The sequence below is a fragment of the Carassius gibelio genome, chromosome B4 (assembly GCF_023724105.1).
Source record: "Carassius gibelio isolate Cgi1373 ecotype wild population from Czech Republic chromosome B4, carGib1.2-hapl.c, whole genome shotgun sequence".
Taxonomy (NCBI): Eukaryota; Metazoa; Chordata; class Actinopteri; order Cypriniformes; family Cyprinidae; genus Carassius; species Carassius gibelio.
In genome coordinates, this window is record NC_068399.1 from 2,853,333 (window position 1) to 2,925,421 (window position 72,089).

General features: G+C 36.9%; 3 protein-coding genes across 6 annotated transcripts; 1 reads left to right on the forward strand and 2 right to left on the reverse strand.

Annotated features, from left to right (window-relative positions):
- Positions 1-7,158: 7,158 nt before the first annotated feature.
- LOC127956014 (gastrula zinc finger protein XlCGF8.2DB) lies at positions 7,159-15,502 on the reverse strand. 2 transcript variants are annotated; one of them, XM_052553763.1, is made up of 3 exons: positions 15,364-15,502; positions 14,619-14,887; positions 7,159-8,632 (listed from the first exon to the last, which is right to left on the reverse strand). In XM_052553763.1, exons 2-3 carry the CDS (start codon positions 14,773-14,775, stop codon positions 7,710-7,712), a joined length of 1,080 nt encoding a protein of 359 aa, XP_052409723.1. In that variant the 5' UTR covers positions 14,776-14,887; positions 15,364-15,502; the 3' UTR covers positions 7,159-7,709. The 2 variants fall into 2 exon arrangements, with proteins under 2 accessions (XP_052409723.1, XP_052409724.1); XM_052553764.1 differs by lacking the exon at positions 15,364-15,502 and adding an exon at positions 14,979-15,119.
- Positions 15,503-25,040: 9,538 nt separating this feature from the next.
- On the reverse strand, positions 25,041-30,279 carry LOC127955946 (interaptin-like). Of its 2 annotated transcripts, XM_052553628.1 has the most exons (6): positions 29,970-30,279; positions 29,001-29,723; positions 28,431-28,916; positions 28,180-28,295; positions 27,937-28,040; positions 25,041-27,404 (listed from the first exon to the last, which is right to left on the reverse strand). In XM_052553628.1, exons 1-6 carry the CDS (start codon positions 30,091-30,093, stop codon positions 27,269-27,271), a joined length of 1,689 nt encoding a protein of 562 aa, XP_052409588.1. In that variant the 5' UTR covers positions 30,094-30,279; the 3' UTR covers positions 25,041-27,268. The 2 variants fall into 2 exon arrangements, with proteins under 2 accessions (XP_052409588.1, XP_052409587.1); XM_052553627.1 differs by having other exon boundaries at positions 25,042-27,404; positions 28,431-29,723.
- An 8,683-nt stretch (positions 30,280-38,962) lies between these two features.
- On the forward strand, positions 38,963-46,710 carry LOC127956005 (gastrula zinc finger protein XlCGF8.2DB). Of its 2 annotated transcripts, XM_052553750.1 has the most exons (3): positions 38,963-39,037; positions 39,325-39,645; positions 45,399-46,710. In XM_052553750.1, the coding sequence occupies exons 2-3, from the start codon at positions 39,402-39,404 to the stop codon at positions 46,298-46,300; spliced, it is 1,146 nt and encodes a 381-aa protein (XP_052409710.1). In that variant the 5' UTR covers positions 38,963-39,037; positions 39,325-39,401; the 3' UTR covers positions 46,301-46,710. The 2 variants fall into 2 exon arrangements, with proteins under 2 accessions (XP_052409710.1, XP_052409709.1); XM_052553749.1 differs by lacking the exon at positions 38,963-39,037 and having other exon boundaries at positions 39,044-39,645.
- The last annotated feature ends 25,379 nt before the right edge of the window (positions 46,711-72,089 follow it).

The window sequence follows — 72,089 nt, forward strand, 5'->3', positions numbered from 1 at the left end:
GGTTTCTTTTGAACACTGCAACCTACCTTGATCCATGATTTAAGAACAGCTTTGTCTCTCCAAAGGATGATGTGAAGCAAAGTCTCCTGAATGAGGTGAGGAAAATGGGCAATGAAAAAGAAGGAATTGCATCTCGGGTGTCTGGAGGAGAGTCAAGTCAAGAAGTCAGGCCATGTTTCATACTCTGTGCCATTAAACCAGGATTAACTAAAAACTCTTTTTAGGTTTTGAAAGCCTAGTTCAAGCGCTTTCCAAAACTGTAGAATAAATAGTCCATTATAACGTCATTTAAGGCACTGATATCACCACGACTGAGCAGACGGCGGAAAATATGCATTTATTAAATATGTTACGTCATTTATTTTGATAGGTTAACTGTTTTTGTGGTGTTAAGAGAAAGCACCTCTGCAGCGTGTTCTTAAAATTAAAGACATTCTGCTTGCTGCAATAAATAGTATTTTTCTGCACTCAACAAGTGAATTTTGCAAAAATATTTTCAGAGATGATAGACACGATGTTACAGAGTAATAATTGATTGAAACCCTTATTTTAACCTATTTTTTTAATTTGCTGAAAACGTCCCAGCATTGCATCTGACTGGTTGTCCCTGATTGCATCACATTTAGTCAAAAGGGGTTGCTACAGAGCCCTCTGTTCAACATCCATGCCTTATCTTAGGCCCAATTTATACTTCTGCGTTGAACCTATACCATAGGAGTGCAAGCACTGTGATTGGTCAGCTAGAAACCATCCCTCTGTATGTACTTGAGTTTTGTGTGTACATGTGCACTTTAATATATTTACATTTTTGAAGGACTTCCACATTTAGGCACTGTTTCAAAACAGGTAAACGGACAAATAAATTTATACTCCGAGAGGTCCACAAGACATGTGTGATTATATTACTAGATGCTAGAAATTGAACGGGAGAATCCACATTCTAAAAAGCTTATTAAACAGCTTATTATACAGGTAAATTAATCGCTGCTCTAATCTAATGCACTGCTGCACTGTAACACACACACATATAGACAGCAGCTCATGTGTCACACGCAGATTGCTTGTGCACAGAATCATTCAGCGTGGAGATGTACTGTCAACGCTGTTCTGTGATTTCTCAACAAAATAGCTTAGAAACTGTAAAGTTCAAGCATACATTTGTTGATAACTAAATCCCACAGCATCACTACTACTAGAGAGACGCTGTCATGTAGAAATAATTCACACGCAATCGCTCTCACTAATGCATTCATATAAATGTAATCTTTTCTGTGCTTCTTTATCTGTACCTGATTTAGAACGAACAAAAATATGTGAGAAATAAAATGACCAAAAGGCAAAAGAATGATAAAAATGAGCTGTTATAGGAGCAATAGCCATGTGGGCAGCGCTGTGTCATATGCCATAGCTGTGCACAAGCAGTTTGTCACAGCTCTAGACTTATTTATTCATTAATGACATCATCAGCGACTAGTTGACTTCAACCCGACTTTCATCCCATAAAAGTCAACTTTGAAAAATCAGTATTCGTTTACCCTTAACAAAGAGCAAGTGTCTTATATATTATACTACACAGCTTTATACATCACTAGTTGTCCGTGACCAACCATGTTGATTTGCCGTGGTACAAGTTCTTTGTGGAGATGGAAAGAATGCCATCTTCTCTTGTTCCATTGTTGTCTCCTTTTGTAGTTTTATATAATGATTTGATATTTATTTGCAGCCGTCGCGGCTATAATGCTTCTCTGACAAGCCGGTTTTTCTCCGGCTTTTGTTGTGGTACTTTGAGTTACACCAGCAACATGCCCCAGGACACTGCAGACTAACGGTTTGGATGTGTACTGCACGTCGATGCAGAAGTATAAATGAAAACTGACCCATAGCCTACAGTGTAAGTCCGACGCAGAAGTATAAATCAGCCTTTATTCCTACACCTAACAACTGACAACTCTGATGTGCTTGCAGAATTTAAATGTAACTTTAATAATGTTAAAAAGCATCAAAATAATCATTATCCCTTTCAGCCTCATCATAGCATATAAACCATGGTTTTGGCATCTCATCACAACTATGTCAATTGCTAGTGCAAAATAGATCAAGACAGACCATGACATCATCTTGTATAGTTTGATTATTATGTTGGGATCTGTGCACAAGCAATCTTCATTTATACAAAGTATGGAGTGCCACAGGGCTCAGTATTCAGTCCTCTGCTTTTCTCTTAGTAAATTTCCCTCTAAGGGACATTATTATTGATTTTCACTGCTATGCTAATGATACTTAGGTTTAGATTTCCTCACAACCTGAAAACACTGCTCAACCTAACTAGACAGTGGAGCAGACTTGGCTCCAGATTTTCATAATTTGGGGGAACCATTAGACCTGGTGACTGATTTGGCCCCTCTTGCTCCTTTTCTTTTCTTTATTCAATTAATTATTATTATTCTATATTATTGCAGAGACCTGCATTGGTATTTTAGTTTTTCAGTAATTTCACTTTTATTACCCTTACGAAAATTAACCATGGTTTTACTACAAATAAAACCAAAAAACCATGGTTACTGTAGTTAAACCATGGTAACCACAAATTAACCATGGTTTTGCTATATTAACCATAGTTTTACCATGGTGTTTGTAGTAAATGTGTGGTTTTACAAATGGCAGTCAGTACGCCAAAAAACCATGGGTTACTACAGTTTTACTATAATAAAACCATGGTTATTTTTCGTAAGGGTAATATAAAAGAATTTCAACTAAAGAAAGTTGCATTTACCATCAAGGAAACAGCACATCGCTGCATTCATGTAGTTTTTAATTTGTAAAGACATCCATCTGAGATTAGGTACCGTATTTTTCGGACTATAAGTCGCACCTAAGTTTAAGTCGCATCAGTCCAAAAATATGTCATGACGATGAAAAAAAACATATATAAGTCACACTGGACTATAAGTCGCATTTATTTAGAACCAAGAGAAAACATTACCGTCTACGGCCGTAAGAGGGCGCTCTATGTTTTCAGGGAGAGGCTACCAAGTAGGGCTCACTACAGCCTTTGGTGGACATCCAACCCCGCCCACATCCAAGTGTGATGTCAGAAAACCACACCCACATCCAAAGCCATCACACATCCACCCTGCCCACCCGAATATGCCATCATAAACCACACCTATATCCATCTACGTCACGTTCTCATTACATTTCAAACAGGAAGAAGCATTGAGAAGACAAGAAGATACATTAAAGAAGTTTGTGTTGTTTTTCATCAGTAAAAGAAGGAAATATTGTTTTGCCATCTGCCATCGCCAGAAAGAAGAAGTTGTGTTCCATGTTTCCAGTCACCCAGAAGAGTAAGAAGTTATTTGCCATGGCTGTAAGTAATGAAAAATTTGGTTCTTAGCCCAGTGTAATTCCAAAAGTGTTAGTCACACTTTATGTCTCTGCTTAACGTCAATAGTTAAAATGTATACATTACATTATCAAGGATTGTAATGTAGCACACGTAATATTTTGTTAGACATGAAGTGAAACTAACAGCACAATGATAACTGTTACTACGGTTTGATATGAGCCTTAGTAAAGTTACAAAGACAAGAGGCTGACTTCACACAGGCAACGTTCTACCAACACTGCTGTGTTTACTTTCATAATGTCTATAATGTTCCTAACTGTATCCTGATAAAATGTAGGTGCATTGATTCATCCTTCTTGTTTTTTTTTAATATCCCAGACACATAATACTGATCTCTCTCACACACACATACACACTTCACCTCGCTCACATACATGTACTCCACTGGCCCCACTCAAAACACATAGAGTATATTTAATGATATACACTGACAACTCTTGCTCAATAACTTGTTTGAGCAACCACACAATTTCACTATGTCTTACCTGATAACTCTCTGTTCGTGGCAAATGTTTGTATCCTTCTATATTAATACACATAATATTTATCATGTTTTACAGTATCCTACACATCTGCAGTCCAAAGCTGATCCAGAACAGTTCTGCTGTGATTTGCTGCAGTTTCACCACTGAAGAGAAGTTCTCTTTTACACTTCACCTAGAGAACCACATAAGTCATGCAGTGGAGCATTGAGGTATAGTGAGAGCATGTCTTTAGATATTGATTGGTTTTTGTGTTTTTAAATCATATATACATGTGTATGTATGTTGTATAATCTAAATATGTATGTGAATCTCAAAGAACAACAAGATGAGCTGTAGTTTCTTGGGAACCACTAAAGTGATGAGAATATTGTTGTTATTTATATGTGTGTTTTGTAACTTGCTGTGTACACTCTACACTTTTGTTAAATTTTTTTCTACAATTCTGTAGGTTACTTCATCTTCAAATGAATCATTTTTTTTCCAATACTTGTTCTGAAGTTGTATGTTAAAAATTCATTATATATTTAAATATTTGATAGAATATTCCAACCCAGAGAGAGGGACTGGATTGTGGTCTGTTCATGCTGATGGTAAGCTTTGAACTACAGATTCTGAGCAGTTATGGTGATGGCAAAAGTTTCGTTTACATGCAGTATTTAGATGAATACGGTCGTGTTATCTGTACGGTACAGTAAATTGGTGTCAGTTAATTTTCTCAATGGTATTTGTTGTCTGTTTCAGTATGAACTCTATATGGCCCTGGACTGGAAATTTGACTTTAGCCAGGTGATTACCTCAAATTTTCTTTTGGAAGGTTTTGCTTTTTTATTTATTTGTTTTTTTCTAGAAGGTTTTTCGAACGCATTCTCAGTTTTTGTGTTTTATCTGTTAGGATGACATCCCTCAGCTCCAAAGGTGGTGGTGTCGTTTGCTCTTGCAAAACATGTCACATGCAAGGTATACACAACTGGTTAATGAAATGAATTCTTCTGCATTCAAACTACCCAGACACAGTAAATGTTTCCTCCTAGAATGTTAAGCAGTAACAAAACTTTGGAGAGGCCACAATGTTGAATGCTTTGAGTGGTTGGAAATACTAAAGATGCTCTACAAATGGTCCATTTACCTAACCTTTGAGTCTGTCTTTAGGTTGTCAGAGTCCACCATCACCAAACAGCCAGCTAGTACGGAAACTGTGATGGGTTAAGATGACAGTGATGAGGTAAAAACTTTTTTTTGTGAAAATAATGATAGTAATTTTAGATTTACCCCACAAACTCAGTTTATTTTGTACTTTCAACAGAAGATCGAAGTGGAACTGAAGAGGAAGTTCATAAGGGACATTGGTGTATCATGGTGCTGGGTTCAGAGTCACCGTGAGTTGTTCCATGGAGAGGTGACAGAGCCTCTCGAAGAAAAACAGTCTAATATAATCAAAGACTACCTGAAAGGAGAGACTGAGAAAGCAAGGGATGCCTGTGTGTTTGTCTTTGACAATCGTGACAATATGGAAAATTTCTTATTAAAATGTGTCTATGAACAGGGGCTGGAAGTCAATGCCATGTTTCTGGGAGTAATTTAATTTATAATAATTTATTTACTCTACATTGTTGAATATTATCGTTTTGTGAAATAAATAATAACAATACCCAGTGAAACAAGGGATTTATTTTTATTGATCTTTATGCATCCTTAGGACTTGGACACATTTTTATATATATTTATGTTGATGGAAAAAGGCCTGAAAGTCAATGACATGTTACGTGTATAATCTATCAAAGCAAGCAATGACTTCAGCATATGTATGTGTAGCCTAGTCTATATAGAGAACCGTCAATCCTATCAGTTTTAGCAATGTGGTCTGAGAAAGTCAGCTGATCATCAATCATAACTCCAATGCTTCTAGCTGTTTTTGAAGGAGTTATGGTTGAAGTGCCTAACTTGATGGTGAAATTGTGATGGAACGATGGGTTTGCTGGAATCACAAGCAGTTCTGTCTTGGCAAGGTCGAGTTGAAGGTGATGGTCCATCATCCAGGAAGAAATGTCTGTTAATCAAGCTGAGATGCTAATAGCTACCGTCGGATCATCAGGATGGAATGAGAAGTAGAGTTGAGTGTCATCAGCATAGCAGTGGTATGAAAAGCCATGTTTCTGAATGACAGAACCTAATGATGCCATGTAGACAGAGAAGAGAAGAGGTCCAAGAACTGAGCCCTGAGGCACCCCAAATAGTTAGATGTTGAGACTTGGACACCTCATATGTATATGGAGTTATATGGAGTATAACAGCAAATTATAGTGTTTGTGTGTGTGAGAGATTCTTGATTGTTGGTGGTTTTCCCTGTTGGGAAGAGGTAACATTTGTTATTTTTTACAGTTGATCACTAGGTGAGATCATTAACCTTTAGATAGGCCTGTGCAAAAAAAGGCTTAGTTTCTGGCTTACCAGTTACCGATCAAATGAAAACGGTGTGCACAAAAAACTGCCCCTGAAGAGACATTTACACTGTAATTACAATTGCACAAATATTTTGACATTAATTTTTTTAATATACAAATCTGAATATGACAGGTTTTTTAAAAAAATTAATTGAAATGATGTGCCTGCTTTTAAAGCACTAAGCCTGTCATGTATTTCATTCATACTCAAAGCCGGAGGGGCGCTCTCAAACCGAGAGTCTAAACTGCATTCATAGAAGCTGAATAAAAAGCTGATACTCAATAAACACATGATTTCAACAATATATGGTTTATGCGTGTATTCATCTCCATGTAATATGTAGGAAAATACAGGAATAAAATATTATAAATATATTCTTGAGTGTGACGCACTCACTTTTGAGGTAATTATGTGCTGTTTGTAATGTGACCAATGTTAATATGTGAATAAATGCATAATTAAATTCTGTTTAACATATATAACAGCCGATCATGTCTTGAAGAAGACTTTTGTGTAACACTGGAGGTGACATTTTACAACCCTTATGTTATCCTTCAGAAATGGACAGTTAAGGGGCTTTTTGCAACACTTAATGGATTTTAAAGGGATACTTAAGAGAAATTCTAAGGATTTATGACGTTTCACTTAAAGAAACCCTTAAATAAAACAATCGAAACCAAATATCATTTGTACTCATACCCCAGTGAAGCCTATTCCTATAAGTACAAAATCCTGGAATTTAACCCAGAAGAATGCGATGCGATATGATGATGTTAATTGTGAAGTTCATCAGTTATGAAACTCAATAATGAAATCAGAAAATAATGACAATCATAATTATTTTTAATTATGACGTGAATTTTCACAAAAGTGTGTCTTTTGACAAACCAAAAATTTGAGAACTGAACTATAACAAAGCAGATGGTCGCACAAACACACAGCAGTTCATATGTACAATACAAAAAAAAAAAAAAAGACAAGTTCATAAAAATTGGAGAATGCATTCGATCAAGCATGTGGACTATCAGATCTGGGCCTTATTGAACATAGCTTTAGTTTCACACAGATAACCTGTTTTAAACTGCTGGGCCATTTAAAAAGCTTTCCACACAGAACACAAATATGGTCTCACATCTGCATTACTTTTCTACTTTTCTCTCCAGTGTGAAGCCTCGTCAATCTAAAGGCTATTTTTATGACGAACTCTTTCCACAGTTGAGTGCAGGCGAAGGGTTTCTCTCCAGTGTGGATCCTCAAGCGGACCTTAAGGATTCCTTTAAATCTGAAACTCTTTCCACAGTGATGGCACGTGAAAGATGTATACAAGGGTTTAATCAAGGGTTGCTTTATGTCCTAAATTCTTTCCACACAGATTATATGCCAATGGCTTCTCTGGAGTGTGAAGTCTCATGAGTTTTAAGGCTTACTTTACAACTGAAACTCTCTCCACACCGATGACATATAAAACCGTTCTCTCCTGGGTGTTCGCTCTTTGTGTGGGAATTAAGGGACTCTTTCTTCCTAAAACTCTTTCCACACTGTTGGCAGGTGAAAGATTTCTCTCCAGTGTGAAGCTTCATATGGGAATCAAGGCCTTGTTTATGTCTAAAACTCTTTCCACACTGTTGGCAGGTGAAAGGTTTCTCTCCAGTATGATGTTTCATGTGGGTATCAAGACCTTGTTTATGTCTAAAACACTTTGCACATTGTTGGCATGTGAAAGGCTTCTCTCCAGTGTGTATTCTCATATGGCTTTTAAGGGTGTGTTTTCGATCAAAACTCTTTCCACACTGCTGGCAAATGAAAGGTTTCTCTCCAGTGTGTCTATTCATGTGGCATATAAGGTTCTGTTTACGTAAGAAACTCTTTCCACACTGTTGGCAGGTGAAAGGTTTCTCTCCAGTGTGAAGGTTCATGTGGTATTTAAGGTTTTCCTTACTTGATAATCTCTTTCCACACTCTTGGCAGGTGAAAGGTTTCTCTCCAGTATGATGCTTCATGTGGGAATCAAGGCCTTGTTTATGTCTAAAACTCTTTCCACACTGTTGACATGTGAAAGGCTTTTCTCCAGTATGAATTCTCATATGGCTTTTAAGGTTACATTTTTGACTGAACATCCTTCCACATTGAAGGCAAGTGAGGCAACTGTCAGATTCGGTCTGCTGAACTTTTTTTTGTGGTGGAGTTGTTTCAGTCTGTATGGAATTTTCAACAGTCATGAAGTCAATTCTATCATACTGATCTTTCTCTTCTATCTTTGTCAGTTCTTGACTTTCTTCTTTCAACGCCACCAGGTCTAAGGTAAAAAAGAACAAATATAGGTTAATGGCTTAAACCGACAAACATCAAAATCAAGATAAAAGTACTGAATCACCATAACCAACATTATAATCAAAACTGTTTTATTATAGACTAGTGGCTTTCGCTCCTGGTCCTAGAGACCCACTGCTCTTCTTATTTTGAATGTTTTCCTTATTTGACAGACCTGATTCAGTTCACTAGCTGATGAGTTGAGCGATCTGTGAACTCGGGTGAGATAGATAGGATTGGGATTCTTGAAACAAAGTTACTTGGTGGAACACTCAGCAGACCATCGTCATAGACCCTCTCAGCATTCAGCTGGTGACTCCCACGAATCTTCTGAATCTCAACAGTTTAAACCAAGTGTAGAGGAACAAGCTGAGACTGATCACCACACTAATCGATGGCGAGACCCAAAGGAACATGAGATATCAGATTGTCACGAGTTTCTCGTATTGCTGCCATAGTTCCTCTACCCTAGATTCGACTATGACAAGGCTTGTGAATACTGGAATTCAACCACCTCCTATACATCTTGAGAACAGATTTGAAGCATTAATAAATGCAGCTGAGGAATCCCCAAATGTGAATAAACATGGATCTGATCAGCCAGCAGCAAACTGCTACTAACAGGCGCTCAAGGACGAGCAGACCGCGACATTCAGCTCAGAGCGCAGCCGAGCCCAGGACTCTGATAGTGGGTGACTCTGTTATCAGAAACATGCGTAGCAGGACTACAACAACATGCTGCCTTCCTCAAGCAACGGTCTCTGATGTGAACAAGGAACTTCAGAACATTCTGATGAAGCACAAGACTGAAAATCGATTCATCATCCATGTGTGAAAGAATGATATTTGGAAAGAGCAGTCAGAATTCCTTAAGAAGAACTTCAGTGAACTCTTTGAAACTCTTCGAAGACTCAAAGTTCAATCATTCATCAGTGGACCTCTCCCAGCAAGGGGAACAAATATATTTTCACAGTTGCTTGGGCTGAACACATGGCTACAAAGATCGTGTCTTATAAAAGGAGTCAGTTTCATCAACAACTTCAATCTTTTCTGGGGCCATTGACTACTTTGACTACATTGACAACTGTTTAAACCGGATGGCCTCCAACCAAACAAACTTGGTGCTAGAGTGCTTAAGGACAAGATCTACTTCTCCCTCCGTCATCCTTCAGCAGAGTGTGTCAATCCATTCAGCACACACACACACACTGGGTCAGAGTCATCATGTGGTTGGCATATCCCACAAGGACACTGATAACACCATTCAGCCAAAACAAGCACTGATGAAAGACACTTTCCCGGCTGAGCCCTGCAAACAGAGCTCCTCACAGACAGACTGTGATGTATCAAAACAGCTACAAGATTCAGCACCCAAGGACAGCTTTCAGGAAAACAGCCAGGGAAGCCAGGACAACACATAACAGCCACCGGAAACACCAGACATATTATCCCTCTCTCCAGCATCTCTACTTCTGTGCTTTTCACAGAAAATGGAGGAATTGGTGTATGCTGGGACTAAACTCTCTCACTCATTTGCTGAGAGCACGCAGATATCAACAAAAAAACGGCGGGCACCCAACCATCAAAGCCTGTGGGAGCTCTCCGACCACTGCCACAACGCCAGGGCCCAAACCCTCTATCTGCTGAAGGTGAACCAAAAACAACTGATAGCAGCACTCAGTGATATGTGTCTGAACCCAGTGTGCCTGTGGCTTTCTCTATTTCAGTTTTATCACGTGATAGAAAGTGATATGTGTCTGAACCCAGTGTGCCTGTGGCTTTCTCTATTTCAGTTTTATCACGTGATAGAAAGTCTAAGGCCTTCTCAAGCCGAAGGGCAAACTCATCTAATCTGCGGCCAATTATGCATCAAACTAAGATTGATGTAAAGACACAAAGCACAGCCATCAAGTTAGCATCTTTAAAAATTTGCTCACTAAAAAATAAATAATTTCTAATCAATGACTTTATAACCACAAACAATCTGGATTTTATGTTTCTAAATGAAACATGGCTAGAAGACAGCTGAAGTGCAAGAGTCCTAAATGAAGCAGCCCCTCCTAACTTCACTTACATGAGTGTCAGCAGGACTGTTAGGAGAGGTGGAGGTGTAGCTGCTCTATTTAAAGATGTCTATCAATGCAAGCAAGTGTCATTTTGTCAGTATTTGTCTTTTGATTATCTAGGGATTGTGCTGAAAGGTGCTCCACACATTCTGTTTATTATTATTTACAGGCCTCCAAAATACTTTCCAGCCTTTGTTGAAGAGGTCACAGAAATGTTAATGTCAATGATTTTCTCAAGAGTTTGACTGTTATAGAGGCTTTATCACATTTGTCATCATGCTTACTTTTGATGACCCCCCCCCCCCAACTCTTTGTGTTATATTAACTATATCAAATAATATAAATATATACAATATCTGCTCCCTGCACTCTTAAATTATGTGATAATTTTAAATGCATTTAATAGACTGATTAATGCATGCAGTGAAAGAACAGTCTAAATGTGCACGCTCACTAGTGTCTAACCTACTAGAATTCATCACCTAATGTATGCGTGCAATCTGTAGGTGCATTTTGTGTTTGCTTTTCATGATATAATCATAATATCAAATCGCACATTGTTAATATTATCACGGACCATACATATCACACACCCCTATGTTTAGATATTTGTAATGCATTGTCTTATCGATCCACCAGTTCACATTTAAAGCTCTGCGTCTTTGCAGGGTAAAAACATGGGTTGATTTTCATACTGGTCTGAACTCTGAACAAAACAACTTGTATTAAAAATGCTCATTTACTCTGCCAGCAGGTGGAGCATTTGGTAGAAATATAATTTTCCCGGTAACAGCATAACATGCAGCACCGGACTTTGAATTTGCAGCACTCATGTTTATTCAATTAAATCATTGCCTTTTTATGTTTAATCATTACATTCAGCATATCACAATTCTGGTCTTTCAGTCACCAAATTAAAGACCTCTTGATATCATAATTAAGACTTTCTTGTACAATTTAACACTTTTAAGGCCTTAAATTTGATACAACTAAATGTGAGGCTTTTTAAGACCCCGCGGAAACCCTGCATACATTGAGTTATTCGTAATAAAGTAGTATTTGTGAGAGCAGCGCTTATTAGATTACAGCTGTCAACCAGGAACCACTTTATCTCTCACTCCAACAGCGAAGAATGAATTTTCAATTGCAAGTCTGGGAAACACTGGTGTCTGTCAACAAACAAAAAGGATGCTTCAGAACTATTTTGAGAAGGTGCTTTAGTTTTGAGCTATGTAGGCCTATTATTACTATAAATTAGGCTACTACTACTGTTATTATTACTATATTTTCCTCTGCAATAAACATTTACTTCTGCTTTTATATGATGGAGAAAAAAAGAAAATCGGCCAAACATATACACCAAAAATAAAAAATAATTGGTATTATAATTGGCCATTGGCTGCCCTGATTTCTACATATCAGCATCGGCCAGAGAAAATCACGTATCCGTAGACCTCTATAAATGACATGAAATTAGTTGTTTTGCCACTTTTGCACTTATAGTTTTTTGAATGCAAAAGGCATTTTATTATTATTCATTTTTATAAATTAGTGTTTATTTGTTATGCATTTTTACTGAGAAAAAAAGCTTTGTAATAATCAGTTTTTCCGGACCTTTGACATTGATGAAAATTCAGATTTAAACTTATGAAAATTTTAATTCAGCATTTGAGCACAATCATTTATTAAACTTATACATGAGCTGCTTTTGGCATCTTATCATGAGTATATCTTTTTCTAGTGCTATTCTTTAAACACACATAACAGCACTCTTTTGGAGGGCTTGAGAATTGTTTTAATTTGTCAGTAAGCATTAGTATGTTTTAGGTCTTAAATCTCTCTGACTGCGAATACTTTGTGCAAACACATAGACATTTCATCAAACACAAATAAGGAGTACATCAGGGGTCAGTATTAGGTCCTCTGCTTTTATCTTGTATATCCTGACCTTCAGGGACATTATCATTATAATTCACAATGTTATGCCATTGATACTCAGGTTAAAATTTTCTAGTATAGAATATATAGAGCTAATATAGAGCATTGCTGAATTTGTGTAATAATCAATAGTAAAAAATAATATGATAAATCATGTTGTGTACGTAATTCTTCTCTCTTTAGACCAAATCTATTAAGCTTATGAGAAATTCGAATCAAGGACTGAATTTGGAAAAATTTTGGGTGAACTATCCCTTTAACAGAAGTGAAAGAGGACCAAATTCTAAAACTATTATATATATATATATATATACACATTTATATAAAATGTCTGCTGCTTTTGACACTGTTAATCACCAGATTCTCCTGTCCACCCTCAGAAAGATGGGCATCTCTGGAACAGCAGTCCTGTGGGTTAAGTCCTACCTCTCTGACAGATCCTTCAGTGTGTCTTGGAGGGGTGATGTTTCTAAGTCACAACACCTTACTACTGGGGTTCCTCAAGGCTCAGTACTTGGACCACTTTTCTTCTCCATCTACATGACGTCATTAGGATCCGTCATTCAGAAGCATGGCTTTTCTTATCACTGCTACGCTGATGACACCCAACTCTACTTCTCATTCCAACCAGATGACCTGATGGTAGCTGCTCGCATTTCAGCCTGTCTGAGTGACATTTCCAGCTGGATGAATGACCCTCACCTTGAGCTTAACCTTACGAAGACAGAACTCCTGGTGATTCCAGCTAACCCATTGATTCATCACAACTCCTCTATACAGCTGGGTTCATCAACCATTACTCCTTCGAGGACAGCCAGGAACCTAGGAGTTGTGATGGATCATCAGTTAAGTTTCACAGACCACATTGCTACAACGACCCAGTCCTGCAGGTTTGCCTTATACAACATTAGGAAGATTAGACCATTCCTGTCAGAGTAAGCTACCCAACTTCTCGTCCAAGCTCTTGTTCTCTCCAGACTGGACTATTGTAATGCTCTCCTGGCAGGCCTTCCTGCATGTACTGTCAAGCCTCTGCAATTGATCCAGAATGCAGCAGCGAGGGTTGTCTTCAATGAGCCAAAAAAAAGCTCACGTTACTCCTCTCCTCATCAGGTTACACCGGTTACCAGTACCCGCTCGCATCAAATTCAAAGTACTGATGCTTGCCTACAAGACGACCACTGGCACGGCACCAACATACCTAACTGGGACATGTTTTGGGCAAATTCATCTGACGTCACTGAGTTCACGGATGTATGAATATACTTTGTAAACACGGTAGCTGAACAAGCAACTGAAACAATAACTATAAGGACCTTCTCTAATCAGAAATTGTGGGTGCACTGCTGCTTACATGAGCGAGTAAAAAGCATCGTGCTATGCTCTCCTACACGCAATAAGAGCCGCCAAACACCGATAAAGGGAACACATATGAGTCTCATTTCCAACTCAATGACTCCCGACACATTTGGCAAGGACTAAGGACCATCTGTGCCTTTAGAAATAGAATAGGTGAGAGCAGATCCTTCGTTGGATGACGAGCTAAACTATTTCTACGGCCGCATTGAAAACAATCTAAGCAGTGCGAGTCTGCCGATCAGGAAGCAGCAGTAAGAGCAGCGATGATCATGTGATCACAGTGTTGGAGGACGAGGTTCGGAGGGCACTGAAGCGAGTGAACGTCAGGAAAGCAGCCGGACCTGATGGGACTTCTATCTTATATATATATATATATATATATATATATATATATATATATATATATATATATATATATATATATCACACAAACACACGTTATTGTCTGGTCATGTGATCTCAACACGAGGACCTGTTCCAAGTCAAATAAAGCAGCTTAACTTAGGATGCTCATGTGGCATTATTCAATAATATTATTAATTTCTGTGAAGCTAGACATTTTAATAAGGATCAGGTTGAGTGAGTTCAGCTTTGTGAGTAAAAACCAACCTGTTTGTGTCTCAGTATCTTCATGTTTGACAAATGTTTCTTCGATCTTCATGTCTTCACTCTCCACTTTAATAAACTCAATATTCGTTTGTGTCTCAGTATCTTCATATTTGACTTTAATCTTCACATCTTCACTCTCTTCTTTTATGAACTCCATCTTAATTAGTGTGTCTCGTCAGTGAATCTCAGATGATTCAGGAGGAGTTTTCCTGTGTGTTTGGACACACCTTCCTTGCGTCTCAATCTGCTCCCTAGTTGAGTTCAGTGCACTGGGAAGAGTGTTAGTTAATAGTCAGTTAACACGAAAGAACACTCAAAACTAGCACTATAATTGGATTAAAGAAAACATATTATACGAACATTTCAGATTTAGCCATACATGTTTACATTATTATTACATGTCTCTTTAATATTTGTTGTATGAATACATTTCGTTTTTACGGAAAATGTTCTACTGGTTTGTAAAAGCTATCACTGCACGTTTGAGTTTGCGATTCGAATCACTGAATCGTTTTGCGAATCAATCGGTTCAATTGAGTCGGAGTTTCATAAAGGAGTGAACGAATCATTTGGCTTGTTCTACTTGCAAGTGAGTGAACTCATCTTGATGATAAACTGATTCGCTACATTTACAATTACAACTAACGTTACGAAAAAGTATCACAGTGTCTAATTTACCTCGCTTATAAAACGTATAAAATAGCCTGCACAGCATTGATTTAGAAGCTTTAATTTAAACACAAACCTTTCTTCAGCCGAATCACAGGAGATGCTGGAAAGCGGCGCAGTCTTATGACGTCACACCACTAAACCAAAATAAAAGTCCTGTCATTATCCAAACGTAAATGCCAGAGGAGTTCAGAGTTGGTTTCTTGGTGAAGTATATATTTAAATACATGTTGTCTAATAATGCGTTGGAAATATTAAGGGAACACAACATGATAGAGATTGTGTCTAAAAGGCAGAACTTTATATCTGGGTTTAGAAACAATTTATACCAGTATTAAAAACTAAACAGTGACAATTGTGATGTACAAGTCAAATATAAAATCTCAGTGTGATTTAAAGGTAGATGGTGATACAGCAGGATGATCGCTTTCTTCATACAAGTAATTCATAATCTTTCTCTTTACTTTAGTACAAATGGCACTGTTTTAACCTCAGCTCCTCTGTTACTTGTACCTGAGCTGCTGTCAGTAACTGGCCTGATTCTGTCTGTCTGAAAAACAGCAGCAATCTCCATCAAAACCTTTAATTTCTCCCATTCAGAGGAAGCAGCAGCAGATAGTTTTTTCCTCTTCATAGGTAGTCTGTAAAGTAGATGTTTGAGACACTTTGAATGGTGACTAGTGTAGCTCAAAGACATTTTTAAAAGATAAATATATAGTCAACCTTAATATAGCCAAGTTTCCTAAGGGCGCTATGTCCTTTTTTCTAATCCCCTCTCTCACACTTGGTAGTCATGCTCCAAAAGGCCCATCTTTAAGAAGGCACTGTGATTATCGAAAACACAATCTTCTTCTTGGTATGATCAGACACAGAAATGTCATGGCCCTTCTTGAAATGCTCTGTTAGATCGTGTTGACTTTTGAAAGGTGGATGGCTGTACCTCGGCATTTGACACTCAATTAGTTGAGGTACAACTGTACTCTCTGGAGATCGCCTTGCAACATGTTATGAAATTCTGAAAATTCATTGAGAATATACGTGTCAACAATGTTAAGGATTTTTCATCAAACCAATCTTGCTTCTTTTCATTTGACAGAAAAGAGGTTGGCATGAATATTGGCAGTGAAACGCTGAACTACTACACGACAAACCAATTCTTTAAATTCTGAGTGAAGTGTCTGTCTGTCCTCCAAGTTTGGTAAAATTTCCGCCAGTGGCACGTTCATTATAGACTCCAAGCTCTCTCTGAGTAAGACCTCAGCTGTCACTCGTTCATGGTTCCCCACCATCAGCAACCAATGGTAGTCCAGACATTGGTGGTATTTTAAAATAACATTTCATGGACTACTAAATAGCATTGAAATAATATCGAAACCTCTCCACTTTCACTGCAGTTGTCAATGAATACTTCTTTCACTTCATTCTCCTCACAGCAATATGTACGATCAGATGGGAATGAAGAGCTACAACCTGGTTCATCAGTCCATGACAAGTCTTCAAAGCTTGGGCTGTTTTTTTTTTTGTTTCATTCTAAAATTCTATTCTAAATTTTACATTTAAAATTCCTTCTTTAGAGTTGCTTAGTGATTCACACAAACTCCAGTCCTGTTTAATCTGTCGATTAATTACACCACTATGTTTCTGAATGAATTTCAGAACATAGGAAATGCCATAATTTTGACCTTGCTTTAAGAAGTCTCAGGCCAGCCATGGTCCCCTCTGGCTTCTTTCTTCTCCAGGATTTTATTTTATGAACCCTTGCACCTTTTGTGTTATGCTTGTCATGCTGTTTGCAGCACTTGCACATTTTAGGAACTGGAGAACTGTAGCTCATCCAATATTTCTCACACTTAAACTCAGCAAGGTGTGATGGTGTACTGTGTTGGACTACAAAAATGGAACTTGTTGCTTGTTAAATGTTGACTTTCCTTCTCTACTTGGACCACATTGATGACCAACTTGGACTGGCCAGGAATTGTTATTAAATTCTTGGCCGAAGCATTGTAGCATCCATGCCTCTTCTGCATTTTCTGCGATGTCTTCAGCATAAAATCAGTTTAACAATTCACATCTTGCAGGGCTGCATTCAGAAACAGCAGTTTCTTCTGCTCTTGAATTGGCATTGATGGTGTGCATCTTTATTGCCCGTTTTTTACTGCATGTCATTTACATGCAATTTCAGTTGTACAACATTTTTGGAAACGCTTATGTACTGTTAGTTTTAGATGCGTTGAGGGTCTCTAAACAAAGGCTGCAATTTACTCAGTGCTTTGTTAAGAGGTACTAATGGAGACTAATGCACCAGAATACAACATAGATGGCATATCAAATGTTTAAACTGAGAAAAATTATCTTTTTAAGGGAAAAATAAGTTGATTTTAAATTTCATGGCATCAACTCTGTTTACAACTGTGAGGCATCTCCTCTTCAATTTATTACAGTCTGCAAACGTCTGGGGACCGGGGAGACAAGTTGCTCAAGTTTAGGAATAGGAATGTTGTCCCATTCTTGTCTAATACAGGCTTCTAGTTGCTCAACTGTCTTTGGTCTTCTTTGTCACATCTTCATCTTCTTCATGATGCACCAAATGTTTTCTATGGGTGAAAGATCTGGACTGCAGGCTGGCCATTTCAGTCCCCGGATCCTTCTTCTACACAGCCAAAAAAAAGCTGGTCCGGATGACATTGTGTCCCAGTTTTCCAAAAAGAACTTCAAATTTTGATTCATTTGACCACAGAACAGTTTTCATCTTTGGCACAGTCCAATTTAAATGAGCCTTGGCCCAGATAAAACACCCGTGCTTCTGGATCATTTATAGATATGGCTTCTTTTTTGACCTCTGAGAAACTCCTTTCTGATATTGCTCCAGTATTTTTCACCACAGCATTGGGGGAATTGGTGATCCTCTGCCCATCTTGACTTCTGAGAGACACCGACACTCTGAGAGGCTCTTTTAATACCCAATCATGTTGAAAATTGACCTAATAAGTTGCAAAATGGTACTCCAGCTGTTCCTTATATGTACATTTAACTTTTCGGGCCTCTTATTGCTACCTGTCCCAACTTTTCTCCTCAACTCATTTCAAAATGTCTCACTTTCAACATTTGATATGTTATCTATATTCTGCTGTGAATAAAATATACATTTATGAGATTCGTAAATTTCTTTTTAAAATGTGTCCCAACTTTTTTGGAATTGTGTTTGTAACAAGCACAGCCTCTGCAAGCACAGGATGTCCAGTGCATAACTGGCGTGTTGTCTCAAGAGGAAAGAATTTCTTTGGGTATGCCATCTTCATTCTCGATGTTGTAGCTTTTGGCAGCGCTTCTGGAATTTTTTTCTCTTTGAAAATGTACTGCACACTTCTCTTCATACAAGTGATGTCGAGAAGACTACAAGCATCTGAGCTTGGTGTTATGGTCACCTCTGACTTGAAGAGGTCTCTTTGGGTTTGGAAAAGATGCCATATTGATATGTGTATGTGTGGACAAGATGTCCATGGCTTTGAGCAAGGTCAATACCAGGTGTTCCGTTGAGTGTCATAGGTGACGATTATCCTCCAAAATAGGCAAAAATGATGAATGTCAGGCTCCTGTTAGGTGAATCAACAACCATATATGTGATGGAGACCCACCAAAGTCCACAGGCCACAAAGAGGAACATGCACTGCACAAGCAGCCTTCTGCCTCTTCAAACAATTAGCTGCCTTTGCCTCTCCAAATATTTGAATGCCATCATATCCCACAGAGTATCTTCTCTGAGAAATGCCTCTGCAGCAGTCTCCTTACTTTAGCCTAAAGAGCGAATATGAGAGCACAAAAGCACCCAAAGCTTTTCCATGTCCACTCTCCTTATAACTGTTTGTGAACAATTGGGGCAGTGGTAATGTGGTGATGCCCTGCAGTATGGCATGGCAATCTGCACCTATGTAAAATCAGAATAACAAATGTCATATGTAAAATAAATGTTTTTAGTGTAGCAACATTCATTTAAAATGTATAGAGTGCTCCATCCTCCATGCAAATCCTATCCCTGGAAGTGAGTGAAAAATTTAATGTGAAAACAACCTGTGTTCATGCAACATCAGCTAACATTACTCGCTAGAAATGTAAGTTCCATTGTGTTTTTGAACCCTTTTGGGCGTAATTCCACGCAAGTCCTGTGCGTTCTGCTTGCACTGCATGTTACGACAGCATTAGTTCGCCATTGTTGCGATGATAAGATAAAATTAACTATGGAGGTAGTGTATTTCCTGTTAGAGAGTGGAGCTCCACTCACCAGGGCCGTCGCTAGTGGGGTGAAAGGTGGTGACGATTATAGGAGCCCACGGCAGAGGTGGACCCCCAGCGATCTCAAACGTTTGGTTGAGGTCAGTCTAAATAGACGCTCAGGACAGTTGACAGAACGCTGCTGCATGTCGACATGAAAGCGTATCATTTTCACATGTTATTAAGCCTTGCCACTTGCCATACTTGTCAAATGTCACAACATAAAGTGAACTGTGACATATTATACCCAAAAATGTTTCATAAAGTTTACTAATAGTGAAATTGATTAAGAAAACGGATATATTTGGGACCAAACTTTATTCAGACACTTTGACCTTACACACTTTTCACAGCATAGACTGAACAAAATTAATCATTGCTTGGTAATTGGTCAAAATATTGACAGTTTTATCTGAAGTTTTGTTTGATTGTAATCCATTACATCTTTATATCAAAGTTATGATATTATCAAGATTAATTTGTTCTGACAGTTTAGCATATAAACTTAAGATTTGAGAAATGTTGAAGGTGTCTGAATAAATTTTGGTTTGACTGTACATTTAATTTTTCAATTTCTGTACCTGGACACTTACAAGCTTGAAAAAACTTAAACACTGTGTAAAAAGCACAAACAAATAAACAGAACGAATATACAAAATAAACACTTTCAAACAGGGCCCATTGGTACAACCTGCACCGGGATCCCGCAAACCCGCAGGAATAACACTGTCCATTAGCGACACCCATAGGTAGGGAGGGACTACACAGACACACACACACACACACACACACCCCTACAAGCCCAAATAATCGTACATCATGTGCTATAATAAGTCGCAGTTAGCTAAATGCATCACACATAGCAAGGGCTTTTTAAATGAAATATTATAATAAAATAAAATAAAACTGAATAAAAAAAAGATAAAGCAAGCTAGTTTTAGACATTGTTGCTTTTGTTAATTGTTTAATAAATGAAAAGAAAACAGATATAATACAAAAAGATTAGAAAGATAGGTCGTTTTTTTTCATATCAGATAACTGCTTTTGAAATGACTGAGCTGTACCGGCTTCTCTTAAAAAAAAATTGGAAAATAACACCCACATCAGTTTCAGTTTAAAATTTAAGAAAGCCCTTTTATTTTTATATATATATATAAATGCAAGTTAAGAAAATAGCTGAAGTCACTTCTGCATCCTGTCTTAATTTTATCTGCACAAGCATCTGTTATTTCCACAAACGACAATGACATATCCAAATATAAAACCAGTGCCAATTGTTCATGGAACCCTAAATATGATTAATATGAATAAATATGACATTTCATTCCTAACTGTGATACTGGAGAAATTCTGACATTTTCACTGTGTTAATATAAGCAGCTTGAGTATAAATGAAAACAAATTAAAGGCATTTTCTTACAGTTTTTCTTTGATACATTTTACCAGTAAGTGCATTTTTCAAAACAGTTTGCACCTACAACCAGCACCACAAAATGGATTACTTTGCAGAAGCCTGTGTTGCATAAAATCCTTAGTTTATCTCTCAAAAATATGTAATAAAAAAGATATGTAGGCCTATTTATCATATATAAAAATGAAAAGTCCTTGTGTTCTTGATGTTGATTAACCAAGATGTCAAAATGTTTAGCCATGTTCAGATTTGGCTGCACTTTTCATGATAATTGAAAATGCACAGCATTCACTTTTTCTATTTTGTACACATAAATTTAAAATTTACATATTATGTATTTGGGATATGGATTGCAAGAGACTGGACAGGAGACTTTTTTTTCAGACGTTAAGGGATACTTCATCCCAAAATGAAAAATTGTGTCATTACTCACTAACCCCCATGTTGTTCCAAACCTGTTAAAGCTTGGTTTGTCTTCGGAACACAATTTAAGATATTCTGGGTGAAAACCTGGAGGCCTGTTATGGAATTACATTTGTTTCAATAACAATGAACGAAACTTTATAAAACTGAATGTAAATTTTTCAGAAACTATCAAAAATATGCCATTAAAAAAGAAGAAAAACACAATGAAAACTAAAAAAATTAACTCAGTCGCACAAATTTAACAGGCTCTTCAAATATGCTTCATTCTTTGTTGATGTTTTTCAAAGATTCGTTTTCGCTAATCGTGGATTCTGAATGCATTGCCACAGATTTCGCTTACGTTTCTCAGTTTATCGTTTGGTGTTTTGACACAAACCTCTCGTGGGGGCGGGGTTAACAGTGATCTACTCTGATTGGACAGTGAGCTTTTGATGGACAGGTGCTCTCTGACCGGGAAGTACAGACGTCACCCAGTGTTGGGTATATTGGAAAGCTCTCGTGATTGTGATTTGTATTACTAGATATGTAAATAATATTTGACCTTCGATGGTCTCAGTCTGTAAAGATGAGCTCTTGTCCTTCAAGGCAGCTTGAAGAAAAACTTGTATCAATGTTATTGGTTACTCCAGTAACACAAGCTTACTTCAAGCTGCCTTGAAGGACAAGCGGAGGAGGAAGATGATGCTGCTCCGTGTCTCTGTCTCCTGAAAGCTCATCTTTATTGAGACAAACAAAGGTCAAATATTATCAAATATTATATACCTTGAGAGCTTTTTTTTTTCTTTTTCTATTTTTATTAATGCAGAGAACAAAAACATACAAAAGGTATAAACATACATATGGAGGTAGAGCTTTTTCACATTTGGCTCCCAAACTCTGGAATAGCCTTCCTGACAATGTTCGGGGTTCAGACACACACTCTCTGTTTAAATCTAGATTAAAAATGCATCTCTTTCGCCAAGCAGTCGAATATCTCTTAAATTGTGAGTGTAGTTGCATCTGATCAAATGTGCATTCTTATTCTTTAGCTTCGGTTAAACTTATTAATTTTAGTTTGTTGGATCAGCAGCTATGCTAATGATGTCTCTATTTTGTTTCTATGTTTTGCCACGGGATTTACATCCAAAAAAAAAAATAATCACAAACCAACAGAATTATCATCAAACTTTTATTAACACTTACAGTTACATAACAAACCTCAAATATTTTTAACAATAAATAAATAATATTATTATTCTTCAAGTTTTCTTCCATTGAATAAAATATAACATTTGTGGGGGGAAAACAATCCACAATTATCTGAATAACTGCACACAAATATCACAAAATGGCAGTGGGCCTCTATTCTGTTGCTGCATGTAAACAATTATTTATTTGCATTTTAAATTTCTGTGCAAAATAACAGTGCAAAAACAGCAATAGAACTTAATCCAAACTCAAACTGTAAACCACATTTAAGCCTACGTAGCCTTAGGAAACACAGTTGTGCAGTGCTACGCAAATTTTAATGTAACTATATAAACAGAAAATTTGACTGCTGTTTATTTAAGTAAATGTGTCAGGTTTTTCTTTAAGAACAGAAGTTGCTCAGCTTTTTGACAAGAAAGACGGTTCATCTTCTCCTTAAGAACATGAGATGCTGCACTGAATAGTCTCTCACTGTCTGTGCTGGTGCTTGGGGCAGATAAATACCTGCGTGCAATCTGTGCGAGCAATGGAAAGCGGTCTTTGTTTGCGCGCCAGTAGTCCAGAGGATTGCCGCTTCTGGCAAATGGGTTGTTCAGCTAGATACATCTCTATTTGTTGTGCGGCTGCTCTTGTTTCAACACCGCTACGAATTGGGGTGCTTTCCTGTTAAATTTCGTCAAACATCTCAGAAAGTGAGGGAGTGTACGCCTCCCCACTTGTACGTGACCGTTTCTCGGGCACCGTTTGCGGTGCGCTCCCCATCGAGTCTCTTCCTTCACCAGATGTTTCAATCTCCGTCAGCTCTTTTTGTGTCATTTCACGCACTCGCTGCTTTTTCTCTTCGTCGAAATAATGTTTCTTTAAAGTGCGGGTCTAGTATAGTTACAATACAGTATAGAGGGTTGGACTCGGTGTCTCGAAAGCGCTTGTTAACAGCCTCCAAAAGAGTCTTTTTAGCTGTTTTTACACCGTGATCTGTTTCCACCTCTTTTCCCAGCAGAAGCTTCAGTGGTGCTATCAAAAGAATAACCTCTGCAGCCGAGGCTTTAGCCGAGCTTATTTCCTTGGTCATCTGTTCCAAGGGGGCAAGAAGAGACCCTATGTTTTCCATTAGCATCCACTGGTGTGCACTCAAAGACCTTCGACTGTCTATTATATTTTAATATGTGCGCCACTGAGTGGCGTCTGTACTTCCCGGTCAGAGAGCACCTGTCCATCAAAAGCTCACTATCCAATCAGAGTAGATCACTGTTAACCCCGCCCCCATGAGAGGTTCGTGTCAAAACACCAAACGAAAAACTGCGAAACGTAAGCAAAATCTGTGGCAATGCATTCAGAATCCACGATTAGCGAAAACGAATCTTTGAAAAACATTAACAAAGAATGAAACATATTTGAAGAGGTTGTTAAATTTGTGCGACTGACTGCATTTTTTCGTTTTCATTGTTTTTCTTCTTTTGTAATGGCATATTTTTGATAGTTTCTGAAAAAGTTACGTTCAGTTTTATAAAGTTTTGTTCATTATTATTGAAACAAATGTAATTCCATAGCCTGTGACTGTCCCATAGACATACACAAAGAAAACAAAAATAACGACTTTATTCAACAATTCCTTTGCTCTGAGTCTCTCCAAATCAGCATAGCGCCATTTTGCCAATTCTGAGCAGTACACAGATGGTGGCAGACCAATGATGGCAGATGGACTATTCTGAAGATGTCTTGCATATTTCCATGGACCTTGACACTATTATTTATTTGGCAGTCTATAGGACAGTTTTTCGAAGACAAACTAAGCTTTTACAAGTTTGTAACAACATGGGGGTAAGTGATTAATGACAAAAAAAAAAAACAATTATTTTGGGATGGAGTAACCCTTTAAAGGCACCCATAGATGTCACTATATGAACTTTCAAATGCTGGCCTTTTTTGTTACTTTTTGCAAAACAAATGCATCAAAGTGCAAAATGTGAAAGCCAAACATGGGCCAGAATTTCTTTTTAAAACAAAGTATAAAATTGTGAAATGCTGCAAACTTACATAGTTTTTCCCCTTTGCATCAATCTTCTAACAGATGAAGTAGTGAAACTGCAGAAAAACGGGTGTGCCTCACTCCCTTGCAAAATATTCCTTAACAGTTGATTAAAGTTGTGCAAAAAACATTGTGTGATTAGTTCGACAAAAGTTTATTGTCACTGGGTGGATAACTTCACCTAAAGAAAGTTATTTGTACCATTACGGTTTGGAAAGTTATTGTTTGAACCCTCTATCAGAGAAGTTAATGCAAGTTAAACAGAACAAATCCTCATCAGAAGCTTTTGGCAGCATGGAAATATTTGTTATATGCATATTTTATTTCATATTTGTTGTATGCATTTTCTTCTGTGTATCACACAGCATTTTAGATAGGTATTTCAACACTAGGTAAAAATGTGTAGTACACAAAAAGGAAATTAACATTTTTATTTATACAGTACATTTATTTTTGTAGTAATGTGTTACATGTAAACATTCTGTTGTTTTCATTCATTCATACATATCTTTCCAATGCTTATACAAAAACAACTGTGTGTCAGGTTTATATGTAATACAAATGTACTTTACAAATATAAATGTATTTATACAGCACTTCTGTAGCTGCTATGGATTAGGGTTGCAATCTCTCTCTCTCTCTCTCTCTCTCTCTATATATATATATACATAAAAACTCATTTGAGAACTAAGGCAAAGTGATTGAGAAAAACTGAAAAAAGATAATACGTAGATTTTTATACTTATATAGCCTAGGCCTGCACAAAAAATCTTTGTCTCTTTGTGCAGTTATTAGTGGGTTATTAGTGTTAATTCTAAATGTATAATTAAAGAAACATACATATATCTATAAACTGACATTTTTGTTGAATAAAAAAAAAATCCTGGTGGATTACTATGGTAATGGTAAATTATGTTTTATTTAAAAGAGAAAGCATTTCAGCTCAAAACCAGTTTTACAGACACTCAATATCAGAATAAAATAGGTGAATTAGTTAAATCTGGACACTTGGACACTGTGATTGTCACTTCAACACTTCAGATAAAGAAATTAGAAGCATGATAACAGCTAGAATAACATTGTGTTAAAGAACCAGTAAGATGAAAATTCAAAGCTTCCTATCACTGTTTATAAGTCCTGTACAATAGGTTTAAATCCATCCAAGGTTAAAAAACATTGTCAATTTGTCAAATTATCATTTTAAAATTACCTCAATTCTCAGAGATCCCCAAACGGTTCGCGCGAAGCTGTTCAAAAGATTCAGTTTCCTTAAACCCCACCTTTCGGTAGCATACTGTGTTCTGATTGGTCAACTAACATAGTCAGGTTTGATTGGTTGTTCCGCACACAACTTCATGGTAAACTATGCGTTAGCATCTGTTAGGGGTGAATTATGTCTTATTCCTCTCACCGCGAAGCAAACAGTAAAATAAAAAACTTGAACAGTCTCGCTGCTTTTTCTTCTGTGTGTGTGTATTCAAGCCGCGCGCTTCAGTTTGAATCTGAATAGCACATTCAGCGCGGGGGCGTGGTCACATTAGATATAATGAAGAGAGACGTGAAAAACAGACATCGCGTTGTTTTCATATGGATTACTTTACACAGAATATCTGTTAGCAGCACTTGTTTAGTTTTAAAGTAGACATGTCAAGCTTTCTATAGATATCTCTCTCATGTCTCTTCGTTGAGTATTCACTTGTTACACTTCATTTTAATGACGTGTTTGTAAATGAAGATCAGCACAGACAAAGGCTGCAGACAGCACACATACTGATAAGACGCTCGGGAGAAAACGGACACATAACTTCATAATCATACTTCGCGTTGTGATTCGGAGATGCTCGTTGGTCTAAATAAAGTTGGTAATGAACCCTCTTTTATGGCCAAACGCTTTGAAAATCCCGCCTTGTACTCACCGAGATTAGAAAAGCAGTCATCAGTGAAATGTTGTGAACACAACAAAAGGGATTTGTTGTACTGCTCTGGTATTGCGGTGAAAATGAATTTTAGCCATTGGTTCTTCTGATCTTCATTCTTTGGCAGTGAAAATAAAACAAACTTGCCTTTACAATTAAAAACACACTGTCTCCTCGACATGATCCAGAGCGTCTGTGTGTGTGTGTGTGTGTGTGGGGGGGGGGGGGGGGGGGGGGGCAGGTCAGAGTTTCGTTTCTCCCAAGACGGTAGGCGGAGATTATTATGCAAAGTGTTCCTAGTGACATACATAGAGATGGGCAAAAGATTTGAAATCTATAACGACTCGTTCCAGCGATTCAGAGTCGACTCCTTACTTTAGAAGCCAATAACTTTATAATTCGTGAACTTTTTGGTTTAATTACTTTGCACATTGTTTACACTGATGGATAGCTACATCATACACTGTAATACAGGTAATTTTTGATTTCCCATCTGTGTGGCTCTTTAACATACAGCTGCTTCTGATGAAGAACATAAGAAATGTTATTGTCTGAGATTACCCATAATGCAGTCCATGTGTAACAGAATGCTGTGAGATTTATAACTGCAGTAAGAAACCAACACAGCGAAACCATAAAAATTAATTACAATTGTATTATTAAAATAGCTTAAAAGATGATATAAAAACAACTAAAAATAGCTCAAGCATTATTAAACATCAGGAAGATGAAGGAAGCAATGCTACTTCTCACAAATCCCTCTTTTCTTATCTGAGCATGAGGCATCGTTCCAGTTTTTCAGGACATCAGAGGAAGGGATCAGTTCAACACAGTCCTCATTTCCACTAGCATTATTTGGCTCGCCCCCAGCCCAAAACCTGAATAACGTACAGATTCAGTTCCTGAAGAAGTATTTACTAAGTCATGCAATTATACATAGAAAGATCACACTTTATTTGAAGGATCAATTCTCGCTATTAACAAACCAATAACTACGACATTTGCCTCAAACTCCTAATTTGCTGCTAATTAATTGTTAGCAAGGTAGTTGTTTAGAAACTGGGTCACAGGGAGCACATGGGGAGAAAACACACAAAACAAGTTCATAAGCATGACAATGGTCACGAAGCCCTGTTGAGAACACCAGCATATGCTGGTCAAGAGTGTTTTGATGCTGGGATGCTGGTCCATTGCCAGCACATGACCAGCATAAACCAGCATCCCAGCTTCAAAACATACTTAACCAACACATGCTGTTTTTTAAACCGGGAGAATATGTGCTTTATTAGTACTAATAAGCAGCTGATAAGTTAAAAATAAGTATGCTAATAAGCAACTAGTTAACAAAGACAGGTTTAAAACAAATGCATACGCTGCACAGTGGTTTTCTGTGAGCGTTTTAAAACTTACCCTTGTTTCGGTGATGACTCATCCACCCATTTCATTTTCCCCTCGTTTTCTATGTCAGACAAACCGATCCACACAGCGTCCTTGACGAATGAAGAAATGAACTTCTGTGTATGAAACAAGACATGAGCGAGAATCTCAGTGTTTGTGATCTTCAATACATTTCTATAATTTCAATAACGTTCTTTATCTGGGATTGTTTAACTGATATATAACGAAGTTGCTAGTATTTGCTCCTAAACCCACCTGCTTGTCAATATTTTTGATAGTGACCAGATCAGCGCCACGATCCCTGCAGTACTTCCTGCTGTCAGACCAGCTCATTGCTTCACTGGACAAGAACAAACCTGAACCTGAAAAATCTGAAACACAGCAGTACACTTTTTAAAATGGATATGAAAAGAATACCAGCTGTTTCCGTACTAAATACAATACTATTGTATTTTATTTATACTGTATAGAAAACTGCAACTACATACTAATCCTGTGCTACAAACCTTTCTTAAAACACTTGCTTAGCTCAGTCTCTAACTCCAGATTCTTCTGACTCAAAGAGTCAAAACTTGTCTGTAACTGGCTTTTTTCAGAAGAGATATCATTGACTTTTTTCTCCAATTCCTGATTCTTCTGCTTGAAAGAGTCCAAATTTTTCTGCAACTGGCTTTTCTCAGAGGTAAGATTATTGACTCTTCTCTCCGACTCCTGATTCTTCTGACTCAAGGATTCAAAACTTCTTTGTAACTGGCTGTATTCAGACGTTAGATTGTTGACTTGCATTTCCAGCCCCAGTTTCGTCTGATTCAAAGAGTCAAAACTTCCCTTCAACTGGCTTTTTTCAGAAGAGAGCTGATCGACTCTTTTCTCCAACTCCTGATTCTTTTGCTTGAAAGAGTCCACATTTTTCTGTAACTGGCTTTTCTTAGAAGAGAGATCATTGACTCTTTTCTCCGACTCCTGATTCTTCTGACTCAATGATTCAAAACCTCTTTGTAACTGGCTGCATTCAGAAGTAAGATTATTGAATCTTTTTTCCGACTCCCGATTCTTCTGACTCAAAGATTCAAAACTTCTTTGTAACTGACTCTTTTCCGAAGTGAGATTTTTGACGGTTGTTTCAAGCTCCAGTTTTGTCTGATTCAAAGAGTCATATTTTCTCTGTAACTGACTTTTTTCAGAAGTGAGATTGTTGTCTCTTTTCTCCAACTCCTGATTCTTCTGATTCAAAGATTCAAAACTTCTTTGTAACTGATTGTTTTTTTCCTCCAATTCCTGATTCTTCTGATTGAAAGAGTCCATATTTTTTTGTAACTGGATTTTCTCAGAAGTAAGATTATTGAATCTTTTCTCCGACTCCTGATTCTTCTGACTCAAAGATTCAAGACTTCTTTGTAACTGGCTGTATTCAGAAGTGAGATTGTTGACTGTTTTTTCAAGCTCCAATTTCGTCTGATTCAAAGAATCATATTTTCTCTCTAACTGGCTTTTTTCAGAAAAGAGCTGATCGACTGTTTTCTCCAACTCCTGATTCTTCTGCTTGAAAGAGTCCAAATTCCTCAGTAACTGGCTTATTTCAAAAGTGGGATCATTGACTCTTTTCTTCTGGTTCTTCTCACTCAGAGAGCTGATGGTGTGCTGTAGCTGGTCTTTCTCAGTTTGACATCTTGCATTGGACTGTAACATCTGTGTAACTTCTATATCTTTATCTGCCATGAGTTTGATATGCAGTACTACAATGGCAGCTAAAAGAAATATACATATGAAACCCAAGCATGCTACAATCAAAACCACTCCTGCAAAACACAAAAGCAAAATCTTAAATAGGAAGGTTATTTTTTTAATTTAAACTATATGAACTTTTAAAGTGTGTCCATAAATGCAAAAATAAAAAAATATACACTAGTTGAAAACAAAAACTGAAAATGACTAAACTAAATATATCAGTAAAAACAGGCATTTTACCTGCCAAATCTCACCAATAAAATATTCATTGGTTAAAATATTTCACATCTTTTGATTAATAATAAAAGTTTGCTTACTGCGGTTTTGGGCTCCCTCTTTGGTGTTCTGGTCTTTATCACCTAAAATATCTTTATCTCTGTCCAGTTCCTTCTCAATACAGCTGCTATTGGTCTTTTGTTCACCATCTTGTTCTAGGTCCATGACTACTACTGTCTCTTCCTTTGAGATTTGTTTTTGTTCAAATGAACAGCGATTTGATGTGTTCAAATTCTAATTTCTCTCTCAAAAGACAGTTGCTATTCTAATGCTATTCTTTTATGCTTTTCCTTTTTCTTTTTTTTCAAACTGCCGAACTTGGAGGAAATTACATCACACAACATCAGGTTGCTCTGAATTATTATCAAGTGCATCTGAATTCAAAAGGAAATCTGCTGAAACATGTATGTCACAACACTGCCCTAAGGAAGGCTCAGCGTATGCTTGTAAAATAAGTAACAGGACAATTACTTTCAGAAACAGTGCACGATGTTATCATTTTTTACATAAAATAAAAGTTTTAACCACCACATTAGGCTATCATGTTTCTTCTGTATTGTGATACTTAACTGCACATTTCACAGCAGTAGATTAAGGCTGATTTTGGCTTATTTTATGTAGCCAAAGCGCAGATCCTGAGGTCAAAAGGATTTTCTCAGGTTGGCACCAATAGCCTTTTGGTTAGTCTGCCCACATACTGTATGTGATTGTGATTTCAGCAAGTGCAACATGTTCCTGGATCAACATCCTGGTTGATCCTGGAACAACATTCCAATCAACCAATCAGAATATGCCTCAATTCTGATTGGTTGATTGAAATGTTGTTCCAGGATCAACCAGGATATTGATCCAGGAACATGTTGCACTTGCGTTTACAGGAAATGTCAATTTTAGCTTTACAACCAGAGCTAGGTTCTTCAATGCCCTTGTTATTCAACTTATCAATTCCCCTCTGATTTTAGGGATAAATTAGGGGTAGGGTTAGGTTTACTGTCATGATTCTGCCTTCATGTCCTGACTTTTCTCTAGTCTTGAGGCAGGATCATGACAGACCCGTGTTTTGTGTACAAGCACATGACCTTGTCTTTGGGCCATGTGCTTGTGATGTCTCGTCCCCTTGCCCCGCCCCCCTTGTTATCCTAGTTTTGTGTGATTGCCTTATCTGTGCCACCTGTTGTGTCTTAATTAGTTCTCCTATTTATCCCCTAGTGTGCTCGGTCTTTTGTTGGTTCATTGTGATATGTGTCTCTACATGTTTCTGTGAAATATTGTTACTCGGTGTTGCTCTTGGAAGAAGATGTTGTGAGCCCTGTTATTGTTTATTTGTAGTTCGTGTTCTTGTGTTTCGAGTCTTTGTTTATCGTGTCTACCCAGTCTTGTTAAGTAATTTAGTATCTGCCCTAGTCATTGTTTTCCCCCTCGTGGGTTTTGTTTTCTCCTTTTGTGTAAATAAATCCTGTGTTCAGTACATCTTGTCTGCACTTGAGTTCCTCCTTACCCCTCCACATGACATTTACACGATGTCTACACAAGTAGACATCGAAAACGCCTCTTTTACCGCCGCCGCGCCGTTTATAAAGTGCATTTGCAGCCTTTAACCGCTGAGTGGCACTTTAACCACAAGTTATCAAACAAGCGCATCAAAGCACATTTTCGCAAATCGACGTCAGTTTTGCCTCACTGATGTGTTACATTTGACTGCTTCAGTCACGGAAAATGAAAGAAAAACACTATAGTTTAAATATTTAATATTCACAGATGAAAGTTTGGTATTTATGAAGTTATGTGCATTTCTTAGAACGAATTCAAGCAGGATAAATATCAAGTCTGTGCTTATATTTTCTAAGATACATGGTATTAAACCATATTTTAGATTTGACACATTTAAAAGGTGTGCAGTATTATATTAATTATGCGTTACATTATTTTAAAGAAATTGTGGTTTACTTTGCATCAGAGCATTAAAAGTGGTAGTCTATTTTAGGGGGGTAGGCTACATGGATTAATATGCAAAATGTCAATATTTTAAAATATTATGCCTATATTTTAATTTATATTTTAAATATAAATATATTTTTTCCTTTAATAAAACAACATGCATTTTTGTTATTTGTTACCTGTCCTTTATTTTGACATAACCTATTGGGAAAAAGACATTTATCCGTAAACTGATTAAGAAATTGTTGCATATTTAAATGTGAAGCACTGTATGATTTCGTTCCCCTTATTTAGGCCTAATTTGCCTAAAACAATAAATGAATAAAATTAAACCGGCATGATTAAATCTTTGAAACTTTAATGAATTAATAAAACGTCCTCACGATTAAACTCAAGTTCTCTCATTATAATCAACAACATTCACAAGATGTAAAAAAAAAACGCTCTAGTAATTGACAACTTAAGTGATTTTAAAGGCAACCTTCTTTACTTGCTTTTAAAGTAGGGTAATATCATATGGCCTAAAAAAAAAAATCCCAGTTTTTTTTTTTTTTTTTTAGAAAAAAAAAATCTGATTTATGATTTAAACCCATTTTTAAATCAATATTCAAATGACAAAGAAATTTTGCAAAACAAGTTTTAATATAGTTCTTTATCATTCATTTAGCAGTTAAATTTATAAATGCAACAAGATGATTTTTAAATCGAGTAAATAGAGCAGAAACTTTCTGTGTGTCTACACTGGACGCGAGAGTTGTCATCTATGTCCCACAGTGAAAAGTGTGTCTAAACTTGATGACATCACACTATAGTGTCAAATCATCTGAACGCAGTGTCAGAACATTTCATCATGAACAGAACGAGCATCAGTTCACTGATGGGGATCGTGACCAGTGTATCCATCACTGGGTTCTGTCTTCTTTTGTTGGATCATGCCACTTGTGTCCGGTGTAGACCTGGCATGTGTTTTTTATTGTTTTATTTTACAGCCTTGCTTGTTTTAATGTTTTTATTAAATATCTGTATTGACTGCATGGTCATATTATCTAATTATTTACTGCCATGCGACCTACAAAAGTAAAGCTTGGCGAGTCGATGAACGAGCATTGCTGCAGGTTGATTTTTGGCGGATGTGCTGTGCTTGTGTTCCCACGGTCGTCTACATTTCGTCAGGTTAAACATCTCTCTCACTCCGCAGCAGAGTCTGTGAGCAGCAACAACTTCCCCTCCGCGCGAACTGATACCAGAAACACGATCCGCCTTCACCCAGTGAATAAAGTATTTCAGTATGTTTGAAATGTTATGTTCATAACATAGCATATAAAATAATAATAATAATTAAAAAAATAACAGGAGAGTTTCAAAGTGGCTTAAGCTTTTCCCTATATCACATGCCAAACTAATAACATTGTAAGCATTACATCTTTAATTGCTGCTTTCTGCTGTGAAAATTTTGTATGTGATGAAAATAACATCTTTGTCAGTTATTTTATCTAAAAATATAGATTAACTTCAAGATTTCAAAATCAGATAGCATGCTGATAATGTAGCACTGTAAGATTACATTTTTTTAATGCATTATTGCAAAAGCGATTGAGTGTGAATCTGTTTAAATCATGCTTTAACCCGAAAATAATCAGTAAAAGAAACAGACTAACTCTTAACATCCCGCTCGACTCTTGCAGTCAACCTTCTGATCAAGCGAAATATGTTGGCTGTTGGCATGAATTTTACTCTTGATAAGAAGCTTATATTCAAGTGTTTGTGCAAAAATTATTAATGTGCATTAATGACAGGGAGGTGCCGTCTCATCACTTTAATGTTTACATGATAATGAATGTATAATTTTTAATTAACATAATATCGTGGTGTCTGACATACATTAAAAATATATCTACAGAAAGCTTGAAATGTTTTTAAGCGAAAAGGAATAGTGTAATGTGTGAATGTTGCATTTCTCTCGTCGGAGAGAGCCAGCACTGTGAATATAACCAAAACAACAGTCCTATATAAACCGGTTCAGCAAGTGAAAGCCTCACAAGACACTTGTCCATATGAAAGAGCAATTCACACCTTTATCTCGACCCCACAAGCCATGAATAACTATCCAAAACCCAACCCCCTCCAGCTGAACAGAATTCGGTCTGTGTTTTGGCTCTGAGGAACGGTGTGTTACTGGGCTGAAACATGCCTGCACTACACTTCATAATTTTCTCGCAGCCCAAATTATTTTTTCACAAGGCCATAATGATAATAACATATCACCAATTATTAATTAATCATTATTTTACGAAAATCATTGTTATTTGTGATGGTGGATGTTTGCGGGAGGCTTTAAGACCAAGCGGAGTCCTCTGTTCCTGCCTCACAGCGCGCGGGTCTCCGAGGCTTCACTGTCTGCGGTTTGACTTCACTGAATCAGATCGAGGCGAACTTGATCATGAGCCCAACATTTAGCAAGGCAGGAAAAGTCTAACGGAAGGAAGACGAATATCATTGAGCTAATGCTGTTAAAGAGAGAGAGAGAGAGAGAGAGAGAGAGAAAGAGAAAAACGAGTCTAGGGCTATTCTTAAACTTGGAGCTCATTATATTGAAGTACATATCCAAACACCAGAAACGTTATGCATTTTATTTATTCACATGCTGTGTGGTTGAAATAATATTTTAGTTCACAACTTTAAGTTCCGTTGCTTTATTGGCTAATGTTTCATAAACTTTCAGTTGTTATGCTCTAAAATCCATGCCATTATTAATTTCACAGTATTTTCACCTCCTAAATGACTAATCTTTAAAGTCACAATTTTATAATGGTCAAAATTACTCAGGCCAATGGTATTTTTTAATGACATTATTTTATTATTGTTTATTTTAATAATTGTAGCCTACATAAATAGGTAAAGCAAAACAAATATTCGGATTGTCCCTTATTTTTTCCCTTGTTTTCCTAAAGAATAAACACGTATTTTTTTACAAGAATAAACATGATAACATATTATTAATTAATAAAAATAATTTAAGCAATTAAAACCTTTTTTTTAAACTTGAATTTAAATAGGCTACTATTAAACTAACTTTAAATTTTCAAGGAGTTTATAAGTAAAAAAAAAAGCTCTAAATGAACTTGTGTTAACAATTTAATAAGAACTAACAATATAATTAGATTTTTTAAATGAACAATTCCTGTATAAAATGGGACCGCAACCTAGTGGTTCTCAACCTTTTTTTCCAGGGAGCCGCACTATGGTCTAAGTGCAAGTCTACGCATATAATTTACATATTACGTCAGCAATACAAACTAACCTGATTTATAACATTATAGCCTAACTATTATGATATATAATTTATTACATTCATTGAAATAAACAATTCTACTCCCCATAAATAAAACACCTGATGCTGTCGGGAGCTGACCAATTTTGTGAGATTCGGTTTGAAAGGAGTAACAGCACAAAGAAGTTGAGATTGTAACGCCTGTGTTATACCGTTCGCATGAGCAATCCGGATGCAGACACGGCCAGCGCAGACACAGACTTCTTCAATTTATACTTCTGAATGCGCAGGCTGATGGCCAGCTCTGCAATTGCCCAGAATTATTGCACATCGCTGTCTTTATATTCTTTTATATTCTTTTAAGTTTGACAGAGGCTTTAAGATCTAGGCTTGCATGACCTGACGCACAACATTTCAGAAAATATGCGTTCACAAATGTAAGCCTATTTTGATCCAAATATGGAAAGAACTTTTGAATTTAATAATATGAGGTTCTCTCCAGAGATGTTTTGCCACAATTAAGGATTGCTACGTAATGTATGGTGTTTTTATTTTCCTGAACTTCTTCAAGTGAGTTGCGCAACAAAAAAAACTAAAATCCAGAACTTCTCCTTCAATACTGATACTGCGACTATTCACAGTTTGTACATGTTCATTCGCTGGCATTTTTTTAATTACTTTTTTTTCTCCCTTAAAAAACAAATGAGTCTATTCTGATGCGCAATTTTACCTTACAGGCAATTTACCTAATGGCTGTTGATGCCTATTTGAATTGAATTCTGCCAAGTGCGCGCTTGTATGCGTTTGTTAAATGCTTATGCCAGTGCTCATGTCTGAAAATAATATATGAAGATTACATAAAAACATTAGGATATAACATATATTTCATTAGTAGCAAATTGTTTTTTTTTAATTGATGTAAAAAATACAATTGTACAAACTGATAAACGCTAAAAAATAAATCAGAGTTTGTGAGAGGAAAAAAATAGGCTATAAGAAAATATTTTACAACAAATCCTTTAAATTTTAACATATCAGAACAAAACAATAATTAAAAATATATGATTCTAATGAATAAATATAATTGCAGTATATAATAATATAGGCTTAGTAATTAAAAAAAATAATAATAATAATTTAAAGCTAAGCATAAGGTAAGCTTGGGCTTTCTCAATCGGGAGAAATCCAAACGTTTCCATATTTGTGATTTTGCCCATTTGAAGCTTAACTATTATTCATGAGGTAAAATAGGCTGTGTGTCTTTTAGTATCGATGGAAAAAAAATCATAATTAACAATATGTCAAAGTGCTCACGCCAAATGTCTGGTGAACGACTGCTGTTTCCAGTGAATATGTGCGCGAGGCACCAGCGATCAAACAGCTGAAACAAATTATACTTAATTTTTGGTCACACATAAGGCATAATTCAAAAATGCAAAGAATAATAACAGAGTTAATACGAATTATTGCTAAATGCTGGACCGTTCCCATTTCGCTCTGCATATGGAACCTGAAGATTTTTTTAAACCAAGAATGAACAGAAATGAAAATGAAATTAAAACATTTAAAACATTTTATCTCACTGTGATCTTGAAATTAATCTAGATTAATCTAGAAAAGCTATAAACTAATTCCACATTGCACAAGGTGCAAACAACCTTAGGCCTGTTTCACACCAATGTTTAAGTTTTTTTAAAGTTTGTAGGTGTCAAGGTACAGAAACCAAATAATTAAATGTAAAATAGCACTGGATAGTCTTCAATGTAAAAATGAAATATACAATCAAACCTTAATTTATTCAGACACCTTCAACATGTCTCACATTATTACAGTTTTGCTATATATATCAAAAAATATACCTGGTGTCTGAATAATTTTTGGTTTGACTTTTAAAACTACAAAGTAATTCATTCAAGAGCAGTGAGTGATTTTCATTTTGATTTTCTTGGATTAACATTACAGCAGCCAGTAGCTAAATTAGGCGCGGTCACTTTAAGAGACGATGAACGCATCCAATATAATACACATCCCATTTTTATTCCTCAACTGTTTACTTTCACGTAAGAAATAACTGACAGTTTTTTCGAGCATAATTTCCAAGGTGTATATTTTGACATATTTTATATGTATTTGTCGGCACAAGAGCAAAAATAAGCAAATTCGTGTTTTGAGACACCTTTCTCTGCGTGAGCCCTGAACAACAGAACACCGCGAGTACTGAATTGGGCTCTTTCACAGCTCATTTCAAACTCTACAGTCAATTCTTTATCAGTCTGTACGGATACTGAACAACCCTCTACATGCTCCCTTTAGGCTCAATATTCCGGAAATATAATATAAATTATCACTGTTACGCTGACGACCTTCAATTATATCTTCCAATCAAATATGCCAACGACCTTTCCTTAGACCGTCTGTTCTCTTGTCTAAAAGAAGTTAAATCCTGGATGTCAAATAACTCACTGCAACTAAATGAAAATAAAACCGAAGTGCTTCTACTGGGTCCTGCTGCTACCAACAACTCTGTCAAAACACAGTTAGGTTTTTTAAGTAATAATTTGCACAATCATGCCAAAAATCTTGGTGTCTACTTTGACCCTCTTTTTCAATTTGACAAGCACATAAATGCAGTTGTGAAGAGTAGCTTTTTGCAACTTAGATCTGTAGCAAAAGTAAAACACTTTCTTTCTAGAAAAGACCTTGAAGTAGTGATTCATGCACTAATTTCCTCTCGACTAGACTACTGCAATTCGCTCTATATTGGCCTACCTCAATCTACACTTTCCCGTTTACAGATGGTTCAAAACTCGGCAGCTAGATTGCTTTGGATTTTTTCAGATACATCAAGGTAAGTGCACAAAGGTCTCTCACACACTCTCTCTCTCTCTCTCTCTCTCTCTCTCTCACACACACACACACACACACACACACACACACACACACACACACACACTATAATTTGCTGTTATACTCCATATAACGCCATATACAAGCCAGGAACTAAGCCCTTTTTTTTTGCACAGGCCTATTTAAAGGGTTAATGGTCCCACCTAGAGATCAACTGTAAAAAAACAAAAACAAATGGTGAATAACACTAAATTTAGCATACTCTGGATTTATGTTAAAGAAAAGGATCATCCTTCTTGATAGCATCCCACAGTACACCCATTATGAAGTCCCAAATTAATCTTTTCAAATCAGTTAGATAACCTCTGGTGAACAGACTCAAAAACTTTCAAACAAATGTGTAATCAGACATGTATGACTTCATTGTTTCATTTGACACAGGATTTGTCCGTAACACAGCTGACAAAATAATGAATCAAATGTTAATATTCATTAACATATTTAAAAAGTAATTAATAGCTTGAGCTTGCCAAACGTTTGATTTAGCACATTATAAAATGTATATAAAAGTCTTGCCAACCTAAAACATTTGAACTGTAGTTTAGAACAGATATTTTGGAGTTTAAGGCAAGCAGTGTTTCATTTCAAACAAAATACAAAAACAGCAGTGCTCTGAAATATTACCAAGTTTAAAATGACTGTTTTCTACTTTAATGATGCTGAAAATGCAACTTTGACATTGCAGAAATAAACTGCAGTTTCAAATATATCACTCTTATCTTCAGTGTCATATGATCGTTCACAAATCATTCTAAAATACAAAACATTTTGCCAAAGTATTTTTCTGATTAATGTCAATATATTTTTTTTTTCACTGATAGGTATTTTCAGCACTTAAGTGGACAACATGCATATTTCATCACTCTTTTCCCCTGCGTGTACATTTAATGTACTTAAACCTTGCACTAGACAAGACTCTTATTTTGATAGGATAGCGTGACGTCATAAGGCTGCGCCGCGCTTCTGCGTTTGTTGTCATTCTGCTGAAGAAAGGTTTGTGTTTTCGCCATTAAAGTGTTTAAATTGATGCCAACCGTTTTGTGCGAGTAAAGCGCACCCTCACACGAGTAACAGAGAAGATATGTGTTTAATTTCGTTCCAAACATCGTGAATCAGTTTATGTTTAACACGAATTCAATCACTGGCAATCTGCTGTTTAAATTATTACTTGCTGCTAGGAAAGAACATTTAGTTTCAAGGAGCTGATTGAGACGCACCCAGAGATGAGATTAAATTTCGATTTACCTTCCTTTTTTGTTAATTATTCTCATCTTAAACAGGGCAGTGTATAACGTTAAAAACACAGAAAAACACCTGCTGAAGTGACTGAGATCCACGTGACTCACTTTTTATAAGGATGGAGTTTATTAAAGAAGAGAGTGAAGATATTAAGATTGAAGAAACATTCAGAGTCAAACATGAAGATACTGAGACACAAACAAAGATTGAGTTTATGAAAGAAGAGAGTGAAGAAACATCGAGAATCAAACATGAAGATACTGAGACACAAACAAAGATTGAGTTTATGAAAGAAGAGAGTGAAGACATGAAGACTGAAGAAACATTCAGAGTCAAACAAGAAGATACTGAGACACAAACAGGTTGGTTTTTATTCTCAAAACTGAAATCACTCATCTGACCCTTATTAAAATGTCCAGATGAGGGAAAAACATAATGGAATGTGGAAAAACGGTGGTGTTTCCATTTATATAGATATCGATGTTTAGCCTATTTAATTTTGGAGTAGGGGTTCAATCTTCAACTGGCTGACGAAAATTAACCATGGTTTTTTGGTTTTATTGTAGTAAAACCATGGTTAATTTTCGTCAGCCAGTTAAACTATGGTAACCACAAATTAACCATGGTTTTGCTATATTAACCATAGTTAAACCATTGTATTTGTAGTAAATCTGTGGTTATACAAATGGTAGTCAACACAGCAAAAAACCACTACAGTTTTACTATAATAAAACCATGGTTATTTTTCGTAAGGGCTAGGAGATCACTGACAGGTCACGTGATCTGGCAGCTGCCTGTGGTAGGTCATGTGACCTGTCAGTAGGGATGCAAAAAAAAAAATTCAGAATCAATGCCAACTCAGTTTTTTTTTTTATGTAGAATTTCTATACTATTGTGTGTTCACCTGATCATCCGTTTTGTGTTAAAAACAAATAAATATAGACAACTTAATTTTATTGAAAAATTACAAATGAAAAAATATATAATCCTAATCGGTGACAAAAAAAAAAAAAAAAATATATATATATATATATATATATATATATATATATATATATATATATATATATTATAAACTAGGTTAGTGGATAATTCAGCAGCAAAAGCTATTCTTGAAAAATTGTAAATGCACAATAATTATAAAAAAAAAAAATTAAACTAAACATTTGGTGAAACATGTTGTCGGAAACAAAAGTTAAGCGTAGAACAAAATCAGATTAAAGGTTACACATTGCTCTTTGTATTGTAAAACAAATTCATGTAAAACAAGGAGTCGTGTGTGTGTGTGTGTGTGTATATATATATATATATATATATATATATATATATATATATATATAATTAAAATATATATATATATATATATATATATAATTAAAATATATTTATTCTAAATGCATAGCGTAGTAATGAAGGCAGCAACATATAATAGAACAGAGCAAAAAAGATGGCTCCAATAAAGAATGGCGCAAAGCGCTTTATGTGCATCCCGTGTTTTTTGTTAAATCACATTTGTTTTGTCTAAAAGTGTGCTTTCACTTTAAATGAGCGTGAGCTGCACATCAAAAATAGACCGGATGCTGAAAATCACGCTGCACTGCTGTTCACGCGCTGCTCCTGGTGTGAATGCACTCATTGATTAACATGGACACCGAAAAAAATGCAGCTCACGCTTGCGGTGTGAAAGAGGGTTAACACTTGAAAAGAGACAAGAAATGTAGATGTTTTTGGAGGGATGCTCATTTTTAAATCAAACCCTATTTATTGCATTAAAGTTAGTTAATACTATATTTATGTGGTGGATAATTTGTTTATAATTCATGCAAACATGCATATTGCCCACCAAACGTGTTATTTTCGGACAGTAGAAATTATAAAAGACAGTACCTCACAGTCAGCTCCAGTGGCACAGAAGGTCAAATGTGTTTCACACATATTTTGACGTGATTGACCCGGGTTCGAAGACACCTTTTGGTGAATTTTTTTTTTCTCCCTTTTCAAATTTCAAATCTCATTAGAAAAGCATTTTTTTTTCAATGAAAATTAAGTAAATTAATTAAAAAGTTAAGGATAGGTGCAGGGAAGGCTTTTTTGTCCCAATAAGGTGGCATCCATTAAGTTAGACACAAGTTATTATTGCATACTGTTTTATAATGTACTACAATACTGAGGTGCAGATAATTGCCACTAATTGCAGATCATATAAATAGCAGAAATCCTGCTATTATAAATAGTGTAAATATAATCTATAGCTATTTGCACTAAGTGTAAATAGCCGCTGCTTTTTTGATAACTGCCAGACTAAGGCCGGCAATGCAACGTTGCCAGATATTGCTATTAAAATAAACAAAAACCTATAAATAAAATAAACAAATTATTTCAAATGTTTTGGTAATTAGATTAAAGTTATGGCTGACTCTAAACCGCAGCTTCCCACTTTATTAACTTTCTAAAGTGTTCAATTTAGTGGGAAAACGAAGTCAAAAAACGCTTGTAATAGCTGGATCTGGATCGAGGCTGCGTCTCGCGCTCTCGCTCACAACTCTCTGAAGACTCGTTCACTTCGGAAGCGTCTCACAGCGATCATTTTCATACCACGGACGCTAAACATTTTGAATTATACATGCAGACATTCATTTGAGGAGTTTAGCTGCAAATTAGTCAGTCAGAACAAATTTTATTTTTGGAACAAAAAAAATTTACCGAGGTCTGGACCTCATAGCTGGCCATGGTCATGCGTAGTGTATTACATCTGTGCGATACTTTATTGAGCCTTTTCTTTTAATCATTTTAAATCACTCTTGAAGAGAGTTTCATCGCTAACCAAACGTGACATGCAGCTTGAGTGCTGAATGTATGACCGCAGCGGAGAGAAGACTTTACGTGAACTTGGCCTAAATATTCTCCTCTACTTCACATTAAACTAGGGAATGGCTCACCCAAAGGGACAATTACCCAAAAATGATGTCATTAATAACTTACCCTCATGTCGTTCCAAACCCGTGAGATATTTGTTTATCTTCAGAACACAGTTTAAGATATTTTAGATTTAGTCGGAGAGCTCTCAGTCCCTCCATTGAAGATGTTTTTCTTACCTTTCTGGACATGGACCGTACACAGAGCTTCAAAGTTGTCCATGTGACATCAGAGGGTCAGTTAGAATATTTTGAAGGATAGAAAATACATTTTGGTCCAAAAATAGCAAAAACTATGACTTTATTCGGCATTGTCTTCTCTTCCGTGTCTGTTGTGAGAGAGTTCAAATCAAAGCAGTTTGTGATATCCGGTTCACATCGAATCACTCGATGTAACCAGATCTTTTTGAACCAGTTCACCAAATCGAACTGAATCGTTTGAAACTGTTCGCGTCTCCAAAACGCATTAATCCAGAAACAACTTCAGCTGTTAACTTTTAATACTAACTTTTAAGACTCTTATCGTGCGATTTAAAAAAAATATCGCCGTTAATCTATTCTCAAAGTTGGGTTGAGAGCTGGGTCTATTCTAAGCAGGCTATGATGACTTTCACCTTGATATTTTACATAACAGACTCGCTGAGGACAGCCTAAAAAGATGCTCAGGACAGTTGACGGGCCACTGCTGCACATAGTCATGAAAGCTTATCTTTTTCACATGTTTTACGCCTTACCGCTTGTCGATGTAAACATTAAAGCATCCAAACACAAGACGCGGAAAAGCTGAACAGAGTAGCTGGTTACTCGCGCTGTGTTCGGTGCGGAGAGAGAGAGAGAGCCGCGTATAACACAGACAGCGACACTGAACCGAGCTCTCTTTCTACCAAAAATTATTTAGACACCAGATATATATTTTTTATATATATAGCAAAACTGTAATAATGTGAGACATGTTGAAAGTGTCTGAATAAATGTAGGTTTGATTGTATATTTCATTTTTACATTGAAGACTATCCAGTGCTATTTTACATTTAATTATTTGTGTTGAGTTTGGCTAGATACCGGCTAAAGACAAACAGGCTTCACACAGGTTGCAGTGAGAACACAGTCATTTGTTTATTGGTACAGGTGCTGCTTAAATAGAAAATCACATGGCATGGACACATGACAAACACACCTGAGAGGAACCTACAATAATTGGGAGCATACTCATTTAACCAATCAATCAATTAACAATTTGGTTTCTGTACCTTGACACCTACAAACTTGAAAAAAACTTAAATAGCACAAATAAATAAAAATAAACTAACATACAAATTAAACAATTTCAAACAGGGCCCACTGGTACAACCTTCACCGGGTCCCCGCTGACCCCAGCTACAGCTTTGCTCACGCCTGCTTCACACATACTCCATCTGCAGTGCGTATGCAGTCCGTGTGCGTTACGTATGTGGTGCAGCACGGACTCAATGTGCTTTCACACAGGACATGTTTGCAGTTCGCTACTCGGTACGTAAACAATCGCTGCAATGCTGCAGACACAACGCTCCTGGAACGCAACTGGAATCCGTTAACATGGGTGTGTAAAAAAATACGCAACGCATACGCAATGTAGATGGGGTATGTGTGAAACAGTCGTAAGGTTGTTTGCACCTTGTGCCATGTGGAATTAGTTTACAGCTTTTTCAAACAGTTTGTGATGCATTTTGGAAACAGGAGATGAGCCCCTCTTCTAATGCACCACCTAGCTTGATAAACCCCTTCTCAAAGACTTACTGTTTGTCAATTTTATTTGGGTAACACATATTCTGAATGCCGTCGGCAGCATTCGAATGAGCCATTTTAATCTAGATTAATTTCAAGATCACAATGAGATTAATCTAGATTTAAAAAATTTAACCTATGCCCACCACTAATATATATATATATATATATATATATATATATATATATATATATATATATATATATATATATATATATATGAAGACTAAATGAAATATATTTTAACTTGGATAATAAATTAAGGAAAAACAATAAGTGGCATAGTGTAAAGAGTATATATTAATTTTCGTGCTGCACAAAAGGTTTCTATTGTGAATATATACAAATTAGGGCAAACCTTTTACAATAGATCATTTTTATGACTAAAAAGAGTAGTTTCTTCCACTGCATGCATGCAAGGATAAGCATTGCTACCTTGATAATGCAGCCTGTTCATTACCATAATAAAATACTGTCAGACATATGGGAAAAAAAACACACTGCTGTTTAAATGTACTATAAAGTATGTGCCATTAAGCGTTATCAATGTACCACCATGATGTTATGCAAAACATTTTGTTTTACGTGGATATTGGAAAGTGAGTGTAGTAGGCTACAAGATAAATATTTTGACATTCAGATACATCACGAATGCAGAAACATTTGATTTTATTTTGAATGGGAGTCTCAACGTTGCTTTTACGTTTGTTTTAACCTAAAGAAACTAGATTTAGCTTGTGGTTTATATTGCTATAGCTTCTTATTCTTAATTTATTTTCTAAATACTGTTAATTGAAATAATTTGTTGTGAAATGAGGGGAACTAAAATAGCCTAGCTATGTTAACAGTGTTTATTATAATGTTTGTAAACATTTTGTGTCTGCATTAGGTCTATTTCTGAATGAAATAATAAAATGCGATTTGTACATGACACTTTTTCTTCTACTAAATTTTTTATTTATTTAAATGTGTAGTGTATTTTAACCATGCAGAAAACCTTTTAAAATATTTTGATGAATTAAAAAAAAGTTCCTTTTATCCGCCATGTTCGTCAGTAACTTTACACAAGATAAAAACGTGCACTAAATTTGCTTGCAAAATACGGTAGTCATAAAAACGTACAGCAGCGCAGCCTAATAATAATTTGCTCTTAAGAGACCTGTGCTTTGTATCACTAGTGTAGTGTCAGTGCTCTGAGGATATAAGCCCTGCTCGCGTGAAGCATGCTTGCTTCCAGCTTGCGCTGTTCAGTTTATTAAAAGTTTATTAATGCACTCCCTTGGGTCTGCAGAAACACATTTTATTTAATAGGGTAGTAAGGGATCTGGATAATAGGTAAGGGGCGCTTGCCCCAAAAACTTTTAAAAATAACTAAATGTTTTCATGTGTGCCAATTAAACTGGGGTTAAATGTGTATTTGTTTGTTTTTACCTTAGACCTGACGCTGCTGAAAGAGGAGAGTCAAGAACTGCATGATGTAAAGGAAGACAAACATCTGTATGAGAAACATAATGATTTCATAATGGCAAACGATATTTTAGTTGCTCAAACTAAAAACGCTCCCTCACAAAAAAGTTATATCACCTGCGAACAGTGTGGAAAGAGTTTTGCCAGAAAGGTAGGACTTAAGGTCCACATGAGAATTCACACTGGAGAGAAACCTTTCACCTGCCAACAGTGTGGAAAGGGTTTTATTGAAAATGGAAACCTTACAAAACATATGAGAGTTCACACTGGAGAAAAGCCTTTCATGTGCCCTCAGTGTGGAAAGTGTTTTACACATCAAGCAACCCTTAATACCCACATGAAAATGCACACTGGAGAGAAGCCGTTCGCATGTGATCAGTGTGGAAGAAGGTTCAGGAGGAAACCAACCCTTAATGACCACATGAGAACTCACACCGGAGAGAAGCTGTTCCCATGTGATCAGTGTGGAAGAAGGTTCAGAAGTAAACAAAACCTTAATTGTCACATGTATATTCACTCAAGGGAAAACCATTTTAACTGTCATCAGTGCGAAAGGAGTTTCACAGACAAGGAACACCTTAAGAATCACATACTAACTCACATCGGAGAAAAGCCTTTCATGTGCCATATCTGTGGAAAGAGCAGCACAAACAAAGGAAACCTTAAGATTCACATGAGAACTCACACTGGAGAGAAACCTTTCACCTGCCCTCAGTGTGGAAAGAGCTTCACAGTTAAAGGAACCCTAAAGAATCACATGAGGATTCACACTGGAGAGAAACCGTACACATGTGATCAGTGTGATATCAGTTTCGCATATATCCCAGAGCTGAAACGTCATCAGCAATCTCATTCTGGACATAGTTCATAAGTGTGATGGGGTTAAAAAAAACTGAGCATCTGTGCATTAACTCCGGATAAAGAGAGAGTATTTTAACATGTCATGCAGATGTTTTTGTTCTTTGAAAAGAGTTTTAAAATTTAGCCATTTCTAATGGTACCAATTAATCAATCAATTGATTGAATCGAGGCATCACTATTTGATTCAGATTAATACTCATTATATTACATAATGTTCCATTCAGTGTTGCCAACTTAGCGGATTTGTCGCTAGATTTAGCGACTTTTCAAACCCCCATAGCGACTTTTTTCCAAAAAAGCGACTAGCGACAAATCTAGCGACTTTTTTTTGACAGACCTTATTTATTCTCTGAGACTCTCCAGTACTGCCGAACGAGCACAAGCGCTCGCGCTCTCACTCTCTCTCTCTCTCCCCCCCCCCCCCCCCCCCCCCACAGGCAGCGCGCGCACACGCATCTCTATCTGCCCTGTTCAGCGAGCAGAGAGGAGCAGCACTTTCAGTTAAAAAAAGATATTCTGTTGCTTCAAACTCTATTTTACATACAAGTACAGTCGAAATCACAGTTCAACCATTGTCTTAATCTTATGTGTATGTTATTTCATAGTCGTGAATAGGATTCTAGTGCACAGATTAACATCTTTGAGAGCTGGTATGTAGTCTTAATGGACCGCGTTTCAGTCATTATAATATTAATTCCGTTGTCTGACAACAGAAACATTAAAATATAATAATAAAAAACGTTTTATTGAGAATTTTTGCAGCATTAAAATGCAGTACATGAGCACAGAAAGGGCGAGATAATATGACGCACCTACGTCATGAATATGGTAATTACCATATGACGTCATCTAGCGACATTTAGCGACTTTTCAGGCAGGGTTTAGCTACTTTCCATTGAAAGAAGTTGGCAACACTGGTTCCATTTTGCTTTGAATGGCACAATGACAATAGAAACTGATAGATAAAAGGACAAACTGAATGAAACGATGAACATTGCACTGCGTATCGGATTCATCTTTAGAGAGTGAATGCACAGGTAAACATGTTTTCAATCACAAAGCGTGCTGGATTCCAGGACCTGGACATCAGAACTGCCTCTGTAAAAAATCAAACCCTGTTTTAACAAACAATTATTTTGTATTCACTGACATATTGTACTTACTTTTTTATGACTTTCATAAAGGCACGTTCATGCCAAGGATGATATTAGCGTCTACACCAGCAAACAATATTTGTTTATTCTATATGACGTCTGTTTTTTCTAAGTTATTCATTTTTATTTTCTGAATTGCTGTCAGTGTTTTCATTGTTCATCAGCTGGAAAAAAATCATTCTGAAAGTGATTCCAGCTATATTGTTTCTCTGTGCCTTCATTCTTATAGCTGTGGTGACATTCTTTTAAACTGAGAACAATTTTTAGAACTATATCTTTATAGTTATTTCTATAGATATCATCCTTGGTGTGAACGGGTCTTAAGAGTCTTGTTTTGGAGTGCTTTCTTTTTCCACTTTCCGAACACTGTAGGAGGCCACTGCCCACATCATCCGCCAGTTGTTCTTCTTAAGGTTTGGACCTCCAACGAGATTTTAATGGTGTTGTCTGCAAGATAGAAATATTATACACCATAATTTTTTTTTTGTTTGTTAAATAACATGGATTATCATGGACAGTTAATCATGGATGGTTCACTAGTAACACACCCAGGGCTGGCGTTGGCTATAAACAGAGCAAACAATTGCTTAGGTTCTCAGGCTTCGAGGCGGGGCCATTCATAATCGTAAGCTAATGCACACTAGTTCACCAATCAAGATGGGCAGCGTAAGACTAGGCTCTTTGTCCATTGGATATTCGCCTAAAAAGGAACCAGTTAATATCACCGTTTAAATGTGGTTCTCCACTCCCTGAATGCATGAAGAGACTGTGTACAGTTAAAGGGTTAGTTCACCCGATAATGAAAATTTGTCCATCTTCTACTCACCCTCGAATCAGCCTAGGTGTGTGTGACTTTTCCTCTTTCTGAATTATCCAAAGATATAAGAAAAATTGTTCTTACTCTTCAAAACCAGTCTCTTCTTGGCTTATTTAGAAATCCTCCATTTTCCTTTAAAAATCCTTGTTTTATGCTTCTAATTCATGACCAGTGTTTTATTTTGTTCCCTCTCCATGCTTGTCATTAAACACGCAGGGCTGACGAACTACAACATCCTCCTGAAAATTGTGGTTAAGATTACTTACAATACTCCGCTACTCAATGCTCAATACGGGTTATTATTTTCGTTTCCGATTCCATTTTCATTCAAATGAACTATTATGTTTTTTGCGATTTCACCTTCATTGAATGTAGTGTTGCTGGAAGGTAGTTAGTAATGTTGAGTGTCAATCATGTGTGTTTCAAAGTTGATGTTTTTTACACATCAGTAACATTTTGCCTTTCAAGCAGTAATAAGCTGGTTGGCCAAATAGTCCCTTGAGGGCTGAGGCATTTGTTCATTTCCTTCATTTCCCTAAATTAATGAACTATAAACTGTTATACTTATAACCATGTATGCACACTCTCCATAAAGCCCCTATTTTATAAATAATAATTCAGTCAGGATATGGTGTGATGCAATGAGTGGTTTCCACATTTTTAAACATTTAAAATACATGAAAATATTTTCTATCCCTTTGTTTATGACTCTTGAAATGACCTGTACACTAAATATTTATTTATTAGTATTCCTCAATAGCAGTCTATTTATTTATTGTTCCAAGTTGTTGTCAGTATGTATATTAATGACAATATGGGACAAATATAATGTAATTTAGTGGTGGGCTGTGTGCTGCTGGTTCATAAACAGTTATCAAAAGGCGCAAGTGCGAGTACAGTCGTGGGAAAGGTGTTCGGGAGTTAAAGACGCCATGCGGCGCATCGTGTCTTTTGTATGCGGGTCATTGCAATCAATGTGCTCAGTAATTAAAAAGGCAGGGCGGCGACTCCGTTATTTGGTTTTGGACATCCTTCAGGGGAAATGCCTAATCATCAGAACACTGGTACAAGGCTGCTCACAGGGCTTGGTCACGTGTAGCACCAGAACCGTTTTCGGAACCAAAACGTAAAAATTGCTAACAGTTCCAGGTCTTTTACACAGTTAAATGGTTCTCAACCCTAATTATGAAAGAGGTAGGTCACATACACCTAGGAAGCTTCTAGGGCAAGTAGAAGATGGACGAATATTCATTCACGTGTGAACTAACCCTGTGTTATACTTTTCACATGAGCAATCTTGACATGGACAGTGCAGACGTAGATTACTTTATTTATACTACTGAAAGCGTACACTGATGGTCTGCTCAGCAACAAACATGTGAACAAACAGTTGCCCAGAATTATTGGACATCTGGGTGTCTTCATATTGTTTTATTGAAGGATTGTAAAGGTTTAAGTAACAACAGGCTTCTTCACACAGCCTGCACATGTGCAATTGGTGATTTTGAAGCCTACTAACTGGGAGGCACGCAGTTGTCCGCTCAGACCCTCCGTGCACACCCTTTTTTATGTCATGCCTACCATAGTGGGCTCGGAAAGTATAACACAGGCTTTCCAACTTTCCTGCATATTGCCGAATGGCACAGAAATGAGTACATCCCCGGGGGCTAAGTGAAAAGCTAAACAGAGAGACAAAGAAAGCGCAGCTTGTGATGGAGATATGTTAGCTATTATGTATTTTGATTGTATATAATTAAAATAAATGGAGCCTCATTCTGCTGATTCACATCAGTAATTTTTGAAGATATTATTTACTGCCAAAACAGTTTAAAAAATGTTAATGCTTTGAATCTGAGCTGATCGACTGTACATTGACATTGCAATGTAGGGGCTGACTTTCAAAATTCTGAAGAACAAGTATTTTTTTTTTTTTTAATAAAAACAGCATTTTCAGCTAGGCTAGAGTATAATTTATTATTTTAAAAAAGTACTTAATCTATCTGTATAAATTACGGTGATGTCTACATTATCTAAATAACCTATCTAATATTAACATTTAGTATTCATTTTTTAGTTTTCAAATAAATTATTTGGATGTATTCACTGAACAAATACAATTTAAGCATTGAAATATATATATTTTTAGTAACTCTTTTTAGTAGTTTGTCTCTTTCACTTCCACTGTTTGTTATAGTGCTTATTAAAGGTTACTAAATGTAATAATAGATAAGATGACAATCTATAGTCTATATTGCTTCAGTAAGAGGGGGAAAGTGACACCTTGGGTGCCACACTATTAGGTATCCTCGGATACCTATCTAAAAAGTGTGTTGCTACCAGGGATCTGTTGAGAAAGCTCCTTCATCAAGCTTATGCAAGTGCAAGCAGTAGCCCTTGTGTGACAGGCAAGACCTTGTATAAATACTGGGTTCCTAGCCATATCCCTTTAAAGGAATCCTTCCTGATTCCAAGCGTTTAGCTCTTCCCCGGGCCGAGGTCCTAACAAATAAAAACTGTATGTAGCTTAGGGGTTTGGCCATAAGGGATAACGTCATGGACAGCCATCTAAATATCCCAGGGGCAACTCCCATGGAAATGGTAGAGTTGGTACTTAGTATTTGCCATGATTCTGGCCTGCACTCCTCCAGCGTGGCGGCGTGTGGGTATACTGTTCCCCATAGAGCCCCCTAGAGGATGCAGTTTGAAGTTCCCTTAAAAGGGAACGTCTCAGGTTACGAATGTAATCAAGGTTCCCTGAGTAGGGAACCAGACACTGCTCCTCTAGCTCCTTGCCATGCTTCGGATGAAGAAATGAGTGACGTTTTCTCCTGGCGCTTATTTATAGTTGCGTCGGTAGTGACGTCAGAGGCTGTTGCCGGCCAACTCTGTTTTTTTCAATCTATGCTTCCAACATGGGTCACGACGAGGTGTTCCCCATAGCGCCCCCTACTGGACGCAGTGTCTCGTTCCCTACTTAGGGAACCATGGTTACATTCGTAACTTGAGACGTTTTTAAAGGTGGGGTGCTTTACCCACACCCTAAACCTGGCTGCACATAAGGTTTACAGCATCATGGCCATTACAAAGTGGTGTGCCAGACTTCAATCTATTGGACTATGAGTGAGGACATCCTCCAAAGCTAAGATCGTGCTGCCGGAGAAGCGGCAACTTCTCAGTAAGTAGCGTAGTCGATATATATCTCAGAAAATTATGTTTGTTTCAAACTTCTTAAGTATATTGTAATACAAAATGTGCATTTGTGTTTCAGATCTGCCACAACATAACATGATCCTGGATGTTAGAACACAGTGGAACTCCCTTTTCTTGATGATGAAGAGATTTTTAGAGCAGTACCCAGCCATCTTGGCTACACCGCCGCCATCGAGAGTGTCAAAAATCGCTCTTGCCGCCCTGCTAACAATGCTGCACTGACGCAGATTGAATGCTTATCTTGTATTTAAAGTGTCCGCAAAGCAGACAAGCTTGTTGATCTTGTGCAGACTAACCACAATGAGGTTAAAGTTATAAGTTAAAGGTAAAATATTTAAGGTATTTGCAGTAAAATATCCAAAAACCACTAGGCTAGTGTTATACACACACCTAAAGGATTATTTAGAACACCTGTTCAATTTCTCATCAATGCAATTATCTAATCAACCAATCACAACGTGCATAACCTTGAGGTGGATGGGCTACAACAGCAGAAGACCCCACTGGGTACAACTCCTCTCTACTACAAATAGGAAAAAGAGGCTACAATCTTCACGAGCTCACCAAAATTGGACAGTTGAAGACTGGAAAAATGTTGCCTGGTCTGATGAGTCTCTGATGATTTCTGTTGAGACATTCAGATGGTAGAGTCAGAATTTGGCGTAAACAAAATGAGAACATGGATCCATCGTGCCTTGTTACCACTGTGCAGACTGCTGCTGGTGGTGTAATGGTGTGGGGGATGTTTTCTTTGCACACTTTAGGCCCCTTAGTGCCAATTGGGCATCGTTTAAATGCCACGGCCTACCTGAGCATTGTTTCTGAACATGTCCATCCCTTTCTGACCACCATGTACCCATCCTCCGATGGCTACTTCCAGCAGGATAATGCACCATGTCACAAAGCTTGAATCATTTCAAATTGGTTTTTTGAACATGACAATGAGTTTACTGTACTGAAATGGCCTCCACAGTCACCAGATCTCAACCCAATAGAGCATCTTTGATATGCGGTGGAACGGGAGCTTCGTGCCCTGGATGTGCATCCCACAAATCTCCATCAGCTGTAAGATGCTATCCTATCAATATGGGCCAACATTTGTGAATGCTTTCAGCACCTTGTTGAATCAATGCCACGTATAATTAAGACAGTTCTGAAGGTGAAAGGGAGTTAAACACAGTATTAGTATGGTGTCCCTAATAATCATTTACGTGAGTAAATGTATATGTATATATCTGTGTGTGTCTGTGTGTGTATAAAGTGTATGTATATGTCTCAATCCTTGAACATCATTCTGACCTATCTGTATTTTCAATTTCAGTCAGTCTAATTTTGTCTGTATGCTCAAATTATATGAATATTGACTTATGAAGCCATTTGTTGCAATGCCTATTTAACGATTTACTTATCCACTACAATAATGTCTTAAATTATCTATTAATATTTAGACTCAGTTGACATCCCTCAACTGAATATTATCATTAATCATTATAAACATGATGCTAAAGCAAGTTCAATATGAGCCACATAACGCCAGCACAACAGATCAAATTCATTCCACTTTAAAATTTGAGTCTGCCTTAAAGGAACTTACTCGCAAAAACCTTCTTAAGTTCAACTGGTCTCTCTCTTTTGTAAGGGTATGTTGTTGATAAGTGGTTTCTCTCCTCTGTGAGGTTCTTGTTGTTGGTTAGTAGATGGTCTTTTTCCTCTCTGAGGTTGGTCATCTTAGTTAATATCTGTTGTCTCTCTTGATTGAAGGTGACACACAGCACTATGACTGCGGTCAGCAGGAAAACACACAGCAGCACCAAACACACCACAGCTGCTCTGGAGCTCCTGATCTTCAAATGATCACTTACTGAAGATGATAGATATGTTAGTTTCTTCACTTCCTCATTTCATACGGCTCACATCAACTGAAAACGTGATAACTTTAGACAAATTTTACTCTTAATTTTTGGATGAATTATTACTTTAATCACAGTTACCTGTGTGTGGGATTTTGTTGTGTTGTAGTCCTCTGTGTCTTTCTTGTGTTTCATGTCTCTTACAGCGTCTGCACTGATGTAGATTTCAACAGTCCTTTCTATTTGGTCTTCTGAGTCCATTATTGAACCTTTATTCATACTATCATTCACAATACCATACATTTATATTTTGGTTCAGTTGAAATGGTCGTTTATCTATGAAACAATTGTAAAGTGTTAAAAAAAAAAGAAAAGAAAACCTGTTGCATACATTGATTTATATACTTTAATAAATTGTTGATTAATCTCTGTACCTGTGAGTTCAGATGACTGGATTCTAATCGTGTTAAATCTGTGATCTCTTTCAGACTTAACCTCTTACAACACTTAAATCTTCTTTGCATATTTTCATTTATACTATCGGACAGCTTCAGTGTCAGCAAACTAACCCTAGTTTCTCTCCTGTAGTGGACTGTGTTACGTCCCTCGTCTGTTTTTTATGGCCAGTATTTTTGCATAAAGGAACTGTTTTTGTGGAAATATTTAAAGTATTTATATAAAAAGGAACTTCAGTTCACTGCAGAAGGATGTTGAATCCATTTCAATAATGTGGATTGTGTTCATTTAAATGAGGTTCAATTGTATTAATTTGTAAACTTTTTGTAAATGTTTAAATTGTTGCTGTTGTAGCAAAAGTCCAGTCAGCTAATAAAAGTTTTTTATTTTTTTTTGCCAATTACAGAAACTGAAAAGGAAACTCTTTAATCAGTTAGCAGTCCAGACCAATAAAGTTCAAGAGTGTGTATAAATACAAAGTTCTGGGATGAAACGCTAGATGGTGCAGTCCGGTAGGTCTAACTCCCCAAGGCATAACCACATCATTGCATTTCACAGCTGATTTCTTTTCTCCAGTATCCATAGACAATGAACTCGCTGCTCAACTTTCAAATATTTGGCCATATTTGATGTAGCAGTTGTCATTAGGCTTGATGAGAAAAATCAGATGCATGCCAATTAGGACATGTGCTTTATATACCCTTTTATTTTCTTGGTTTAAAGTTCTTTTTGTTGTAATTTTCTCTTTATTGTATTGCATGCTTGTGTTAATTTTGTACATTGACATTTTTGCACAACATTAATCCATTAAATACATTTGTGATTCAAACATGCATATCTAATGTTTTGGTTTTACAATAAGGCCTCATGTTTGTGTTTTTATCCGAGGTCTTTATCTAGGTATGTCTTATTCAAGGAGTGCAGTAAACAAAACCCACACATGCATGCTAATTTCTTAATTTAGAATGTGTTTTTGTTTTATATAATTTTTGAATATTAATTAGCTGTGCACACTTTTATTGGTCATTAAACGTGAATGTCACACTCTTAAATTTTTAACCCATAATTAGAGATAACAATGCAAATTTAATATCTGTTTGCTCATCATTTCTCATTATGGCTTTGATTATAAAAGGCATCCACAAAGTTAACAATTTTAGCAAGATGGAGAATATGTTACTAACACTATCAGACTCCCAGGGAGCAATCACATTAACATTAAGCAAAGAAATTGCTGAGAGAATAAAGAATGGCAAGTAAACAAAAAACAAGATTGGTTGCTTGATGATGTAAAAATAATACATTTTATTTTTATTGATTAAAAATTTGTTTTTTATAGTAGCATAATATGCCGCATATATAATGCAACAAGTGAGATCTGCAGCACAGAAACAAGGTAAGGCATTTTTCTTTTAATCATAATAACATTTCAAATAATTAAAAATTTGTACTACAGAAATAAAATAGCATTTTACTAAAAGCTGGAGCAAGCCTTCAAAGAAAAAGGTTACAACATCAGCAATGAAAAATTTACTTGGCAACATGATCACTACTTACAAAAGGGCTAAGGACCGGTGTCAGTCAACAAGAGAGGGAAGAGTTACATGGGATAATTACAAGGTTAGTCTGCTTTTTGTATTGAAATTACTGCAAATCACTGGGTTTACATTAAAAAATTATTTCTAAAGCATCTCTATTTACATTATTTTATATGTTTTCTCAAAGGAAATGGAAGACTTATTTGGGAAACCTTGAGTTGGGAGTGCACCATCAGGCACAATCTGCTCGACTCTGTTCAACACTACCTCATGCCAAACCAAGTCCTCAATTGCACAGGCCACAGGCCACAGGCTCCCAAGAACAGCCTCTCCCAGAAGAACAACCAGGTCCCTCCACTGCTATGCCCTCCAAAGAAATGCACAGAAGGAGACAAACGACATCCACTTTCTGTGAAGTTTATGAAGCGCATTCAGAGTCACTGGTGCGGCCTGACTTGGAGCGCTGAAGAAGGCTTAGGGTGTACTCACACTAGGCACGGTTGCCATGAACCGGGCCCGAGTACGATTGTCCCCCCTCCCCACTCCCCCTCCGGCCTGCACTCACATAGGGTTTCAGCATTCGTGCCGGAGCACGCTTATGTCATTATGGTGCGACGGTTTCGGGATAAACAGGAAGAGCGGCACTCTGTGAACACAATGGAGTCCATCGCTCTGTTTTCTTTGTGTTTAATTTTGTATCGTTTGGTCCACGGTGGTCCACAGCCCTCTCACAGCCTGTTGTTAAACAGATGTGTCGCCTTAGTGGCGCGAAAATTTTCACGCAATCGTGCTGCTCGTATGAGGAGGTTTGCAAGGTACCAGCTGAAGTGCAGCAAGGACTTTGCAGCTTTGATTACTTACTACAGTTCCCGTACATCGACAAGGTAAGAATTAATATACTGAAATGTCATTGAATACAATTGAAAAGTGTATTGTGAAATTTTAAATACAATATGTGTATAATGTTTTTTTTTTTTTTAATTATGACAGTAGCGTTCTAAAGCTAATAATCATGTAAGTTAATATAATTTGCTGGTTAATATTAGCTACATTCTTGTATTAAGACACCTGTATTCAACGGGACACATAACTGTTATGTATGCACTGGAGTAGTAGTTTGTTGTTTATTTAATTTCGCTTAAAAAAACTGTAAGGTAATTGTGTATGCATAAACTATATACAGTTAACAATAGTTCTCCATTCTGCTGCAGGACCATATGGATTCGGCAGAGATCTGCTGTGTGGTGGCAGCATGTTCTCAGCAGCTGGACAGACTGTGAGTGGAAGGCTAATTTCAGAATGAGAAGGACATCATTCTTGCAGCTGTGCAACAGCCTGCAGCCGCACCTTCAAAGACAGACCACTTCATTCAGAAAACCAGTGCCCGTGGACCAACGTGTTGCAATATGCATATGGAGACTGGCCACAAATGTAGAGTTCAGAACCATCTCCCATTTATTTGGGATTGGTCAGTCAACTGCTGTTAGCATTACCAACCATGTAGCCTCTGCAATTGTGAAAAATTTGCTTTCCCTTTTCATCAGAACACCATCTGAACAGGAATTTGAAAGCATAATTCAGGGATTCAGAGACAGGTGGGGCTTCCCACAATGTGGAGGAGCTATTGATGGCACTCACATTGGGATTTTGGCTCCACCTGTTAGCTCTGCAGACTACTACAACCGGAAAGGTTTCTACTCTGTTATTCTGCAAGGTGTGGTTGACAACCGACTTATGTTCTGGGACATTAATGTGGGATGGCCGGGCAAGGTTCATGATGCAAGAGTTTTTGCCAATTCATCCTTGTTTGAGAGGGGTCAGAGTAATACACTGTTCCCTCGGATAACAGAGAGGTTTGAAGGAGTAGATGTGCCAGTGGTGATTTTGGGGGATGCTGCATATCCATTACTGCCATGGTTGATGAAACCATATCCAGAAAATCAACAAACAACCCCTGCACAGGCCACCTTCAACAACCGCCTCAGCAAGGCACGGATGACTGTGGAGAGGGCATTTGGCCTCCTGAAAGGAAGGTGGAGATGCTTAATGAAGAGGTGTGATTGCCGCATAGACAACATAAACACTATTATCAGCGCATGTTGCGTTCTGCACAATTTTTGTCAAGTAAATGGTGAGGAATGTGAGGAGATTGCCACAGAAGAGGAAAATGTGAACAGTGAATGGAATCCTCATAATACAGCCACTAGTTCAAATGCCACCAGAGATGCATTGTGTTCATATTTCTCAAATTTGTAGAGAGATAGTGTATATTTCAGGAGGATGGTTTTCATTACATACTTCTGTGTCATGCCGCTGCTACATTCAGTGCATGTATATTTATTGTACTTATTGGTTTACTATGACTTATTTTTGTGCTGTTGTCAATAAAGTCATATTGTTCATTTCAAGAACAGTGCAGGAGTTATTTGCGAATAACACACAAAACAAAAGATGATGCCGAAAAAAGTTTTAATCATAAACTCAGGAGCACTTCTCACAAGAAAAAAAAAAACAGTACTTCACAGAACACGACCATGTGCAGTGGTGAAACAAAATAGGCTACCTAGTGTGTGTGGTGTATAATTTATGGAAGTGTGTGGTATATATTGTAGAGGTTCGAGGTAGAATTATAAAGTGTAGAGGTTTGAGGTAGTGCATAGTGTTAGGTTAAAGTGCATAGTAAATATATGCTACAGGAAATTACACAACTTTTGGTCATATTTACCTATTACAAACATGTTATTAATTAAAAAAACAAGATAAAACTTAAATAACCCTTATAATGAAAGGCAACGTCCAAATACAATAACAATATAAAAACATGGACGTAAACAACTGTGCCTTTACAGGTTGCGATAAACATGTGTAGAGTTATCAAGCTCAGAGTAGGATGATGATGTCTCAGCATGGTAGGGATACTGCAGATGAGGAGGAAGAGTAGGAGAAGGAGTAGCAGTAGGAGGAGGTGTAGGAGGAGGAGCATGAGGAGAGGGCTGGTGATGAGAGTGTGAGGGAATCATGGCATCAAACAGTCGGTTCATGGTTTGCAGGAACATAATGTTTGTTTCTTGGCGTTCCTCCCTCTGTTGTTGCAGTCGACGCTCCTCCATCTGTACTTGAGCCTTCATCCAGTTATCAAGCATTTCTTTTTCTTGCTGGTAACGCAAGTGCTCCCCTTGCATGAATTCTTCATGCTGTTTTTTCTGCATATCTAGAAAGGCAGTCATCATGTCACTCACTTCTACCGTTCTCTTTCTCTTTCTGCCTTGTTCTGAAGGTATTGTCTCAGTGTTATCTGATGTGTCCTGTGTGTCATCACCAGTGTTTGAAGCGATTGTTGAGTCTGAATTGACCGATGTAACTACAGAAATAAAAGCAAAATAAACACAAAAGGTAATCATTTTAATAATAACATTAAACAAACATCCCTTATGTAAACTAATTTTTTTCTTTTTGTAGTAAAACCCAGTTTTAACAGCATACCCATGGTCAGTTTGTGGAAACCAAGATTTTACTACAGTAACCATTGTTTCTTGGTTGGATTCGTAGTAAAACCTTGCGTAATTTACTTTAGGGACATGCACATACTGATTTAACAGAATAGCTATCAAATGGAACTGGTATTTATGTTAACGTTACTCACAGCTCTGTGATCTCTCCAGTCCTGTGTTCTCCGTATCAGATGACGTAGAATCCAGCGATCTTCGTGGATGGGACTCCAGCACATTCGGTTGGCTAGAAGGTTTGCTGCCAATTATACTGTCGACAGCGTCATACCATTGAAATGTTTCCTTTTCTTCTGCAGAGCTGCCCGATTTACGGAGTGCATCCCGTACCCTTAAATACTGTGCGCGCAGTTTTTTTACCTTGTCTCTACACTGCTCGGTAGTTCTTTGATATCCATGACGAATAAGATAGTCACGGATTTTTCTAAATATATCTGAGTTTTTATGTGTTTTGTTCAGCTGTTCTTGTATGCTCTCATCTGCCCAAATTTCCAACAAGCATTGCACCTCTGCCGTGGACCAAAGCGACCCTTTCCCCGCCATGTTGGTTTTGGAGCGTCGCAAAACCGTGACGTCACCCGTCCTGTTCCGTGCTCCGGCACGGTTAGCGCTCACACTGCATGCGAACCGCGCCCGAGTCCAACTGAACCGTGCCCTGGCCCACCTCTTCCAAGCGGGCCAGGGCCGGCCAATCGAGCCGCGCCCGGGCACGATTCGGAGCACTCACACTAGTCAAACGAACCGCGCTTTGGTGGTCAAACGCACTCGGGCACGGTTCAAACTGGCAGTGTGAGTACACCCTTAAAGAGAGGCGGAGAAGGATGTTTGAAAAAAAATCTCTTACCTGCCTTGGAGAAATCATTGAACAACCAAAATAAAATCAGTAAATCCCAGGAATTGATAATCAATATATTAAAAAAGTTTAACAATTTAACCCATTTCCTTGTGTATCATCATTTTATTGCTTATCACATCATTATTATAGAGATAACACAAAACATTCCTCCCTAGACAGGGAACAGTGGTTGACTAGCAGAATATATGTCAATCATTTGATATCAAGTGCTTAAAATAATCCTGTACAATCCCATCCACCAGCTCACAAAACATTCAAATCAAAAAGCTAATTAAGATAAGTTTATATAACTTCTTATTGTTGAATGTATAACAAGTAAATGTGATGTTCACAGGCGGCCACAGATTGCATGTCTATGATGTGATGCATCATTGTGAATGTAGGCTTCTGGTGGGTATGGGTCATCCTCCATAACATCTGACTGCTGATCTTCGTCAATTTGGTCACTGGATTTCAGGCAGATGTTATGAAGAATGCAACAGGCTGTGACTGCAGAAGAAGAGTCTCCTGAATTTTGATTTTAAAATTCCAAATGCATGCTCAATAACTACAGGAGCAGAATTCAGTTTCCTATTGAAGCGTCTCTGCCTGACAGTCAAGTGGCCATTGTATCTGTATGGCTTCATAAGCTGAAGCGAGAGAGGGTATGCAGAATCTCCAATTATATGCATGTCCTCAGGAACCAGGGAACGTGGATCTTCCTCAAGAAGTCGGCCTACCTCCGACAGCCGAAATGCCCTTGAATCATGCCGACTACCGTGGTGACCCACACTGACATGACAGAACCGCCGCTGAACACAGAATCCTGTAAGAATAACAGAATAGAAATGTTTCCTATTGATATAGGCCAGAGGATTCTCACAGTGCGGTTTTACTATTGGAATGTGGCATCCATCAACTGCACAGACAGTTTTAGGAAACCCAGCTGTTTCGAATTCTAACTGTGATATGTGTAGGGCTTGTCCTCTGGGCCAGGAGATATAATGTGACATATGTGTTATTACAAGAGAACAGAACTCATGCAGGTGTGTTAAACTGTAGATTTGGTTATGTTAAATCTGTCTGCCACTCCTCTAAAGGACTCTTGGTTGGAAAGAGTCCATAGAGAGGCAAGTATACGGTTTGTCAGTGGCACCTTAGTCTGCTGTTTATTCATGAAAAAAGGACCAATTGTATTTATACAAATATTGCATTAGGAAGATAAAAAAATTAGTTATAATAAAAACAAGGAAACATTAACTTTCATGGGGGGGGGGGCAGCATATGCCTAACATGATGCTTTGTTTGCCTACATACCTCCACATGCCCTCTAGAAAGTCTGAAATGACTTTGAAACTCAGAAGGACTGAACAAATGGACCACATTCTCAACAAAGTGAGGAATTTTTGGGACATTCCTAGGAGAGAGAAAACATTTCTTATGACCTCTCTCTCAAAAGCAACTTGCTATTGGCTTCATTTACATTTTAATGAAATCCTTTAAACCTTTATTTTATTTAGTGCTTAATTATCTGCAGTCTGGACTGTTCATTTTCATTAGATCTATTCACGTTGCAACAAACCAAGACCAAATAGATTTATATCCCTACTATTTACTGAAAAAGCCATTTTAAGTAATGAGCACTTCACCTTTGGTGATTCTCCTCATAACCATCTTCGTGCAAAAGCAGTGGCATTTCAATTGCACCCTTTGTATGCGATAAATACGCTAAACAGAATCTCATCCATTGCTGACGTTTGCAGTCCACAACACAGCGAGATTCAGGAAGTGTCCAGCTTGCCTGCACTTCCCTCACTGCAGCTTACATTTCGCTTACATTTCAGGCAAGGCGCATCTCAAACAAGCCTATTGTTATTGGAGACTCTGACGAGAAAGCATATATCGTTCTTACTCTTCTCAATGAGCAGCGGATTGTTGCCGTGGACCCCACCCCCATGCCCAAACACACACCCAGTCCTCAATCAGCAGTCGCTGCCAGCTGAAGTCAGAGCAGTTGATCATACCTTCACGTCCAGACTCCTCTGCTCTGGCTTACATTCAGGGTGTGATGTAAATGTGAAATGTTCAAACCTTAGTTAATTTACATCCAAATTATAGCTGAAATCACAGCACAAGCCCACATGAAAAAAAAAAAAAATTATAATAATGCATTTTATTTAAGGCGCCTTGATAGGAAGCCAATGTAGCTGTTGAAGTGATGGGGTGATGTGTTCAATAGGTGAAGTCCGGGTTATGATACGAGCTGCAGAATTCTGAATCAGCTGGAGTTTATGAAGAGATTTGTCTGGTAGACCAGATAATAGAGAGTTACAATAATCGATGCGGGAGGTGACAAGCGAATGAACAAGAATAGAGGAACTATGCGGAGTGAGAAATGGACAGAGGCGAGCAATATTGCGGAGATGAAAATAACAAGACCTGGTTATGTTATTAATGTGAGCATCAAATGATAAGGTACTGTGAAAGATGACCACCAAGTTCCTAGCCTGGCGGGAGGGAGAAATGGAAGAACCATCAATGGATAATGAAAAACTGCATGACTTAGAGAGAGTAGAATTAGTACCAATGAGGAGTACTTCAGTCTTACTGGCATTAAGTTTGAGGAAATTGGCAGAAAAACCAAACATTTATTTAATGAAGGCAGTTGGTAAGACAGGTGGGAGGTTAGAATGGAATCAGTGTTTGTAGAAAAGTAAAGCTGAGTGTCATCGCGTAACAGTGAAATTTAATACCGAATTTTGAAAAAATACTGCAGAGTGGGAGAAGGTAAATTAGGAACAATAGGGGGCCTAGGACTAGACACCACAGATAACAGGAGAAGGTTGGGAATTAAATTTCTTTAGTTGTACAAATTGTGCGGTTTGAAAGGTATGAATTGAACCAGGCATAAGGAATACCAGTGATACCAATGCCAGATAGTCGATGCAAGAGAATACTGTGTGAAATTGTGTTAAAAGCTGCACTCAAGCCAAGTAGAACAAGAATAGATAACCCGCCATCAGCAACCATTAACAGGTCATTCGTTACTTTCACTAGTGCAGTTTCAGTGCTATGCTTAGATGAAACCCTGACTGAAAACACTCATACAAATTATTATTACAAAGATGAGCATGAACCTGTGCTGCCACTGCTTTTTCAATAATTTTTTTAATAAATGGAAGATTTGAGATAGGACAGTAATTAGCTAAATTGTTTGGGTCTGCGCCAAGTTTCTTAAGAACAGGGGTTATGGCAGCTGTTTTAAAAGATGATGGAACAATGCCGGAGCTGAGAGAAATGTGAAGAATATGAGTTATAAGAGAAGATAAAGAGTGAAAACAGGCCTTTACCAAATCAGTTGGTATAGGATCAAGTAGACATGTGGAAGAATTAGATTGATAAATTAACTGAGAAATTTCTTCTTCTAAAAGGAGACCAAATTGTCAGGAGAAGTGAGATGGTCACTGAGTGGAAAATCAGCAATTGCGGAAGTCAGAACAGAAGGCAGGGTTTCCGCGGGGCCATAAAAAGTAAAAAATTTAACAATTAAAGCTGCAAGCAGCATTTACCGGGGTTCAAGCACATTAAGGCCTCTGAGGTGGTCTGAGCCAACCTGGATGCATGGATGACAGTTAAACACATCCAAAATGGAGAACAGGCTAACAGACAGACACACACACTGAAACTAAATGATTAGACTAATATATGTATACTCTATAAGCATATGCACACACACACACACACACAAAGACACACATATACATGCACAAACATTTTGTTGCAGATATAGGTATTTGAAATAAGTGATAGGTGACCATAAACTTATTGCAAGTCTTTTCTTTTTAAGAGTTTAGATGTCATTTTCAGGTTAAACTGTAATCATAATGTGGCAAAATTTAAAAAAACTGATATATCTGTATGAACAAAATGGAAAACATTGACTCAATGAGATTTAAAATGTTATAACAGTTCATTTTTTAATGTTTTGGCATGAATTCATGAATCCTTTCAACAGTACTGTTCAACTTTACTGAATGAGCCCATTAGTGGTCTTCCGCTGCCATCTAGTGGTTATAAATTGCATTTACTCCAACAACACTGTGTTTTTAAACATAACTGTTATAGTGTTTTTTTTTTTTTGCCCAATCTCTCTTAAATTTTGCATGCTTGTTTAGAATGAAATTATGCATTATTTTACACAGTTTTGATAATTTGTGGGCTTTCTGAATGTATTAATAGGCCTTTGTGTGCACTATGAAAAGAACATATTATAAAATGACTGGTTTATAGTTGCCCAAATGCAATTGTTCAACATGTTTTTGATAATTATTGACCTTCAGAGTCTAGAGAATTGTACTTCAGTGGTTTTATTGATTTTCATCTTAAACCGTATCACAAGTATGCCAAAGTAACTTTTTTAAATAATCTTGAATATTTAATTAACAGCTTTATTGACAACATTGGTCCCAGAGGCAAAGTTGTTCAGAATGAGGAGATTTATCATATGATATGAAGATTTAGTGTTTTTGAGTGAATATATGAACATTTTCAAACAATTTGAGGCCATTTACCATATAAATCTTGTGTTTTGAGACCTTTTCTACTGTTATAGCGCCACCTATGGTCTGATCTCCATGAAACTTTGCATGCTTGTTAAGAGTCACCTGTTACATGATTTCCCTGAGTTTCATAAAGTTTTGAGTTTTCCTTAAGGTTTTATAGGCTTTGGGGTATGTTTGGCCACACCCCTTTTTCTAAATTACCCCGTTACAGCTAACCAAAGGACAAAATTCAACATTTTTTTAATAATTATTGATCTAGAGAGTCCACAGAATATTACTGCAGTGGTTTGGTTCCGATCGGGCAAAAAACCTAGGACTAGTTCGCAAAAGTAGGTTTTTAACATATTTGTGAATAACAATTGAACGATTTGATTGACAGCAATGGTTCTTGAGGCAAAGTTGTGCATTACGAGGAGATCTATCAAATGATATGCATATTGTGTTGATATGTGAAACACCACGTGATTACAGAGCCATAAAACTCGTTAGCGCCAACTAGTGGCCGATTTCTTTCAAAATTCTTACAGACCTTAAGGTTCATGAGTCGAACGTACCCAGCGAGTTTTGTTCCGATCAACATCCGTTAACCCTTTCAAATAGGTGCTTAAATTTGTTTGGCCAATGGCGGCCATGTTTTTTGAGATATGCAAATGTCCTCATAGGTACTTGTGCCCCTTCAGACCAAGACACTGCATACCGATTTTCAAGTCGATCGAGCCAACGGTTGCCTAGTTATAGCAATTTATGTGTTTTTTCTATCTTATAGCGCCCCCAAGTGGCAGAGATGCGCAATTTTTTTGATTTGACCAAAGATTGAGCTCATACATATGTATACCGAGTTTGGTGAAGATATCTCATTCCGTTCAAGAGTTATAGTTAAAATAGCATTTGGCTAACGTTAGCATAGATGCTTTTTGGTGTACTGTTTCGCGTAAGAATTGAAATTTCAACTTTTTTTTAATAATTATTGATATTGAGTGTCCAGGGAATATTTCTGAAGTGGTTTGGTTCTGATTGGTTGAAAATTCTAGGACTAGTTCGCAAAAGTAGGTTTCGGATATAGCTCGATTTTGCGAGAAAACGGTGCGTCGTAGACCCCAAAAAGGCGCCGTGCACTTTTGTTCGGGCTAACCCAAGGATTGCAACAATGCCATGTTTTTGAGTTTATGGCTAACGGTATACGATTTACGGCCAAAAATGTCAAAAATTTTAGTTTTTTGCGCTGTAGCGCCCCCGTTAGGCCGATTGGGTCGAGACTCGGTATCTGACAAGAAGGCCGGACTACTACATTCTGACCAAATTTCAGCTTTCTAGGCCTTACGGTTTGGGCTGCACGAACAGTTTGAGTGGAGAATAATAATAATAATAATAATTAAAGCTGCAAGCAGCATTTTACCGGGGTTCAAGCATTTAAGGCATCTGAGGTGGTCAGAGCCAACCTGGATGTTTGGATGACATTTAAACACATCAAAAATGGAGAACAGGCTAACAGACAGACACACACACTGAAAGTAAATAATTAGACTAATATATGTATACTCTACACTGAAAACCCCAATAAGTTGACTGAACTAAATTTATTGAGTAAACTTGTTGCCTCAATTTAATTGAGTAATGGAGTCTCCCAAAACTTACATTTTTAAGTTTATTTAACTTGACGGTTTTGTAGACTACCTAAATCCCTCAGAGGTTTAAATGTTGATACTTGATTCATTTGAAGTCACCATTGTGGTGGAAAGTGTTTGGTTTAGTTGGGATCTTGGTCCAGTTACTTCTTGGGTTAATTTGTCTCTTGCTGCTGTATTGGTGTATTTTAAAACGCTGTTTTTGTGGTGAAAAAAGACAAATTTAAATGAGCTCAGGTGTTATTTGATGTTTTTTGTTGGTGAGAAAGTCATCACATAATACGTATTTGAGATCATAAAATAAGTTTTGTTTGATATTTTTAACAGGCACCAGGAGTAAAATACTTATTTTAAAGATGGACGAAATGAATGCGTTTGAAATAATTTGAGTAAAAGAATCAATCAAGTTTTCACACACACAGACTTCTAGATTTAGCATTTGCATCACAACAACGGTGACAAACAAAAGAGCTACATAGCACAAACTCCTCCTTATTTTCCAGCCTTTTTTGATCTGATTGTCACCATTGATGTGATGCATATCCAAAATCTTGATGTCTGTTTGTGACGACGTGATCAGTTTTCTAAAAGTAAGTACATTGTTTTATCTACAAAGTTTATATCCATAAAAGTATATCCATAGTTGCAGCAATACATTTTATTTTACTATAATTAGTCACCATTACAAGCAAGATATGTGTATGTTAGATCTCAACTCTCTTTGCCACAGTAACAGTGTTTTACAACACACAAGTTACAGCAGCAAGAGACAAGCTTACACCAACAAAGAGCTGATAACACCTGAGCTCTTTTAAACTTTGTCTTTTTTCGCCACAAAAACAGCATTTTAAAATATACTGTTATAGCAGCAAGAGACAAGCGAACATAAGAAGTATCTGGACCAAGATCCCAACTAAACCAAACATTTTCCACCACAATGGTGACTTCAAATGAATCAAGTATGCACATTTAAACCTCTGTTAATTCTCAATAAGAGCTTCTCTAGATGTCTGACAGAAATAAAGTCACAGAACCTTGTAAGGAGGATATGTGAACGTCTATATCGGATGTACAGAAGACATAAAAAACATTAAAAAAAGACGTCAAAAACATTCTCTCCTCAGTGGATGTCTAAACCTCTGTTAATTCTCAATAAGAGCTTCTCTAGATGTCTGACAGAAATAAAGTCACAGAACCTTGTAAGGAGGATATGTGAACGTCTATATCGGATGTACAGAAGACATAAAAAACATTAAAAAAAGACGTCAAAAACATTCTCTCCTCAGTGGATGTCTTTTCAATGTCTGCAAAGTTTAAATATGCTGTTATTTGTCTTACTTCAGTGTGCTGTCAAAAATAAGAACATCATTTTTAGTTAAATTTACATGTTGAGTTAACTTAAATATATAAGTACACTTGAAATTAGTACCAAGTTAAGTGAACATAATTGTTTAAGTACGTTAAATTAGCATCAAGTTTGGTGAACTGATTGATTTAAGTACAATCTACAAAACCGTCAAGTTAAATAAACTTAAAAATGTAAGTTTTAGGAGACTCCATTACTCAATTAAATTGAGGCAACGAGTTTACTCAATAAATTTAGTTCAGTCAACTTATTAGGGTTTTCTGCAAAACCGTCAAGTTAAATAAACTTAAATATGTAAGTTTTGGGGGACTCCATTACTCAATTAAATTGAGGCAATGAGTTTACTCAATTTAGTTAATTCAACTTATTAGGATTTTCGATCTAACGAGTTAAGCAGTAACTTTAGCTGCCATGTTCTTTCGCTCAAAGGAAAACGATTGGGCCACTTCATCAAATACTTAAGTTGTCGTTTCAATAATCATCTCAAAATCACGTACCACAAGGATTTAAATTAACATATTTCACCAGTAGAAATCATGCAAAACAACTTTATATCTACATAATTTTAGTCACCGAACATAGTACAGAAAGAAAAACTTCCTCTTGAATTGTAGTTCAGCAACCAAACAGACCAAAAGGACGAATTTTGTAACCCACCAATCAGTGCTTTTGTTCTCTTGTTGCTAGGCAGAATTTCTTCCATGGCCAATCACATTAAAGGAAGAACAGAGTGACGTTGAGTTTTTCGAAAGGATTACTCATGATTTTGAGCTCACAACACTTGAAATCTTAAGTTTATGCATTTTGAAGGTAAATTAGTTAAATTAACTCATATTTTTAAGTGACAGGGCCAAAATGCAAAATTTTAAGTAATGTTTAGTCAACATTACTTGATTTTTTAAGTCAAGGCAACATTAGGGTTTACAGTGTATAAGCATATGCACACACACACACACACACACACACACACTAAGACACATATAAATGCACAAAACATTTTGTTGCAGATATAGGTATTTGAAATAAGGGATAGGTGACAATACAAGTATTGCAAGTCTTCTCTTTTTAAGAGTTTAGATGTCATTTTCAGGTTAAACTGTAATCATAATGTGGCAAAATTGTAAAAACTGATATATCTGTATGAACAAAATGGAAAATATTGACTCAATGAGATTTAAAATGTTATAACAGTTAATTTTTTAATGTTTTGGCATGAATTCATGAATTCTTTCAACAGTACTGTTCACCTTAGCTGAATGAGCCAATTTGTGTTCTCCCGCTGCCATCTAGTGGTTATAAATTGCATTTACTCAAGCAACACTGTGTTGTTAAATATAACTGTTATAGTGTTGTTATTTTTTTTGACCAATCTCTCTTAAATTTTGCATGCTTGTTTAGAATTAAATTATGCATTATTTTACACAGTTTTGATAATTTGTGGGCTTTCTGTTTGTATTAATAGGCCTTTGTGTACACTATGCAAATAACATATTATAAAATTACTGGTTTATAGTTGTCCAAATGCAATTGTTCAACATGTTTTTGATAATTATTGACCTTCAGAGTCTAGAGAATTGTACTTCAGTGGTTTTATTGATTTTCATCTTAAACCCTATCACAAGTATGCCAAAGTAACTTTTTTAAATAATCTTGAATATTTAATTAACAGCTTTATTGACAACATTGGTCCCAGAGGCAAAGTTGTTCAGAATGAGGAGATGTATCATATGATATGAAGATTTAGTGTTTTTGAGTGAATATATGAACATTTTCAAACAATTTGAGGCCATTTACCATAGAAATCTTGTGTTTTGAGACCTTTTCTACTGTTATAGCGCCACCTATGGTCTGATCTCCATGAAACTTTGCATGCTTGTTAAGAGTCACCTGTTACATGATGTCACCGAGTTTCATAAAGTTTTGAGTTTTCCTTTAGGTTTTATAGGCTTTGGGGTATGTTTGGCCATACCCCTTTTTCTAAATTACCCCGTTACAGCTAACCAAAGGACAAAATTCAACATTTTTTTAATAATTATTGATCTAGAGAGTCCACAGAATATTACTGCAGTGGTTTGGTTCCGATCGGACAAAAAACCTAGGACTAGTTCGCAAAAGTAGGTTTTTAACATATTTGTGAATAACAATTGAACGATTTGATTGACAGCAATGATTCTTGAGGCAAAGTTGTGCATTATGAGGAGATCTATCAAATCATATGCATATTGTGTTGATATGTGAAACACCACGTGATTACAGAGCCATAAAACTCGTTAGCGCCAACTAGTGGCCGATTTCTTTCAAAATTCTTACAGACCTTAAGGTTCATGAGTCGAACGTACCCAGCGAGTTTCGTTCCGATCAACATCCGTTAACCCTTTCAAATAGGTGCTTAAATTTGTTTGGCCAATGGCAGCCATGTTTTTTGAGATATGCAAATGTCCTCATAGGTACTTGTGCCCCTTCAGACCAAGACACTGCATGCCGATTTTCAAGTCGATCGAGTCAACGGTTGCCTAGTTATAGCCATTTATGTGTTTTTTCTTTTTATAGCGCCCCAAAGTGGCAGAGGTGTGCAATTTTTTTTATTTGACCAAAGATTGAGCTCAAACATACGTGTACCGAGTTTGGTTAAGATATCTCATTTCATTCATGAGTTATAGCCTGTTGCGTAAAATTGGTCCTCGACTTTCGAACATTTTGGCATCCCATTACGACAGTGAGTCGAAATTTCAACTTTTTTTTGATAATTATTGATATTCACTGGACAGAGAACATTTCTGCAGTGGTTTGGTTCAGATTGGGTGAAAAACCTAGGACTAGTTCGCAAAAGTAGGTTTTGGACAAACGTCAAATTTGCGAAAAAACGAGGCCTCCTAGACCCAAATTCAGAGTGACCGTTTTTAATTTCGCATGACCCACGGATTCCAGAAATGTAAAATTTTTGGCTCTATCACAAGCGGTGTAGGAGCTATTAGCAAAAACGCATTTTCGATCACTGTAGCGCCCCCTATTGGCCAATTGGGCTGAGACTTTGATAGGTTCTCCCCAAATTGAGCTCTATCATCTGACCAAGTTTCAAGTCTCTAAGCCTTACGGTTTGGGCTGCACGTTCAGTTCTAGGGCAGAAGAATAATAATAATAATAATAAAAATCCTAACAATTACAATAGGGTTTCAGCACTGCGTGCTTGAACCCCTAATAATTAAAGCTGCAAGCAGCATTTACGGGGTTCAAGCACATTAAGGCCTCTGAGGTGGTCTGAGCCAACCTAGACGTATGGATGACAGTTAAACACATACAAAACGGAGAATAGGCTGACAGACAGACCCACGCACTGAAATTAAATGATTAAACTAGTTTTAAGAGTTTGGATGTCATTTTCAGGTTTCACTGTAATCATAATGTGGCAAAATTTTAAAAACTGAGAAGTCTGTATGAACAAAATGGAAAACTTTAACTCAGTGAGATTTAAAATGTTGTAACAGTGTTTTTTTTTTATTGTTTAGGCATGGATTCATAAATCTTTTCAACAGTACTGTTTCAATTTGTTGAACGAGCCCATTAGTGGTCTTCCGCTGCCATCTAGTGGTTATAAATTGCATTTACTCAAACAACACTATGTTTTTAAACATAACTGTTATAGTGGGTTTTTTGCCCAATCTCTCTTAAATTTTGCATGCTTGTTTAGAATGAAATTATGCATTATTTTACACAGTTTTGATAATTTGTGGACTTTCTGTTTGTATTAATAGGCCTTTGTGTACACTATGCAAATAACATATTATAAAATTATTGGTTTATAGTTGCCCAAATGCAATTGTTCAACATGTTTTTGATAATTATTGACCTTCAGAGTCTAGAGAATTGTACTTCAGTGGTTTTATTGATTTTCATCTTAAACCGTATCACAAGTATGCCAAAGTAACTTTTTAAAATAATCTTGAATATTTAATTAACAGCTTTATTGACAACATTGGTCCCAGAGGCAAAGTTGTTCAGAATGAGGAGATTTATCATATGATATGAAGATTTAGTGTTTTTCAGTGAATATATGAACATTTTCAAACAATTTGAGGCCATTTACCATATAAATCTTGTGTTTTGAGACCTTTTCTACTGTTATAGCGCCACCTATGGTCTGATCTCCATGAAACTTTGCATGCTTGTTAAGAGTCACCTGATACATGATTTCACTGAGTTTCATAAAGTTTTGAGTTTTCCTTTAGGTTTTATAGGCTTTGGGGTATGTTTGGCCACACCCCTTTTTCTAAATTACCCCGTTACAGCTAACCAAATGACAAAATTCAACATTTTTTTAATAATTATTGATCTAGAGAGTCCACAGAATATTACTGCAGTGGTTTGGTTCCGATCGGGCAAAAATCCTAGGACTAGTTCGCAAAAGTAGGTTTTTAACATATTTGTGAATAACAATTGAACGATTTGATTGACAGCAATGGTTCTTGAGGCAAAGTTGTGCATTACGAGGAGATCTATCAAATGATATGCATATTGTGTTGATATGTGAAACACCACGTGATTACAGAGCAATAAAACTCGTTAGCGCCAACTAGTGGCCGATTTCTTTCAAAATTCTTACAGACCTTAAGGTTCATGAGTCGAACGTACCCAGCGAGGTTCGTTCCGATCAACATCCGTTAACCCTTTCAAATAGGTGCTTAAATTTGTTTGGCCAATGGCGGCCATGTTTTTTGAGATATGCAAATTTCCTCATAGGTACTTGTGCCCCTTCAGACCAAGACACTGCATACCAATTTTCAAGTCGATCGAACCAACGGTTGCCTAGTTATAGCAATTTATGTGTTTTTTCTATCTTATAGCGCCCCCAAGTGGCAGAGATGCGCAATTTTTTTGATTTT

Excerpts from the sequence above, each read along its gene's own strand:
- LOC127956014 (XM_052553763.1), bottom strand. The coding sequence starts at position 14,775 with ATGGAGTTCATAAAAGAAGAGAGTGAAGATGTGAAGATTAAAGTCAAA. Across the intron at positions 8,633-14,618 it reads AGATACTGAGACACAAACAG|ACCTGGTGGCGTTGAAAGAA; the intron begins GTTGGTTTTTAC and ends TTTTTACCTTAG.
- LOC127955946 (XM_052553627.1), bottom strand. The coding sequence starts at position 30,093 with ATGGACCTAGAACAAGATGGTGAACAAAAGACCAATAGCAGCTGTATT. Across the intron at positions 28,296-28,430 it reads AAGCAAGTGTTTTAAGAAAG|ATTTTTCAGGTTCAGGTTTG; the intron begins GTTTGTAGCACA and ends GCTGTGTTTCAG. Across the intron at positions 28,041-28,179 it reads TCAAAAATATTGACAAGCAG|AAGTTCATTTCTTCATTCGT; the intron begins GTGGGTTTAGGA and ends TTTCATACACAG.
- LOC127956005 (XM_052553750.1), top strand. The coding sequence starts at position 39,402 with ATGGAGTTTATTAAAGAAGAGAGTGAAGATATTAAGATTGAAGAAACA. Across the intron at positions 39,646-45,398 it reads AGATACTGAGACACAAACAG|ACCTGACGCTGCTGAAAGAG; the intron begins GTTGGTTTTTAT and ends TTTTTACCTTAG.